We start from the raw sequence: 65,505 nt of genomic DNA, 5'->3' as shown, positions 1-65,505 counted from the left end.
AGATGGGTGGGGCGCCACACCACCAAGGCAACCGGAGCCTCAGCGCGTACGCCCAGACATGGGTAATCTTCTTTGTGTTTTCATCTTTATTTATTTATTCTAACGCTCAATTCTCATTACTTGTAATCATCTTTGTGTTTTCCTCGCAGTCCTAGGCGCACCAAGGCCAGGAATGCAACGAGTTCATGGCGTACGCCCTGGCACACAAGGGCAAGGCAACGACCCCGGAAGTCACCTACAACCCGGTAGACGGGCCCGAGGCGTACACCAGCGCGAGCGTCCACAGCAAGCTTAGCGAGTACACCTCGGCGGCCCACGAGCGCCATGGGGAGGACTTCGATCCGGCCACCCAGCCCCTGGACACAGACCTCCTGATGAGGCTGGGAGGAGGGAAGCAGCACGGTCGGTACTGGATGGCGAACAGCACAGTAGACTCCGCCTCCGTTCCCAACCTCGCCGACATTCGAGCAAGGAGCACGAGCTCCTCCCTCCCCATATGCTCTCGGCAGCAGAGCTCACAGCAGCAGATGGCGGAACTCCAGGTTAGTACTGTTTTATTCGTCGTTCATTGCTTTTACACATCTACCTTGCCTTTGCATTGTTTAAACATTGCGGGTGGAATGTTACAGGCCGACTTGCGGAGGTTGGAGGCCCAGCAGGCGGCCCAAGCGGAGGCCCATCGGCTAGAGATGGAGGCTGTACAAGCCCAGAGGGCGGCCGAGACGCAGAGGTTGCAGGACATGTTCAGCTTCATGGCGAGCCTTCAGACCTTGCCAGGTATGGTCGTGCCCCAGTCGCTGCTCGCTCCAGTTGTGGCTCCTCCTTCTGTAGGGACTCCGGTGAGTATATATAATTGTTTATTCCTTTAGCTTGTGCGGCCCTCCTGTAGATACTCATGAATTCGCTTCTCCTTTGTGCAGCAACAGTCGGTGGGTTCGAACCCGACTCCTCAAGGTGGCCCTTCTCCACAGGCCGGGTGGACAACTGGCCCTCCTCAAGGTGGCAGTTCACACTCCGGATGGGGAGGCTGGCAGTAGGTACCGTTTATTTGTTTCTTTTCATGTTGTATGGACTTGTGTTAGACTTAGCCTTATGTTGGACTACTACTAGAGACATATATATATTGTGATGGATATTGTCATGGATGATGTGAATGTATGATGGATTATGGACAATAGATTTGTATGTGAAGTATTATGGATGGTGGATGTGTATATGATGGAATATGGATGTGTATGTGATATATCCTGTGTTGTGTGTTGATATATATGTGATTTCTTTGTTTGCGCTGATGGAAAGCAAAAAAACAAAAAAATAGCATTTTTCCCTCTTTGCCGAGTGCCACACTCGACAAAGAGGGCTTTGCCGAGTGCCGTGATCATGGCACTCGGCAAACCTGGGAACCAGAGACCCAGTTTCTCAGCTTTGCCGAGTGCCAGAGCCATGACACTCGGCAAAGATTTTTTTTAAAAAAAAAGAAAAAAATTCTTTGCCGAGTGCAAGAGTATGGCACTCGGCAAATAGTTTTCAAAAAAAAGAAAATTCTTTGCCGAGTGCCGCTGAGGTGGCACTCGGCAAAGAGGCCGTCAGATTTGACGTCGGGTTTTTTTTTTTGCCGAGTGCTGACATGACACTCGGCAAAGGCTTTATCGAGTGCCTGATATGTGGCACTCGGCAAAGAAACATTTGTTGACTGCTCTTTGCCGAGTGCGGCACTCGGCAAATTACCGGTTTCCAGTAGTGGTAGTTGTGTGGGTTCCTCTGAGATGGGTTTTCAGATTTGTATATGGGACAGACCCTTGACGGTTACTTGGCGAGAAACTAAGTATACGGGAAGTCGGGAACACAGAGTCCGATCGAGCGAATTTGTCTCCAGGATGCATTTTGGCGCTTAAGCACATCACGCACCACTATATATAGATGTGCCTACTCATGCACGTCGATCCATCGCTGGTTTGTTAGCCCTAGCGTTTTCTCGCCTTGATCTGTTCTCAGGTTCTCACGCGCATCCATCTCCAGATCTCCATCTCGACGGGATTGGCGAAGAAACGCCAACGCAATGCTCGCGAACTCGGGGAGACATGGGCGTGATCGTCGCGAGGGCGGACACGGCAGACGAGAGGCTGTCTTGGAGGCCCTAGGCTTCAACGCCATCGGCAGGGAGCTCTCGGAAGTCATACACGAGATGTGGCAGCGGGCCAGCGGCGGAGGCCGATGAGGATGTCTGCTTGGATGCCCTAGGCTTCAACGCCTTCGCCCGTGAGCTCGTGGAAACCGTCCAGGAGAGGGCAAGCGGCGAGCTCTCGCCCGCGAACTGGCAGAATTCACGTATGGCGTCAGATCACGTACCAAATCAAGAAGCGCGCGAGGGAGTGCAATTGTGCAAACGACGACGACCATGGCAATCGCATGGAAGAGTTGTCGGAACATGGGTCGATTGGTTGTGATTATTTGCTGTTTGTGTGACCATGCAGGCATGCAGCAGGGCGGCATCACCCTCTGCCATTTTTCAAGACTCTTTTTTGTTACTGCAGATCCAATTACTGGTAATGTAGCATCATGCTGGACTATATATAGAGAGTAAAATGCACGGTGGGTCCTTAAACTTTTAGCGTGTTCCTATCTAGATCCTCGAACTAAAAAAGTAACCATCTAAGTCACTAAACTATTGTCGTCACAAACTAATAGTCCAAAACCAGTCACGTCAGCACCAACATCTGACGTGGCCATGCCACATAGGCAGCTCCTAGGTTAGACCATCGTGCCAGCCGGCCTGGGCATGCCGCGGCACTCTGCTCGCGCGTCACGAGAAAAAAGGAGGGGCGGGGCGCTCCTGCAGAGCCCTGCTCGGCACAGAGCGCAGGCACGCGGGGCGGTACGGAGCAGTGCGGAGTCAACGGCTGCTGCTGCAGCGGAAAGACCGGGGCGCACGCGACAGGGCGAAGCCGAGGCGTGGGGTCACGCGGCGCTCGCGCGAAGAACGGAGACGGCGGCGCCTGCTCCCGTTCGGTGAGAGAAAGAAGAGAGCTGTCTGAAGAACAGATGAGCAGGGAGCCGCCGCTATCCGTACCGTTGTGCCGTCGATCTCCTCCACGTTGGCGTCGTGTGCAGAGATGTGGCTGCCTCCTGGCTTGTTAGCTTGCACGTGAGCACGTATCTGCAAGCACACATGCACCTGCATGCATGTAGCTCGACGCACTCCTGTGTCGTGGTGACGGCCTGACGGTAGATGGCATGGGCGTTCGTCGATCAGCCGCTGATTGGCGTGCGTGGTTAGCCGGCCGACCTCGCCCTCCTGTGCCTGCTCTTCCGACAGGCCGCGGCTTCCGTGCGTTCCTCCCGTCGGCGTTGACAATGGAACTCGGTGTAGCGTGCGTGGACACAGACCGACGCAGGTGCTCACGAACGAATGCTCCCAGCGCAGACCAACTGTCCGGCTGCCGGCGCCGTGTGTGGAGCCGTCCTGGGGTGGAGTCCCCCGTCCATTCCTTCTTGCTCCTAGATAGATGGCACCGGCCATACGCTCGCAGCCGTTGACTCCACGCTGCTCCGTACCGCCCTGCGTGCCTGCGCTCTATGCCGAACACGGCTCTGCAGCAGCGCTCCGCCCCTCCTTTTCCTCGTTGCGCGCAGAGCGCCGCGGCGTGCCCACGCTGGCCGGCATGATGGCCTGACCTAGGAGCTGCCTATGTGGCATGGCCACGTCAGATGCTGGCGTTGATGTGGTGTGTTTTGGATAGTTGGTAAGCGACGACAATAGATTAGGGACTCAGATGATCGCTTTTATAGTTTGAAGATCCAGATGAGAATACGGTAAAAGTTTAATGACCCACCATACATTTTACTCATATATATATATATATATATATATATATATATATATATATATATATATATATATATATATATATATATATATATAGACACACACGCAATGGATGCGCTCTTCCCTGATGGCGGAAAGGATTCGTCCAGGCAACCGCGAAGACGTAAGGCCACCTCCTAAGTTGCACCGCTACGTCGGTATTAGTTGTTTTCCATTTATGTAATATCGAAATGTAAGTTCTTTTGTTAGGATGGTCCAGCTATGGCTGTTTTAGGTCTAACTCCCTCGGCACTCGACAGAGGTGCGTTGTTTATTTATGTGTTCAAACTCTTCTTTTTAATACAATAATATGCAAATTTACAGAGGTGCGTTGTTTATTTGTGTGTTCAAACTCTTGTTTTTAATACAATAATATGCAATTTTTTTACGTATTCGAGAGAAAAAAAAACAATGGGCTTCCATGTTATATTAGTTTTATATTGATCAATTCCTTGATGTCTAGCAGGCTAGACAAACAGAACAGTGGGACGGTGTGGCACTGTGCCGTAACCGCGGAAGTAGCGCTGGCATTGTTACTTTGTTAGGTCTACGTGTCACCCATACACGACACACCGATAACAAAGGTCGATAGGTCGTGTGTATAGGAGAACCACATGATCTCGTCTCGCGACCACAATCTGACTCATTAGGGGGCAGTTCGGCTGGTAAGAAAACCAGCCGGTTTTCACTGTGCATGGATGTTTTTCACTGTTTACTCTCTCACAAATTTCTCTAAATTCATCTAAATTTCTCTAAATTTCTCCCAGCGAACAAGGCCCAGGTTGCCAACTTACATGCTTAAATGCTAAATTTACCCCAAAAAAATCTATAAAAGAGGTCGCGATCCTTGCAAGGTCATGAGCCACATTTGCCGAACTACTCACATGAGTGTCGTGCACGGAGTGCCCACACCCGATGAGGCGAGAGAGCACGTGTGGTGTTTTTCTTTGCCAACACACATGAATTACTGAGATGAATGGACTTCCATTTCCATATTTAAGCGCTCCACTTCAGCTGACAAGGTGGAAATAAAGGATTCCACGGGCCTTTGAGATCTATTTAGAATTCCTAGAATACCACGTGAGCACAACCCATTAATTCTAATTCTAACATAATATTGTTTAGAAGCTAAATCAATATCAGATTTAGTCCAATAGAGATATAATAAAAAGGATTTACTTTAGCTCTAAACAGGTTATGTTTGTAGTCCTGTTATGTTTTATTTCATCTGAGACACGTTACAAATACTACTGAGTAAAAGCGAGAATTTTAAAAAGTTTTTTAAAACTATCACTACTCCATATTGCCCATCTCATGCCGGCTCCAAATACATCATCTCCGCTGGTTTCACCCCTCTATGGTGTTAAGTGAGGGGGTGACGAGGTGGGTTGTTGCAACCGGTTCAAAATGGCATTCAAAGTGGTTTGTCACCGCCTGCTCCTTTTACGGATCAGCGATGATAATCGGAAAAAACATAGGCTGAGCTCACTAGCCCAACACATCTGGAGCCCACCGGGGTGAGGAGGCAGGAAGGTCGAGGTCGCCCCTACGCCAGCACCGGATTGGACATGATCCCCTTACTACTATTGGAGATGTTGCGGCCCTACGCTTCTGCCAGAGGGGCCACAAATCCCTCGCCTTCGCTGGATGGGATGCGACCCCGCATGACCCTATGCTTCCACCAGATTCGTGAGCGCACCCCTCCCCTCGCCGCCACTAGAGGGGCCACAGCCCTGTGTAGCCACCAGAGAAGGCGTGACCTAGGTCGCCACAGCTAGCCGCGGCGGCGCATCTCACGGCTAGGCACAGCCTGACTAAGGGCAGCGTGGCCAAGGTCGCCATGGCAACAGGAAGAGAATCCGAGGCTCACAGGAGGAGGAATGGAGGCCGGTGGGAGAAGATAAGGTTGGAGGAAAAAAGCTAAGGTTATAGATCCCATATTTTGGAAAAGTCACATCGGCTGTTTGAAATTAATCGGAGGGTAGTAGCAAGTTTTCACTGACGGGTTAGGAACTTAGGATACGTGCCGACGGTGAAAATGGTCATCACCGTCAGTTCTTAATACGAACCAATGGTGAAAACTATTTGTACTAATGGTTCATACTATTTTTTTAGAAAATGAGGATTTCCCTGCTTTTGTATTTTAAAAAGCAACCAAACGTTTAAGCTCCACGTTTTGGCATGCCCGCCTTACAAGTTTTATCCTAAAGGCGACATCACAGAGACACTTAAAGTATAATGGTTCGTATTATGAACCAGTGGTGAAAAATATTTTCACCAATTATTAGCATAATGAAACAACGGTGGTGAAAAGTATCACCAACGGTTGGTTTTGTTCTAACTGACGGTGAAAAAACCGTTGGTGAAAAATAATTTCAATAACAGTGAATGAATTTTTAAATTCAAATGCTGTGTATCCATCGGTTACAATATCGTGTCCACTCTACGTCACACAACCTCGATTAAGTTAGAATAATGAACGGTTTTGTAACGGAGAGGTGAAAATCATACGGCCTGTATTTTAAGGTTGTTATAAATGGACGTTTTCCAGTTTCGGAAAAGGAAAACGGATTTTTCTTGTCTCCAAAACAAACTCGCCAGAGGAAAAGCTCAATCCATCTGCAGCTGTAGTGAAGACCTGTCGCCCTATGCAAACGCCGGCGCCAGCTGCCCACCCATGGCCCAGGGGCGCAAACGGGCAATGGCTGGAATCTCTTGCGGCGTTCGTTTCGTTGGCGCGCGCCGGTGCATTAAACGAGCTCGGAGTCCGACTGGGACCGGCATTCGTTGGCGCGCGCAAGAGCTGCAATGCAAGCAATCTCGGAGTCCGATCTGGACAGGCGGACCCGTACGGGATCCTACACGATCAAATCACTGCTATATATCAGCCGCGCCCTGTTCTCTGCGAATTTTTTTTATTTTTAACACTTTTTTGAAATTATTTTCAAATATGACATTTAAAAAAAATCAAAACTAACACTTTTGGCCGCGCCTATTCGCATGGCGCGGTGAAATCATGTTGCCGAGCCATGCATGGGGGCGCGGCAGGAGCGGCGACGTGGCAGCGACCAGGGCCGCTGAACGCTGACGTGACCGGAGCTGCCGCGCCACGGATCTGGGCGCAGCACTGATGCACCACGGCTCATGGCGCGGCAAGGCCGACTTAATGTCACGCCATGAGCCTCCCTCCCTCTCTCTGCCTTACGTCGAACAGAGGTGAGGGCGCCCGCGCTGCCCCCACCCCCCTCACAGAAGCATGCCGCCGCCCGGCCCTCCCTGCCCGTCTCCCTCTCTCCCTTCCCCAAGCTTCTCCTCGGCCTCGGTCACGGTAACAATGCTCTTATTTGTTGTTTGAACGGTGGATTCAAAGATTATGAATGGTAGCTATGGTTTGGAGGATAAGTATATTTGGGTTAGGATTTGGAGGAAAATATTAGTTCGATTTTGTCATTGTTAAGGTTAATTAGTTAGTTAGAAGCATGTTACCATGTTTAGTGTGAGGTATTATTTTAGTTGTAATGCAAATGGTTCTCCTTTACATTAATTTGCGATGTTTTGATTGATGTTAAATTACAACCGTTTTATTAGATGCAAGACATGTATCGGGAGCAGTTGTGGCGAAAACGGGGTCGTCCTAGAGAGTTGTACCCCGACGAGTCTAGCAAAGATGTCCCCGTCCCTCCTGACCTCCCTATCCCTAACTGTGACTGTGGCCGTCCGGCCGACGTGTTTCAATCGAGACATCCGGACAATGTGGCTCATTGCTTCTACACATGCAGTCATTTAAATGTAAGTAATTGTTTATGTATGTTTTTTTCTTCATTTGTGTTACTAAGTTACTAATATTTCATTGGAATCTTATTGTGTAGGCCCACGAGATGTGCTTTTTCTTTAGTGGATCGACGGTGCAGACAAGTTTGACCCAATGCACCTCTTTTCGACGATTGTTGGAGAGGGAGCCATCCACGCGAGCGGTGGGTTCCACCTCCCCCTAACCCTCCACCAATGACGGCTAAGGAGAAGCACTTAGCTGCAGTTAGACGACTCGAGGAACCTCCTCTGTGCTATTGCGGAGATCGAGCTGTGATAAACCCTGAGAATACGTTGGAGTTTGTGTGTCCAAACAAACATGAAGCAAGTGGACAGTGTATCTGTTGAAATGTTGAGCTATAGGTGTTGATGTACTAATGCACCTTTTTTAGGTGTTTGCATTTGCGAAGTGTCTTTTCAAGAAGTGGCTCTATGATCCTAAGAATCAATGACCAGAGATGTCAAAGGAAAAGGAAAAGGAAAAGAAGAAAGAAAGGGTAATTTTCAAAGCACCACCTGTCTTGTGCGAATGTGGTGTTAAATCCAACTACGACCTAGTCCCTTCGGAGCTTAGAATAGGCCATTATTGCGGCCATATGTTTGACTATGATGTGGTTGGTTATTGTTGTGGAAAATATGAAATTATATTTTTTTTTCTTTTGCTAAGACCTATGATCTAATTTTTCGTTTTAATAGAGCACTAGGAAATGCAAGTGGAAATCTTATGATGGTCAAGCTAGGTTCTTGGATGAGTTGAAGGGGAGGCAATTAATTGCACGAAAGAGGGGATACGGACCTGACTACGTTGACCAGTTCGTTAAACAGCGGAAGAAGGACATGCGTGAGTTTGCTAGACAGAGCGGTATTCGTAACAAACTATCATATATGTCATGCTGACATCCCTATAGTTCAGAACGCCACTGAAAGGTACGTTCATCGACCTCAGTTGTATAAGCTCTGTCGCTGTGTAAGGTGGTGGTGGAACGTACTGCTGTGCTTCGCTAATTCTACCCCATGAATCATTGGGTGTATCATCCTCTATCAAATCTGTGACTAGTCTACCCTGAACCAGCATAGCATGAAGTACCTCAGTTGGTACTGCTAATGGCATAGCATGAACCGGTACTGGCATGGCATCAACCGGTGTTGGCATAGCATTTCTACCTCCTTGGTCACCATCAGAATCGTCTGAATCACTGCTAACTGCATCACCGATCCTGTCCTCCTCCTCCTCTTCCCGTTCGAACTCGTTCACATCAAAGTCATTGCTTATACAACCTACTAGAGTTGAATGAAACTGCTCCTGCATCAACTAACCGTCCAAATCCATGTTACCCTGAGTTACTTCCCCTTCGACCCCCAATTCTTGTTCATTGCCTCCAACACCGTCATTGGATGGCCCGTCCTGAAGACCCTGCATCCTATACCCATTCTCCACCACCACCTCAGGCATGGGCACATTAGAACCTTGAAGCACCCTATTGTAGCGGGACCAGTGAGCAGGGTCGCGCAAGGGCATCAGGACATAGTGTGCCCAAGTCTTCCCACTATCAAACCTCTATTTCACTGTGAAATCACCACCAAACTTTATATTCAAACGGACACAAAGGTCGTCAAAGCTAGGAGGTTCATCAAACCATTCCAATTCTTCTTCCATATCTTCAAACATACCATCTTCTTTCCTAACACTTTCTCCGTAAAAAACTCGGACACAACAATCCATCTACAAAAACATTTTAGGAAACTTCATCAAGTCGTTGAAATCGTCGTATCACGCACTACTAAGTACCAACACATGAAAACTAGTATCTATACTAACTACCATTACTGCTACAAACTAACTAAACCATAACTACCTAACCAATCCCTAACCCAAAGTCCTAACTAACAATAGCCTAAACCCTAAACCCCTAATCCTAACTAACAAAAACCTAAACCCTAAATTACTAACCAAACCCTAAACCCAATATCCTAACTAACAAAAACCTAAAGGCTAGCTACCTAACCATACCCTAAATTCTAACTACTTAACTATACCAAATCACTAACAATAATCCATTCATTCAAAATTTAATCACCAAAATGAGGGTCTTGGAGGAGAGAATACCTTAGAAACAATGGAGAGAGCTCCTGGGGGTCAGCCTCGACGACGGAGAGGGCCGCCGCAGAGACCGGTAGCGGCGGAGGCCGAACGACCACCCACCAAGGAAGGCGGCGCGGGCGGCCAAGGGGCTGACCCCCAGCCTATCACCAGGGGAGGCGGCGCGGGCACAGGTAGGGAGACGTGGTCGGCGGTGGACGAGCCAAGGGAGGGGGTGATGGCGGCGGGCACGGCCAAACAGGAAGGGAGCGGCGCGGGCGCAGGTAGGGAGGCTCAGCCGACGGTGGACGAGCCAAGGGAGGGGCGACGGTGGCGCGCGGCGGCGGGCACGGGTGAGGCCAACGGCGACGGTGGCTGAACGGCCGCCCACCAAGGGAGGCGGCGCGGGCGGCCAAGGGGCTGACCCCCAGCCTATCACTAGGGGAGACAGCGCGGGCGCAGGTAGGGAGGCGCGGCCGATGGTGGACGAGCCAAGGGAGGGGGTGACGGCGGCGCGCGGCGGCGGGCACGGGCAAACAGAAATGGGGAGACAGAGGGTGGGTTGGAAGCGCGGTGGAGGGCCCAAGGCCGTGGGCGGGCGCGACAGGAGGGTGGCGGCGCGGTCGGGCGGGTGACGGCGGTGTCGGGCGGCGGCGAACGAGACAGAGAAAGGAATGGACAGAAAGGGAAGAGAGGCCTTGCCGCGGGCCTGTGATGGGCCTTGCCGTGCCATGCGCCGTGGCGTGTTAGTGCCACGCCCAGATCCACGGCGTGGCAGCCCCGGCCACGTCAGCGTTCAACGGCCCTGGTCGTCGCTCCTGCCGCATCCCCATGCATGGCGCGGCAGCGTGATTTCGTCGCGCCATGCGAATAGGCGCAGCCAAAAATGTTAATTTTGAAGAAAAAAAATGGTGTCATATTTGAAAACAGTTTAAAAAGTTTTAAAAAAAATCGGCAACGTCGATTGCTCCGTCCGTCACCGAGTCAACGACTTGCCAATTATCGAGCTAGCGCGCGAACGTGTGCACGAGTCATAGCGACGATGATCATCGCTGACGCTCCGGACGAGATGACGATGGTGGACGTCATCGCTGGCTGGGAACCCGATGACCGGACCCTCCTCTACGACCCCAAGTTCTGCTTCCCGCCGGAGACGCTCCTCGCGCTCGCCCGCGCGCACGCCTGCTGCCCGGACCTCGTGTACCACGAGCGTCGCCGCCACAAGGACAGCGACGCCTTCACGTACGTGTTCGGTCTCGGTGCCGTCGGCGTCATCGATAGTAGTGGAGGTTGCGCCACCACTGCGGCAGAGAGCAGTGGGACGAAGGTCGATTACTCCGAATTGGATCAGGAGCCTGCAGCCTACGCCGCGGTGGAGCCGGAAGAGCCTGAGTACGTCTTGGTCAGCACCGACACGGCCGATGAGGTCGAGCGCGAGCGACGACGGGAGGCCAACGCGGAGGCTACGTTTGTGGACGCATGGAACAACCAAGTCCGCTCAATCGAACAGCTATTGGAAGAGAGAGACGAGGAGACCGCTCGTACGGCTACAAGTAACAGCCTCGTCGTCCGTGGCACCGACGACTTCTTCGATGGCTTCTTGGAAGAGGAGGCCGCCATTGAGGTAGGATGGAACATTCTTGTGAGCATCGATGACGAAGCGGCCGTCTCGGAGTGGGCGTAGCAGATGCAGATGACGATCTGTAATGAGGAAGGAAAAAAAGGCCGGTCGATGAACTGATTAGCTAGAAACTAGGGACCATCTTTGTATACCTTCAAATTCGTTACAGTAGCTCACAAAGAATGCTACAACTTTAAACCTAGGCCGATTTGGTTTGGGTTGGGTTTAGTGAGACTTCTTATTGGTCTGGCCTAACTGGAGGCCAGTTAGGCCGTCGTGGAGTGCCACCGCAGTGCTTGGAGGTCATCATGGTGGAGACTGCACCGTCGAGGCAGTACCTTAGCCTTTTTCTGTTGTGTCTGCTTGCATTTGAAGAATTTGCCCAAAAATCTCCAAAATTTATAGACATAAAGTAGACCAAACAATTGATACCTGTAACGAAATCATGCACAAGCACCAGCTTGACTTATCTCTGATCTAAGCAGGGAAGCAATCATGTGGCTCCCAGTCTGTGCCTGACAACAGCCGTTCCGGCAGGATGGCCTTACGTCACCGGCCCACCTTCGTCGCCATGTTGAATGCCACACAGCATGTTCGGTTGGCTGGTTCGTATCGTTGCTGGTTCGTGAAGAAATACTGCTGGCTGATTTGTGTGAGAGAAAAATATTGTTCCGACTGAAAATTTACGATCGTTTACGATAAGCAACAGCCAAATGAACAGGCTGACAATGCGCCTGCCGACCAGCACCACCACCTCCCTGGCTTGACATTGGCGTGCACTCCTGCTCTGCCTGGATCACCAGATCATGGAGGAAAATCACTGACCCAAACCAGAAACATGATCTGAAAGTGTCCTGGCTCTGAAGATAGCAGCACATATAAAACACAAAGCTACTGTTGCAACTTGCCAGGAGAACCATAAGACTTGACGTGCCAGTCCAAGTAGAACTTGCATACATCGCATAGGAACCATGCGTACTTCCCTTTTGATTTTCTCAGCTCAAGGAGATCCTTATCTGCAAGTATTAGCAGGTTCAGTACATCATATGACACATGGTGACTGAAATGAAAGGGCTGGCCATATTCATATTGCTTTAAGATTCAGGGAAGAACAAGGACATGTGAAGCTAACTTGCGTTATGATGTTGAGGCCAACCACGTAGATGACCCCATAAGTGAAAACTATATTGGCTGCCTCCGGTGGTCACTGTGGATCTGCAAAGGGTAAATGAATGCATTAGTCCCAACAAATCGTTCAGATTTCTGGTAGCACACCAACATGCATGATTGGCATTACATTGGCTTCTGTACAAGGTGTGGCATTTCCAGGCTTCTAGCTGCAAAAAATGCTCCACCCAACAAACAATTTTCTTAACATTTTTCACAAAGGAGGGATCCTTCTTGATGGCCTGAGAAATTGCGACACCTTATCAACCAACTAAGCAGCTTTGTCCTCAACTCTCTTGATAGTGGGATCAGGAAGCTCTATGTTCCCGAGGCCATCAGATCAATGAAGCTACACGAATTTTTCTCTGGTGCAAAGTAGGTAGCATGACCAATACCTTGAAAGGTTCATGGCTGCCCTTTGCTACTGGCTCAGGACTATGCCTAACAACAGAAGGATTCATAGCAGATGTGTTGTGAGCACTGATTATCATTAAAGGCCATGCAAAATCATATAATCCAGACTGTGAAAGATAGTCACGTGCAGTGCCTTCCCCTTCTACAGTTAGTGTATACCTACAAAACTCACCTAGTAAGCTCCAACTAATGCTTAGCATCTCAAAAGAAAGTGGATGCCTCATAACAAAAACCAAAGTAGATACATAATGTGCATATATAGTTGAAAATCTATTATCTAGCTGCTGCACAGGATAAAAAGTGGACACGGAATAAAAGATCAATGTACCCAATGAGATAACTAAATACCAAGATAGGTCAAAATGGAATTCAGTTTTTTTTAATGACAAAAAAGATGGTAGTTCTAACAATGATGCTGGTGTTGCACCTATTGGTTAATGCAGATGGCAAATGAATATTGTGGGGGTATTAACCCCTATACCCTTACGGCTAGGCTTGGGCCGGCTCGGACTAGGGGGTCTGGCCCATTAGAAGATGACACGCGGCCTAGCCAGTCTGCTCGGAGTCCCGCGCAAGGAATCAAGGCAGACCTGGAGATCAAGCAAGATCCTGGTCGGTTAGAATAGGAATCCTTATCCGGCCACCTATGGCAATTGTAACTGGTTAGGATTAGTTTCCAGATCTGTAACTCTGCTCCCCAGACTATATAAGGTGGGCAGGGGACCCCTCTAAAAAACATCTCTCATTGACATACAACAATACAATCAGACGCAGGACGTAGGTATTACGCCTTCACGGCGGCCGAACCTGGATAAAACCTCATGTTTGTCTTGCGTCACCATCTTGTTTGTAGCTAGCGCATCTGTCTGCCGACAATCTACTACCTTGGGCATACCTCTAGGTAGACTGCCGACCATATTTCGTCGACAGTGGCGCGCCAGGTAGGGGGGTGTACGTACTGCTCCCCAGAAGAACAAGATGGTCATCATCCCCGGTTCCATGGCTACGCCGAACGGCCTCACGTTCACCATCGACCAGATCACCTGGACCACTTGCTCCGACAACTTCATCGCCATGACCACGGAGGAGGCGCGGATCCGATCTGCGTCGACCACTGCTTCATCTGCATCGGCTACGGCTCCGACCACGGTAGATCTGGCTCCGGCCACACCAGCATCGTCTTCAGCCACGCCAACAACCCGTCGTCCGCTTCCTCGCTACAAAGGGAGGCAGATCGACAACACCGACCTGCTCGTCTCTATCGATCGGGTCGGCACCAAACTTGCTGAAACCCTAGCTCTGGTAAGTTCGATTCAAAATCAACCTACCGTGCAGGTAACCACTACCCACAACATATCTACCCGACCAACTCGGGCCAGTCGTCCTGCACGACTCGGTATGGATCTCGTGGTCACGTCTACTCCTGAAGGGCGCTCCGTTCGTCGCCGACCAGCCCCCGCGACGGGTCTCCGGCCCTCCGAGTGCGAAGCCTCGATGGAGAACTACCAGGCTCAGCCCTACGACCTGCGCAACTTCATCAACATGGTCTGGATTGAGGAGTATCAAGAAGGATCGGTTCACATAGTTCAAGAGGGCGGCCCAAGCTCCCTATCCGACATCGCATCTAATGGCTCCGTCCACACCGAGCCCCAGCATCATGATGATGAAGGCGTTGAATACGATCTGGATATCCCAGACCACGCCCCGAGGTACCCACGATTCCCATCCTTCCCACCAAGGCGAGGAGACTTGATCAATGTCGTCAATAATGACGAACCACCGGCAGTTGGCGAAACAGAACAAGAAAGGCTAGCACGCGAAGCACGCAATATTGACCGGTTTAATCGCCGACAAGCCGAAGCCGAGGCAGAAGAGGAGGCACGATGCATAAGGTGCCAGCCACGTGACCTCAACAATACCTTTGACAGGGTAGGGGAAAAGCAGGTCTTCTGGACTCCAAGCGCCAACGTAGTTGTTGCTATGGCAACAATGCAACGACTACCCAATACCCCGGAAACTCAAGCAATTCGTGATGATGTACAAGCTTACCTGACGGCTGCTATGGCCCAAACCGCAGAGATTGCAAACCAAGCTCAGGCTCCGTCCGTCTTAGTCGAATCAACCCGCAGTCGCCAGTACTCAAGTCGCCCACAGTCACCCAACCAACGTGGCTCGCGCAACAACGACCCATCAGACAACCGTCAAGGCAGAAACGGTGGTCATGATGGTGGTCGGGATGATAACCGTCGCAACAACCGGGACGATAATCGACGAGACAACCGTGACAATCGCCGTGGTAACCACGGTCGCAGGGTCAACCAGGATGGCAATCAAGATCGCCGTGATGGCAATAACGATCTCCGCCATTCCCTCAGAGAACGCGATCTGCGCGATCACATTAACCAAAGAGCCAACGATCGTACATCCCACGAAAGCTATCGCCATATGGAATATGATACTACCCACGGCCCTCCGGGTTTGAAGCAGTTTACTCCACACCTTCGCCAAGTCATATGGCCCAAGAACTTCAAGCTCGAAAAACTTCAGAAGTACGATGGCAAGGAGAACCCCGAGTTATGGGTCATGCTCTACGAAACCACGTGCAGATCAGCCATGGCTGACGAGCACGTCATGTCTAATTACTTCCCAATCGCCGTCGGCCATGCAGGCCACCAATGGCTGATCAGTTTGCCGGCGAACTACTTTGATTCTTGGCAAGAGCTCAAGCAAGCATTCATTGACAACTTCATTGCTACTTGCGAACAACCCGGCAACAAATATGATCTGCAGCGGATTCGAGATCGCAAAGATGAGCCACTGCGCGAGTACGTCCGACGCTTCTCGGAGATGCGTATCAAAGTCCCATCAATCTTCGACAACGAGTCAGTTGAAGCTTTCATCACTGGTCTCCGCTTCCACGACGCCCTAAGGGACAAGCTCCTCCACAAAAGATCTGAATCGGTCACAGCGCTCCTAGCCACTGCTAAAAAATATACGGATGCCGATGATGCTAAAAAGATAATCATCGAAGAAGCAGCAAGGGTTCCACGCTCCGACCACCCCCACACCGCGACGACTACCGCGGCAACCGTGGTCGGAACGACAATTTTGATCGCCGCAACCAGCGCAACGATTCCCGCGACCACCGCGACCAGCGTAATCAGCGGCGTAATCGCCGTGACGATTACAGGGGCAAGCGTGCTCGGGAAGATGACGGCGAAGTCAACACCGTTAAAAAAGGTGGCGGACGTCGCAACTACGAAGACAACTACGCCAAAGCATTGAAAGGACCCTGCCAGCTCCATCCCAAGTCAAACCATACCATGGAGAATTGACGTGTTCTCAAATCTATCTACACACGTCAACAGGCTCCGGATACATCCGACAAGCCTAACGACGCAGGGGAACAGCGTAACAAGGACAACGATGATGAAGACGCAGATCCTCGTCACAAGTACGTCAAGCCAACCGATCACGTCCACACCATCATTGGGGGCAAAGTGTCCATCGAGACCAAACGAGAACGCAAGCTGCTCGTCCGCGCTTGCTTGAACGTGGCCAACACCGACAACCTCATCGCCGATCCACGGCTCCCTCCTTGGTCTCACCGCAAGATCTCCTTCAGCAGAAAGGACCAATGGGCTGCTGTACCTGAGCCAGGGCATTTTCCCCTGGTTCTCGATCCTTGTATCAACAAGGTTCAGTTCGATAGAGTGCTGGTTGATGGCGGCAGTTCCATCGGTATACTGTTCAAGAACAGTTTGCCAGCCCTGAAGATAACCCAGGTTGATCTAAAGCCATATGAGGCACAGTTCTGGGGTGTTCTCCCCGGACAGAGCTCTACACCTCTCGGGCAGATCACGCTACCTGTGCAATTTGGTACCCCAGACCACTTCCGCACCAACTACGTCAACTTCGTGGTCACCGACTTCGAAGGCACCTACCATGCTATATCCTTGGTCGATCAGTGCTCACCAAGTTCATGGCCATACCTCACTACAGGTATTTGGTGCTCAAGATGCCTACTGAGAAGGGATTCTAACACTCAGGGGCAACGTGTACGCAGCATACACCTGCGCGGATGACAGCTTCAAAATAACAGAGGCTCACGACCTCTCTATTCACATGGCCGAGACCACTTTCGATGCCAAGAAGACTCCAGCCGATCACCTAGAGATCCCAGAGCTCGAGGCCCCCGGCAAGAACATCAAGTCCAAAGAGCACAAAGAGATCCAGCTGGTCAACGGCGATCCCAGCAAAACGGCCCTTATCGGGGCCAACCTGGATCCTAAATAGGAAGACGCGCTCGTCAGGTTCCTGAGAAGCAACGTGAGTGTGTTCGCATGGAAACCCGCCGACATGCCCGATGTACCTCGGAACTTGATCGAGCACTCCTTAAATGTCGATGGCAAGGCCAAACCCATCAAGCAGAAGCTACGACGGTTCGCTCGCGACAAAAAGGAGGCTATTAGGGTAGAAGTTACACGGCTTCTAGCAGCCGGATTTATCAAAGAAGTATATCATCCGGAGTGGTTAGCCAACCCGGTTCTTGTACGCAAAAAGAATAAGGAATGGAGAATGTGCGTTGATTACACTGATCTCAACAAACACTGCCTTAAAGACCCCTTCGGCTTACCTCGCATAGACGAGGTCGTAGATTCAACTGCCGGTTGCGAGCTGCTTTCCTTTATCGATTGCTACTCTGGTTATCACCAGATCGCTCTCAAAAAGGACGACCAGATCAAGACACCCTTCATCACGCCTTTCGACACCTACTGCTACACGACCATGTCGTTCGGGCTCAAGAACACCGGGGCTACCTACCAACGCGCCATACAGGCCTGCCTCAAAGACGAGATAAAAGACGACCTTGTCGAGGCTTATGTTGATGATGTAGTTGTCAAAACCAAGGAAGCATACACCCTTGTCGACAACCTAGAACGCACCTTTGTAGCCCTTAACACATTCCAATGGAAATTAAACCCAAAGAAGTGCATCTTTGGTGTTCCATCTGGTATACTGCTTGGCAACGTCGTCAGTAACGATGGCATACGCCCTAACCCAGAGAAAGTAAAAGCTGTCTTGGACATGAAGTCGCTCAAGAAGGTGAAGGATGTTCAAAAGCTTACTGGATGCATGGCTGCCCTCAGTCGTTTCATATCAAGATTAGACGAGAAAGGACTACCGTTTTTCCAGCTGCTCAAAGCATCCGAGAAGTTTGAGTGGTCGGAGGAAGCAGACGCTGCCTTTACACAGCTGAAACAATTCCTTACATCACCTCCGGTCCTCACTGCTCCAAGAGAAGACGAAACCCTCCCGCTTTACATCGCGGCAACTAATCGAGTGGTCTCCACCGCCATGGTGGTCGAGCGCGATGAGCCTGGCCACGTCTACAAGGTACAGCGACCAATTTATTTCATCAGTGAGGTGCTCAATGAGTCCAAGACCAGGTACCCACAGATTCAGAAACTGATCTACGCCATACTGATCACATCCCGAAAGTTAAAATACTACTTCGACGGATATCGTGTGGTGGTCATGACTGAGTACCCTCTGGGAGACATCATTCGCAACAAGGATGCAAACGGGCGCATCGTCAAATGGGCAATGGAGCTATGCCATTTCTCCTTGGAATTTGCAAGCCGTACTACAATCAAGTCTTAGGCACTTGTCGATTTCATCGTCGAGTGGACAGACTTAAGCACACCTGCCTCTCAGGGGCCCATCGAGTATTGGAAGATGTACTTCGATGGCTCTCTCAACATTGACGGCGTAGGAGCAGGAGTCCTTTTCGTATCACCGTCTAGGCAGCAGCTCCAATACGTCCTCAGGATTTATTTCCCAGCGTCTAATAACGCCGCCGAGTACGAAGCATGCCTACACGGTCTGCGCATTGCGGTCAAGCTCGGTGTCAAACGTCTCTATGTCTATGGAGACTCGGCTCTGGTCATCAACCAACTCAACAAGGACTAGGATATGACCAGCGAAAAGATGGACGCATACTGCAAAGCGATCAGAAAGCTAGAAGGCAAGTTCTATGGCATCGAGTACACACATGTGGTCCGGGACAAAAATCAAGCAGCAGATGTGCTGTCAAAGTTAGGATCATCCCGAGCCAAAGTCCCACATGGCGTATTTGTTCAAGACCTGCTCACGCCCTCCATCTTAGAAGATCCCGCGGTCGACAAGCCTCCAGACCAGCTATTGGTGGCTATGGTTCCGGCGTCAAACACCACCAAACCACCTCCGACCACTAAGAAGCCTGACTAGAGAGTACCTTTCATCAAGTACCTGACAGATGGTAGCGGTTACACTGATCGGACAGAAAACAAACGCCAGATGCGTCGCAGTAAATAGTATCTCCTCGTCGATGGCAAATTGTGGCGCAAGAACGCGAAAGAGGAAATCTTGATGAAGTATATAACCCAGGAGGATGGTGAATATCTCCTGGACAAAATTCACTCTGGCTCCTGCGCCAACCACGCGGCCTCGAGAACGCTGGTTAGCAAGGCTTTCTGAGTAGGGTTCTATTGGCCGTCAGCCATAGCCGATGCAGAGAAGCTAGTCCGCCATTGTGAAGGTTGTCAGTTCTTCGCCAAGAGAATCTACGTACCAGCACACGAGATTCAGACTATACCAGCCTCTTGGCCCTTCGCATGTTGGGGACTGGATATGACCGGGCCTTTCAAACTAGCCCCTGGTAAATTTACATGCGTCTTTGTGCTGATCGACAAATTCTCCAAGTGGATAGAGTACATGCCCCTGGTTAAGGCATCTTCAGAAAAGGCTGTCGCGTTCATCGACCAGGTCATCCACCACTTCGGCATACCTAATAGCATCATCACTGATCTGGGTACTCAGTTCACCGGGAACGCTTTTTGGGACTTCTGCGATGAAAGGAGCATAGTAGTAAAATACGTCTCGGTGACACACCCTAGAGCTAATGGACAAGTCGAGCGGGCCAATGGTATGATCCTAGACGCACTCAAGAAGAGGATGTATAGAGAGAATGGCAAAGCTCCTGGAAGATGGCTCAAAGAGTTACCAGCCATGGTCTGGGGTCTCAGAACCCAGCCCAGTCGCAATACCGGCGTATCACCATACTTTATGGTTTATGGCGCTGAGGCAGTGCTCCCGGCAGATATAGCCTTCAGATCAGCACGGGTCGAGAACTTCAATGAAGACACGGCCAATGAAGTACGGGAGCTAGAAGTGAATAGTGCAGAAGAGAAGCGGCTCGATTCTTATGTACGTACAGCCAAATACCTTGCTGTGTTACGCAGGTACTACAACAAGAACGTCAAGGAGCGTTTCTTCGTGGTTGGGGACCTGGTCCTGAAGTGGAAGACGAATCAGGCTAGCGTCCACAAACTCGCAACCCCATGGGAAGGGCCCTTCATGATCAAGGAGGTTACACGTCCAACATCTTATAGGTTAACTCAACTAGACGGTACAGACGTACCAAATTCATGGCACATCGACAAGCTTAGCCGTTTCTATGCTTAACTACTAAGATATGTACCCCTCTTGTACTTTCGAGTTATTTCAATAAAGCTATTATGATTTCTCCGACCACTCTAACGTGTCATTTCGAAGTCTATTGTTATTCTAACTCTACCAGTTAAAACAGACCACCATTTCTTCTCGGGTTTTCGGAGCAGGCCCTATCTTCGGTTTCTCCCAACGCGTGCATGGGATCCGCTCTCTACGCTACGAGTGATCGACAGGTGCTCTCTGGTTTGACTTGTGTGTTTCTACGTGTGCACAAACACTCTGACCGCAAGACAAACCAGGGCCATACAAACCTTTCAGGATGATGTGTCAACTAAACTGGTACAACTAAACAGAACGCCAACACATTCTAACTTAGTTACATCGGTACGACGTCCGAGCTTAAACATGTTTTCTACAAAACAAACAAGCTCATGTTGTTATACAGTTACGTTATTACAAGCTTACCTGAAAAGGTCCAAGTTTACAATAACACAACTACATCTTCTTCTATAGCTATAGCCTACACTAATGGCTGGTCGGGGCACGCGGCACCTGCTGCTCGCTGGGCCTGACATCGTGCTCGAGTCTCGAGGACTCTTGCATTGGTCGAGCTGAAGAAGATGGCCCCGCCGACTCCTGGCTGGTCAAGACCGCAGGCTTCGCCGGTTGGCTTGAAAATAAAGGCGCTCCCGGCTGGCTTGTTGACGGCATTCCTTGTACGGATGGCGACGCACCTCCACACAGGTTAATGTCGCTAATTATTTTCGCCGACAAGTCCAGCTGGCTCATCCGTAGCTCCTCGGCCTTGTCTAGATCTACCTCCTTCGGGTATCCAGCCTCCAGGCGCTTGAGATCGATCAGGGGGTAGTGAGCACGTACCATGCTCAGCACATGTGTGCCTACGTACTCTCCTGCCTCCTTCATGAACTCCTGGAACCATCCCTATGCCTTTTGGCATCTCTCGATCAATCCTGATTGTGGCGTCCTTGGCACATCTTCTACTAGCACCGGATCGATGAGGTTAAGGACCGACAAAATGCCCTTTGCCACCTCCTAGCACCGGCTTTTCCAGGTGTCACAGTCTTTGGTGATCTCTTGGCATTGCGCCTTCCAGCCGTCACGGTCTTTTATCATGGCCTCCAGATGCTTCTTTGCATTGACTTTTATAACTGCAAACTGCACACGCTATTAAAACGTCATACCACGACAAAATAAGGCGAGCAACAAAAGTGAGCAAAGGCGTTTGGACAACTTACCTTTCAGCTCCTCTGTCATCTTGGTCGTGTGGTCCTGGAGCTGCGACTGGTCTTACGCCAGTTTTCTGTTGTTCTCGTTTAGGCGATCACACTCCATGACCGCACGACTGTTCTCCTCTCAGAGACGGATCACTTCAGCTTCTAAGCCTGCACTACAGTTGTTACTACCAACAACGCAACAGCACTTGTCAGTAGTCGGCATGATAAAATGGCTACTTACTTGTTCTTTCCTGCTCTTTATTACTGAGCTGGATGACTAGGTTCTGGTTCTAGGACTCTTCCACCGTCTTTTCATGATTGGCGGCTTCAAGCCGCTGGCGTAAGCGTTCCACCTTAGCCATCAGCTCCTTGTTGCTTGCAACGATCCCCTCGATCTGGTCGAAGCATTTCTTGCGGTACCTTGCGGTCTTCATCAAGTCCTGTGTGCAGATGGTTAAGTAAGACAACTACGACTAAACAGCAAGACCAAGGGGTGAAGCAAAGCTTACCTGCACCTCCGTCACAAGCCGTTTCGCCGCCCGTTCAACTTTCTTGTTTTCTTCAACCTCCGGGATTTCCTTATGGACAACCCATTGTCTTCCTCCACCTCGTCCTCTTCGGGCTCTTCTTCGGGTCCTGGTGCTGGCCCGGTGTCAGTAGCATCTGTGATCACTACGGCCTTCCCATGAGCTGCAGCGTCGATAGATGTGGTCTGTGCTCTCACATCCGGCCGTTGCTCCTCAGTCTGCTCCGTCACCCTCGACGCTGAGGTGTTGCCCTCAGCAGGTTTAGCGCTTGGAGCACTCATGCCCGGCTCGGCTGGTCCCTCATCCACCTACTCGGGGACTCTTGTCTGACTGCTCGCTTGCTGAGGCCCCGACGGATCTTCTACTACGGCTTCCTCAGTGGCCGGCTGCTGGGCAGTCTGCTCGGAACTTATTGGCGGAGCCACGCTACTTCCAGCTAGCTGGTCCGGACTTTCTGTGGATGCCGAACTAGTACATCCGAGATAAGTTCAGAAGGCAATCATATTCAATGCAAATTGCTAACTTACATCAAGGTTACAAATACTTACATATTGGAAGCACGGAATGATGTGGAGAAGGCGTGTCTCCTCGTCCGTACTTGCTCTGCGTGCTGTGCGGGTGACTCCTGGTCTCCCTCTACATCCAGCACTATCGCTGGGCCTTAGTGCTCGACCCCTCCGCCGCTTATCCTTTGCGCTACAGTGGTCGGTGGCGTGCTCGGTTGAGTTGTCGCTCCCATGGCCGATCGCGTTCCTTGCCCTGGTACCCCCGAGGTCGACCCGGCTGCATCCTTCACCGACGTCGGCTCTAGTTGCCTCCTCCTCTTTCGAGGGACAAGTCGAAAGGTGTCTACATCCTCTCCCTCCTCTGCGTCGTCGTCCGACCAAGTAAAAATCGCTTGACGACGCTTGCTGGCCGGGTTGTCCTCCGGGCCCCCCTCGGGTTCATTGATATTTAGCACTCCCCCGGTGAGTAGGATGGTTGCCGATCTCTTCTTCGATTGTTTGGGGGCAGTCGGCCGCTTCCTAGCAACTTGGGCCGCTGCCTCCTCTCCAGCTTCGAGCACCGCCCAGTCGACGTCCTCGATCTCGACGCTGGCCTGGGTGGTGGGATCAGTTCCTTGTGGCCACTCTACTCCAGGGGGTGGCGACACAAACACTATCGCTCTATCCCGACCATTAACCTGGGAAACAAAAGGGAGTGCACACAGTAAGTTTCCACTTATCCTACCACAATATAAGTCTACGGGTACAAGGCAAGATGAGTTACCTTTGGGGGAGGTCGGGCAAGCTTGAAAGCGTGCTCGATGTCGCTCAATCTGGCATAATTTGGATCAGCTAAGTTAAATAGCTCCCCAATTCTGGCTCTGAGTTCGTTTTTGTCAAGCGCTCCCTGACTCGTCCTCATCGGGTCTGCGCTACCTTGATACTCATAGCCAGGATGTACCCTCCTCTGGCAGGGCTGGATCCGACGGCTGATGAAGCTCCCGACCACGCTCGGACTGTCCAGTTTCTTCCACGGGATCATCCCAAATATTTCTGGAATATGTTCCAGGTGCTCGGGCTTCTCTGACTAGCTTGTCCTCTTCTCCGGAATGTACCCCACGTCGCACAGCGTGATCGTGTTTGACTCTTCGCGAATGCAGAACCATTTCTTGTACCAGTCGTCTAGCGACATGTTCCATGGGCAGTGCAGGTACTGGGCTTTCATGCCGTCATGAAGGTTGAGGTACACACTCCCGGCTATCTTTGAACCGCCGCTTCCTTTCTTCCGCAGACAGAAAAGATGGCGGAAAAAATCGAAATGGGGCTGGAAGCCGCCATATGCTTCGCAGAGATGTATGAAAGTGGCGATAAGGAGGATCGAGTTGGGATGCAGATTGTAAATCCCAATCTCATAGTAAAGACAGAGCCCCTGAAGAAAAGGATGTACCGGAACCCCAAATCCCCGTTTAAAGAAGTCCTCGAACACCACGATCTCACCTGGTTGTGCATCGGGGTACCCTTCGCCCTCCGGCGCACGCCACCTTACGAGCTCCTTGTTGTGGAGTACCCCCATGGTGACGAGGTCTTCAATGGTCTGCTCGTTGCTTCTCGATTTCCACCATTCCTTCGCCATGACCCCTGCTTTCTTCTGCGCATCACTTTTCGCCATGACTCTGGCCTTGCTGGTGAACGGGGAAATGGCGGCGGATTGATTGGTGGCGATTTCGGATGTATTAGGGTAGGCAAGAGGAAGAAGAAAGTTGCGGTTGCGAATGGCAATGGGGTTCAATAATTAGTAACTTACCTATCCTATACCATATTTAACCCAAGAGTTACGTCGTTTCGTCTGCCTGGAATTCTTGGGAGACGTGCGCACGCGTCGCAGACGGTTGTTTTCATAGCCTCGAGATCTACGCCAATATATGCGCCTCTTCGTTGCCAGTGTGGGAGGGCCCACGCTGACGCACCTACTGACAGGTGTCATGCAACTGTTTACTTGACAAGACAAAAAGGCAGTATGACGTGCTATACCCGTCTACTTTTTTTACCAGACGTGTCAGATTGGACTTGACGGAACACGTAAATAAATACATAAAATAATAGTACAAGTGGCATATGATTTTTTGCCGCACTTTCCGAGCTTGGGGATATACCAGACCACCCTCGTGCTCGGGGACTGTCGCGACTATCCTCGTGCTCGGGGACTGTCCAGACCACCATCGTGCTCGGGGACTCTCGTGCTCGGGGACTGCCCCGACCACTCTTCGACCATTGCTCGAAGACTGCTCTCCTCGACTACATGTGATTTGTACTCACATACAGTTGAGAGGCATTTATTTTTTCTCACTTAGACCTTGCTACAAGGCTGATACCTCGCCTTCCAGCAAGCTCGGAGACTACATCGGTACGATGCACCTGCCGGTGCATCTCGTATCGCTTGTATGATGATTGGATTCTCAACTTAATTGGGAATTCTTTTTAGACCCTGGCACCACGTGCCTGCGTCACCTACTACCAGGCTCGGGGACTAAGTGGGCACACTTCACCTTGCGGTGAATGTGCTTATTTTATCGAAACCTACGCTCTGACTGTTGGCCATAACTACTATTGTACAAGGGTCACTTACATTTCTTTTCAGAAATACAAGTGGGCACACTTCATCAGGAAAGAAATCTTTTTCTTTTTTCTTTAGAGCACCATGCATTCTTCGGACAACCGGAATCTTCGGCTATAATCGTGGTCTACTGCTCTCTATGCTGACCAGAATACTGGCACATTTGCTTGGTCAATGTTTCAGCCAGTTGGAGATGACATGAAGACAGATCGTATTAGTTGAAGATCGAACGGCGTGTCGCAACATAATACATGGTGCTCGGGGACTAGCTGTGGGGGTATTAACCCCTATACCCTTACGGCTAGGCTTGGGCCGGCCCGGACCAGGAGGTCTGGCCCATTAGAAGACGACGCGCGGCCCGACCAGTCTGCTCGGAGTCCCGCGCAAGGAATCAAGGCAGATCTGGAGATCAAGCAAGATCCTGGTCGGTTAGAATAGAAATCATTATCCGGCCACCTATGGCAATTGTAACTGGTTAGGATTAGTTTCCAGATCTGTAACCCTGCTCCCTAAACTATATAAGGCGGGCAGGGGACCTCTCTAAAAAAACATCTCTCATTGACATACAACAATACAATCAGACGTAGGACGTAGGTATTACGCCTTCACGGCGACCGAACCTGGATAAAACCTCGTGGCTGTCTTGCGTCACCATCTTATTTGTAGCTTGCGCATCTGTCTGCCGACAATCTACTACCTTGGGTATACCCCTAGGTAGACTGCCGACCATATTTCGTCGACAAATATTACATAAAGGAACTATCCATCGTCCATAATTGGTGAATATTGTACCCAATGAGATAACTAAATACCCGGCCCCGTTCGCTGGTCTAAAACTTGGCTGAAACTGGCTGAAAACACTGTTTCGGCTGAATTGTTGTGAGAGAAAAATACTGTTACGGCTGAAAAAAGAAGCCGAACAAGCCGAATATGGGGTAAACCGAACAGGGCTGATAAGTCAAAATGGAATTCAGTTTTTTTTATGACAAAAAAGATGGTAGTTCTAAGAATGATGCTGGTGTTGCACCTATTGGTGAATGCAGATGGCAAATGAATATTACATAAAGGAACTATTCATCGTCCATAATTGGTGAATATTGTGTGTTCCTTTGTAAGACACACATTGGTATATTCATATTTTCATCATTCAGGTTTCAGACAGCACGTTGAAGTGATTATTGAATAAACATTTGAACTGAATGGTACTTTATTGTTATTCTTCTCAGGTTATTCAGGTATCGCTTGTTTGTCGATATCAGAATTCATCATTTGTTAAGCAAAATTCTAAGGCCGCTATTATTAAGCAGTAAGGCAAGTGCAGTTGTGTAGGGAATATAGAAAAAAGGAATAGAAGCAAGACAGTAAGGTTGGTGCGGAGATGAGAAGAAGATTAGTGCAGACCTGACGGCACATGCGGAGATTGCTGCGGAGATGCAAGGCTTCGGCCCGTACCATCAATCTGGATTGTAGACCATTAGCATCCAGTTGCTACTTCGTGCCTTGCTGTAATCAAGATTAAGAGATGACATTAAACTTAGGAAATATGTATTGACTACCAAATGGACCAACAAAAATGTTTTGAGTTTACTGTGAATCCCCTATGTGATTTGGATGGTTAAGGTCAAGTACATGTATTTTAGAAAACTAACAAATAATCCAACATACTACATTTTTCTAGATTAGATTGCTCCTTCAAGCAAATCATGTCTTTACGAAGATAAAACAAAAGAATTTGCTGAAAAATAATATAATGCAGATGCTATTGTCCCTAAAAAGACTAAAAAATATGTCTAGAATTCCTAGTAGAACAGGTTTATGACGAGTAGCATTGATTCTAAATTCTTCCTGATATTTTATATCAAGGCAAAAGTGTGCTGACATTTTCCAAGGAAAGAAACTGAAATTATGTTGAGTTGAACAAAATATACCTTTGAAAAGACATCTAAGAATTCAATTAACAAGTTTCTTCTCCTACGTTCCATTTTGTGGAAGACAATTATAATATGCTTTGATTTCCTGGGAGTATCTTCCAACTTCCTTGCCAGCGGCCAGCCAAACACAGCTAGCATGAACTCTCTACAAGCATAAATAAATAGTCCTGTTAGTTCGGACTCAGAAAAGAATATGATTGGTTCAATGTGACTAACTAAAGGGTGTACCCAGTGTAGAGAGCTCGTGCTCTTTGCGGGGTCTGAGGAATGGTGTCAGTGGCAAGCCTTATCCTCGCCTGTGTAATGCGAGGAGACCGCGACTCGAACCCGGGACCTTCCGGTCACATGCGGTAAGACTCTACCGCTTGCATCAGGCCCGCCCTTCTTCAATGTGACTAACTGAAGATAAAAATACATACCTCGTCTTTAGGGATGAGTTGCGCCTCCCTGGATATGATCACTGATTAGGATTGACCACACGAACATCAAAGCGGACACCATCAGATGCTGGCATCACTCCTGAAAACAAGCCCAGCGACGAAGAGCTTAGCGAGGAGGAAGATGACTCTGGGGATGAAGCTATACTTGGCAATCCTGATCCTTAGTCTGAGTTTGAAACAATGCAGTTAGCTCATCAATACAATGTTCATTGCAGGAATCGCAACTAAACAAAAACTAAAAAACTAAAAAAAACTTTGGATGTCATGTAAAGAAGTGTACCTTGTATGTTATCCGATGTTGTTTCCTTCATTTGTCCATTTGAATTTCCTCATATGTTATTCGATAGCTGCTGATTCGTGGAGAGCTCAGAAAGGTGCATGAGCAAGGCGCAAATCAAGGGTCAAGGACGGGCGACGGTGGCGTGGATCGGAGACGGGCGAGGCGGCGGCACCAGTCATGGATCTCGTTCGTGGTTGGCTGCAGACCGGGGTCGCCGGACCTGTCGGCGCCAGCTTCAGCGGCAGCACTGGACTCGGGGACTGTGAAGCCTGGGATCCTCCTAGTCGTGGCGACGACAAGGTTTGGCGAGGTTGGTGTGCGCTTCGGCGTGGCGCGGCCATCGATGAAGAGGAGCAGGCGGACGTCGGGAAGGACCGGCGGCGGCGTCGCCCTTGGCCGCAGTTGAGCGCGTCGAAGAGGAAGGCGTGGGCCGTGACTCCTTGCAGATCTGCTACGGTTGCTCGGTGGAGTCGGAGTAGGGGCGGGGCGAAGCCGTCCAACGGATCGACGACGAAGCAGATCTGCGTCGGCCGCCGCTCTTATCTTGGTAAGCAGGAGAAGGGTGAAGGGAACCCAGTTCCTATAAGAAGGGGACTCACCTGGTTGAGATCTAAACTGGAGAGAAGGTTGGCAGCGGTGCGTGCGCTGCCGCCAGCCGGCCGGTGGATGGGGCCGAGCGCCGCTGCTGTGGCGAGGTGATGAGGGCCAAGCGCCACCGGTAGAGGAGCCACGATCATGCCGCCGTGCTGCCCGCGCCGTCCGCGCCCGTCAGTCGGATTCATGAGGAAGAGCCGCGCCGCTCTGCCCTGCCCTCACTGTGCCGCGCGCCGCTGCTGTGGCGAGGTGACCGAGTGCCTCTGGCTGGGGAACGTGCAGGAACCCGGCGCCCCGAAGCAGCGATGGCATGGAGGCGGCGCCGCGTCCGTCGGCGTGTAGGCGGCGGCGTAGGTCAGAGAAGCGATGAAGCGGTGGCGAGGGGTGAGCAAATTTGTCGCACAGGAAGGGCCAGCGGCGCGACGGCTTTGGTGTCGCATCCGGGGATGCATGCCTGTGGCGGCCGCGTGTGGCGGCGGCGCGACCTGTTGCGGGCGGGCACGGGCGCAGGGTGGGTGCGATGGGGGTGCGGCGGCGGCGCGGCCAGAATCACGGGAGCGGGTTTTGTTTCCTTGCATCGACGTTTCTTTCCTATAAGGGAGACGGGATCACGGGCGGTTGGAGAACGAACCAAAACAAATATTGCACCAAAAAATATTCACGTTTTATTCTTTTTAGTTGTAGGGGATACATCTATTTTACTGATTCAACCTACTAAAGTTTAGTTTTGGGAACCGATTGAATGCAACAAAAAAAAGTGTAGAGGTTTAGTTTTGGGAACCGATTGAATGCAACAAAAAAAGTGTAGAGGCCTAGAGAGTGCATATGGTTAGTTGTTGACTTTACCACATCCGTCATTTTTTTCTGAAGCCAATTGAATGCAAAAAAACAAAAAAAAAGTGTAGAGGCCTAGAGAGTGCATATGGTTAGTTGTTGACTTTACCACATCCGTCATTTTTTTCTGAAGCCAATTGAATGCAAAAAAACAAAAGAAGAATTGATTGAACGTTCAGATCTGCAATTGCTCCTCCATCATATCTTCCCCGATTGTAGAGGGCCCTGAGGGTGCATATGTGTGTGTGCGTTCTGGTCTCTGGGCCTCTGGTTCTGCCTACGATCCAGTGGGCTGTGCTGTGACTCTGAGGCCACGATCCAGTGGATCAAAAATTGCTCGACGGACTGTGTTGAACTGTGTAAAACTGTCTGAACAAGAAAGAACTACTGGATCAAATTTCGTTAGCCAACGTATTGTAATCCAGAAGAATGAAGGGATCCCAATACAAAGGAGCCAAGTTCAGGTAAATGTCAACCGTCACTCCGTCAGTTGCGAAAGTTCAGTAACGTCTCTCTTCGTAGTCGTTGTGAGTCGTGACTTGCTGATTCTCTTATCGCCCCATATGATTCCGTGCCATCTCTTGGGTTCACGTTCACCACTGTTTGGCTATTCCATTTGCAGCTCACAGCTAACAGATGGGTCCACACCATTTCGTTGCCCGACATACTCGATCGGGTTGTGAGCCAGTGAACAGTGCAGTCGAGATTTGCAGGAACATCTCATCTAGTGCAGATCATCGAACCGAAAGTTGCATTATTGGCATGTTGCAGTCATGCATGCGCGCAGTCGATGTTGGACCAGCATCAGTCTTGTTAAGCATGGAGCTGTACTAGCTAGAATTTCGTTCTGGAAGATCCGTGCGCATCGAAGAACATGGAATTGGAGTTTAGAGAATTTTGGCTATCCTATCCTATCCTTGTAGATTAGATTGCGCTTTCGTCGGCAATTCGGCATCCCTTGGTGTAGCTCGACCACTGTCGATGAGATCTTTGGCTCTTGGGAGAGTTGGCAAATGGGCTTATGGGCAATGTTCTGAAGGTACTGTCAGTGAAGTGCCACTTGGTTGTTCTGTCGATATTGCAAGTGAAGCTGCAAGCACCAGTCAGTCCATGGCTTCAACACCCCAAAACAGAAGAAAGGAAGATGGAGCTCGTATACTACAGATTGGTTTCGCCGTAGCTTCTTATTGCAAGAACTTTGTTCAGAGCTCAGACTCAACTGTCGAGATAGAAAACGACAGCAGTAAAACAAAGGAAAAGAAGACGAAAAAGAAGAAAAAAAAGGAAATAATCTCACCTTGCTGTACTAATAATGGTGCTGCCTTTTTTCCGGGATAGTGGGATCCGAGTAGTTTAACCAGGTATCCTGACTGATGTGTTTTGTTTAGGGATAGGGAGATAAGTATAGCACGTTAGGCCTATCGATCGTCAAAAGGCCGGGAGCGTCGGTCTCGCGCGACACCACTGAAGCAAAGCGACGATTTCCCAGATATCCGATCCAAGCCTCTGCATTTGCGATGATCATTGCAGCGGAGCTGCGGAGGTTAGGTAGTTTTTGACTTTTGACGGCAGGCGTCCAATCAGCGGTGTGACTGATAACTGCAGCGCAAGCGCAAAGCAGAGAAGATAGGCTATCAGAATTCAGAGGCGAGAGGCGACTGGTTCGCTCGCTGTCGGGAGGCCCCGCCCCGAGCGATCACTGTGTCAGAGGCGAGAGGCGAGCGCGGCCGGGGCCACGACGACTGAATGACTGATCCTCTGCACACCGCCACATTCTGCGGCCGGGCACCGGACAGCCCTGCGATTAGAGAAAGGAGGCCGAGAAACCCAAAGCGCACGTGAGACATTGACGTGGTGTAGTGTAGCGACTAGCGAGTCAGTGTGTCGTCGCCGGAAGGACTCTTGCACCGCACCTTCCGGTCTCTCCACTTGGACCTGCTGACTGCTGGTCCCTCGCCTGGACTGGCCATGCATGCATAATTTGTGGAGCACACGCAGCCGTGTAGTCAAGTCTGAACCATACGCAGGCAGACCTCGAGTCGGGACCGATCGACCTGCTTGCGGCCGGTTCAGTTAAGCAGTTGAAGTGTTGAGACGACTTGACTGCTTGAGAGATTCAAACATGGCTGCGCGTGCACATGGCCTAGCAGGTCACCTCAGCCGCTGCGCTCGGGCGCTCGGCAACTGAGCTCGCCGGGCCCTTCGTTTGGCCTTGTTTAGTTTCCAAAATTTTTAGTGAAATGGTACTGTAGCACTTTCGTTGTTATTTGGCAATTAGTGTCCAATCATAGTCTAATTAGGCTTAAAAGATTTGTATCGTGAATTTCGTCTAAACTGTATAATTAGTTTTATTTTTTATTTATATTTAATGCTTCATGTATGCGTTTAAAGATTCGATGTGACAGAAAATCTTGAAAATTTTACAAAATGAAGTGCAACTAAACAGGCACTTTGTCGAAATGTCGACTCGTAGTACGCTTGGGACATTGCATATGGACGTACTACGCGCGACCCCATGACTTCTCCCGTCATCGAGCCTTGCTTGCAGAGTTGCAGTACAGATGTGTGATTGGGGCATTGGGCTCTGATGAGCTAGTGCTAGCTCATTCAGTCACGTGGCAAGGCTACACTTATTGACCTCGGGTTGGGTCAGCGGTAGCCGGTAGGAGTAGATAATCCGTGTGGTGTGGGAGATGATCGAGATCGCCGGCCGGCCGTACGGTCGTACCTCGCCACAACAACTTGTGTTGCCTCTTTTTGATGGAGTTTAATTAAAGTCGTACTCGTATCGTATCGGTCAAGAGTCTTCTGTCGTCGCTGTCGTTGTAGCTGCAGCCTACTACCTACGAGATCACCGCGACTTTATATCTCCCTGTCAACGACAGTGGTTTTTGTTTCCATGCGGAAATTAGAAGAACAAGATCTTGGCCTTGTTGTTTACCGCGCCACACTTTCTTGTATAAGAGCTAGCAAGGAGTCGTCTAGCACAAGAGATCGAGAGCGAGTTCGGCAACAACCGAAGGACCGTGTTGGAAGCTTGTGCCCTTTTTGCCACCACGGGTACCAGATTTCAGAGATGCTTGCATTGCCCGCGCGCGTGATCGTTCCGCTTCTCCATGTGCCCGACGAAAGCTCCGCATCGGTTTTTCTCCAGAACAAGAGAGAAAGCAAAACGAGATAACGATACGACCGCTTGTACTACATAGAGAAGGAATCGTACTCGTACGCCCTGTGTGCTGTGTGTTGCATGCCCCAGTCCGCAAATAGTTAGCTACCGACGGTGCTAGCAAGCGGCTACTAGCGGCACGCAGCAGCTATCAAACAGTCAAAGTGATCTCCGATAGCTACGTCTGGACGGAATAGTTTTCTGATGATGGGCAACCTGAGACGAGTTCAGGATCTACTTCTCACTGCGGCCTTTCATTTATTATCTTTTGTTTTGTTAACACATCAAAAAAGTATCTTAGTCCTCCAATTATTAGTCATTTTGATACTACTTTATCAAATAGCGATAATACTACTCTATGAAATAGCAATATAATATAGGCTCTGTTGGCTTATTTTATAATCTATACTTTTCAGCTTATTTTTTTTAGACGAAACTATGTTTTCTCTCACATCAAATCAGTCAGAACAATGTTTCATCCTATTTTTTTAGCGAAGCCAGCGGGCCATGCTATAATAATTTAGGTCACCCGTCACCCTCTCGTGCTCACCGGCTTTTGGCGTGTGGCCGGTCATTCAGTCAAGCACTCGGTAGCCGTACATCTGGACGGCTCGTGCCGAGCAGCAGACGAGATATATTTTTGTTGGAGGACGGAGCAGCACGCAGCACATGCATTCGCCATTTCCACTGGAATCATGCATGGCCAAACAAAGGCAAACACCTACGTACACCTCTCTCGTTGGAAAAAGCGTTAGGAGCCAGGTGAATCGTGCTCAGAGAGACGAGGATAAACAAGTTAAAACGCTCGTGCTGCATGCCAATAATCAAGCTAGCTGATAGCTAGTTGCGCGGGAGCCAACGCATTACGCATGCAGTCGGTGTTGGCTGCATGTGCGCGCCCCGATCCAAAATTAGACCATGATGACGATCTGATATGCTGTCTGATCAGTGCCGGTCCTGGGATTTGGAGGGCCCTCTGGCGAATCTGTCGCGACGGCCCCTCTTGACAAATGTGTTAGGTAACGTTCTAAAATTCTAATACCTGACCTAAATTACAAGAAAAACATAATTATATGAGTACAAAGTACTAGACAAAAATCGAAGAAAAAAAAATCTAGGGCCCAGATAATTTGGATATGAACTTATTCAGAACCAAGATTCACAAATCACAAAAAGGGCAGAAGACAATAACCAAGATCAGATGTTGTCGTCTTCGTCGAGCCCTGCTTCAGCTGCCTGGTCGCCGCCGTCGTCTGGAACGCCGTCGTCTGGCTTCTGGAAGACTAGAACTCGAGCATCGGTGTCTCGGTGATCTGCGCTGGTGATCGCGTGGTGAATTGGTGATCGGCGCTGCGTCTCTCGCAGTCTCCCGTCTCGCCAGAAGTCGCGACTCGCGATCGCTATGTGCGCGTGTGCGGGTGTTGGCGGCTCGGCTCCTTGCCTCCCGGAAAGAAAGAGGCCGACGACTCCTTTTGCTGATGGGCCGCTGCATCTTCTCATTAATCTTAAATCCTAATGGACTATAGCTAAAGGGTACGGAGTATTATATACTTGGGCTTGGGCCCCCATCACGCGAGGGCCCTCGGCCGTCGCACCTTCTGCCCACCCCTTAGGGCCGGCACTGTGTCTGATGGTCTGCATCACTGCATGCAAGCAGCAGGAACACCGGAAGAGACGCACGGCAGATGGAGATTCCGCAGGGCCTCGATCCGCCCTGTTCGTTGAGTCGTATTCGACTTATAAGCCATGGCTTATTAGCTAACGAACATTATTTTTCTCTCGCATCAAATTAGTTAATAGTACTTTCAGGCTTATGGCTCCGTTCGCGTGCCCTTAAAATATTTATGTAGATAACATGTCATTCGAAACATTAAGTATTTGATTGAAAGTTAATTATTTGCAAAGTGGAACGACCGAACGTGTATACGTTGGACTTGTGCTCGGAGACCGCGTGTCCAGCCGCGTCAATAATTCAATATGCAAGACACCGGACCCTGCTGTGAGCGAGCTCACGTGGTGTTCGTACTCGTACCATTGTGTATCCTCCTTCGAGCTCCTTTGCAAGCTCACAGTCACAGCTGCATGGAAGATGGTGCTCCGTTTTCAACGTTGAATAATGCACATACTATATACAATACTCTGTAATATAACTATATAAGATCTTGGAACTTGGAAGACTGGCCCCGAATTAGCCCAGCCCGAAATAATCAAGGAGTCGTTGCGCGACAGAGCGAATTCATACCATTTTTTTTCTGGTCGAGCATGCATGCGAATCTTTTCCACGTAACCACGGCGCCTCTACTCCTACGCGTGCGTACGCAGAGAGGCGTATCTGCTTCCCTGCAACAGACGTCGTTTCGGTTGGCTGGTTCGTATCGTTGCTGGTTCGTGAAGAAGTACTGTTGACTGGTTTGTGTGAGAAAAAAATATTATTCCGACTAAAAATTTACGATCGTTTACGACAAGCCACAGCCAAACGAACATGCTATCCGCGCGTGGAGCGTGTGCCGTGTGCCGGTTTTGGCCGGGCACCGCGCCGGAAGCCTGGAACGGGATCCTCGTGAATCCACCGAGACGACGGGGGGCCGCGGTGTATCTCCCAACGAAAATGCCAGGCGGCCCGGCCGGGCTCTCCGGGCCGGCTATCCGCCCCGTGCTGTCCCCTGACACGGGCGTGGGCGCCGATTGGCGGCTGGTTTCGGCCTCAGATGTGGGAAAAGCAGGCACGGTGCTTACTGCTCGGGCTTTGTGAGTCGTGACATCACAAAGGGCTCCTGCCTGCGACGGAGGAAGAGGAAGTGCATCTTCCCCTGTCCTTTTCCGTGCCCAGAACGTCCAACACTTTAGAAAAGCGTGGCCCTGTTTGGATACTCTAGCTCGGCTAGAGGTTAGAGCTAGTTTCTAGCTTTAGACTAGCCCTGAATTAACTCTAGCTCAAGAGTTGGATGCAAGGGTTAGATTAACAATAAATGTACTTTTCTAATCATTTGGTTCATTTAAACCATCTTTGCAGCCGGATTTGGTGTGGCAGGCTCTTATATGGCCTCCTCCCGCACACTGACTTGCGGGCGCTGGAGACCCACTTGGAGGCGCGAAATCCGCCGTCCACACGTTCTACCAAACACAAGCAAATTGCAGCCGCGCAGCGCTATCAGAAAACGCCCCCCTGCAGCGTCTCAGGCATGGCAGGGGGCCCCACGAACCGATGGAAAGCAACTGCAGCCTTCACGGCTCCTGTCTGTCACTCTAGTCTGTAGCGGCATGAACCATGCATGCTTACATTGTTCTGGCAGCCCGAGGAGCAGCCCGTGCGTGCCCGGCAACGCGAGGTGAAAACTGTGAACCCAGCGGATTTCTGGTCGCTCGGCTAGGACGGCCGGTCACCGCGAAAAAGCGTCGCGAAGGCGTCCGTTGGTGCGCTCGGCTTGGGAAGCGATGGGGGGATGGGAGTCACGAGGATCCGGTGCGGGTGGAGTAATAAAAAAATAAGAGTTTCCAATGGGCCCCACCAAAACTAGCCCAAATAATCACCTCTTTTGGGGATAGTTTTTTGGGGTGGGCTAGTTGCAAATAACCCACTCTAGCCCTCCTGTTTGGATACTTTTGGGCTAGTTGAGCTCAAACTAGCTCTAGCCCCTGGATTCAAACAGGGCCAGTATACAGTAGTAATGATTTTGTCCTTATCAAATTATTCTGAACCAAGTTTTACATAAGAAAAAATGATTATGTTTATGATATCAAATGAATAAGTTTCAGTTTTTTTAAAAACCAAATCGACAGAAGAACTGCCCGTTATATTAAGATCATGTTCAATAGGACTTCGTGCCCGTGGGCTCCTCCTCCGGAGCCCGGGCTGCAAATTGCGGCTTTGTCTCCATACGCAAAAAAAAAAAAAAAAAAAAAAAAAAAAAAAAAAAAAGAGGCTTTGTCTCCTCTCTATCGCGCAGAAGCGCTTCTCCTCATGTCACTATTTGGTGTTGCCGAGTGGGAGCACCGGTAAACATGTACTAAAAAGAAGATGCTAGTACTATTATAAACTATATACTACTATTTTTATAGTTTCGTTCTTTGAAGTGATAAATGTTAATATCCACTTCTATATGAACTTTTACAATAAAATCATGATATCTTTTAGACGGATGGAGTACATAGAAGCGTTTCGACGCTAATTGCTCTTCGACAAGTGCAAGCTTATTAACAGTATCGAAGCCAATAACTTTGAAGAATCTAGACGATTCTCATTATGCAAAATATATGTACCTAAAAGATATAGTTCTTTTTGTCTTTTTATATAATTTTTTTTTTTTTTGCACATCGTCGACAACCTTAGCGGCCGCCCGAGACTCGGGCGATGGCTCCGCCACCGCTCATCATTAACCTTACGGCGGATGACTTTATTCATCCGATTTTCGTGATTGTACTACTCGAATATACCAGCAGTTTTTGCTTCAACGGACGAGCATGCCACTGTAGTAAAAACTGAGGACAATTAGCTCAGGCCTATATATGGATGAATAGTAAAAAGTTAGGACATGTTTGACACACATGACTAATTACTAGATAGGCTAAAAATTAACTCAGATTATCTATATTTTGTGTCTCACTCGCGGTTGGCATGACTAGCTGAAGGGAGAGATGGATGTCCTGCGAGTCGTCCTGCACTCGGCACGCATACATATTTTGACGACAATGTTTTCTCCAGGTATGAAGATTACAGGGAAATTGGATTTGCTATATTCCTGGCATTTTTGGCAGAATATTAGTTAACATAAACATGCACTACATATAAAAGGCACGACCCCCAAAGCTACTATTGAAAGAACAAGCCAAAAGTTTTTGATGGATGGGCAGAGACCACAGGACAGAATCGTCCAACTGTTTCAAACCTCATAGAACAGAAGCCACCTATCTTGACCAGCAGGCGGCAGCCCGCCACACCTTCCAATCGAATTCTGATCATAAGATCCCACCACAAAAATAACTGCATTATTAGCCAAAGATAAACCCTAGCCCCTAACCACCACCATATCCGGACTGTAAAACACGCATGTACACACAAAAACCCCAACCAAAACACACACATGTGCGTGCTTCGTCGCCATACCTCTCCTATAGTTTACACAAATTCTTGCAACTCCGATGTGGCGAAGAAGTATTGCCCAAACAGTACCGGCAGATACGATCGAGATCAAATATGATACGCGATGACACACTGAAAAAAGGCAAGCACGTAATTTGTTCCTGATTTTTACACCTGGTTGCTGGTCGCCGCCGCCGCCGCCGGCTCGACCCGGTGCTGCGCGGACTTGAGCATGAACCCACCAACCCCGGCCTTGTCGCCGGGGTCCTCGTCGTGGTAGACGTACGCGAAGCCGCCGTGCCGGGTGAGGTCCATGCCGGACATCTCGTCGTCGGCCGAGATGCGCAGCAGGTCCAGCTTCTTGAGCGCGTAGAAGAGCGGGCCCATGGTGCAGCTCACCCACCCGGCGATCACCAGGATCTGGATGATCTGCGCGGCGAGGAGCTTCCCGCCGCCGCCCATGAACAGCCCGTAGGGCCTCCCGGCGCCGTAGATCTCCTCCACGTACTTTTGCCTCGCGAAGAGGCCCGTGAAGAGGACGCCCCAGGCGCCGCACCCGCCGTGCAGCTGCGCCGCCTCCAGCGGGTCGTCGAACTTGAGGCGCGCGGCGAGCGCGTTGGCGCCTATGAGCACCCACGCGGACACGAACCCGCAGATGACGGCCGCCCACGGCTCCACCACGCTGCACCCGGCCGTGATGGCCGCGAACCCGCCCAGGAGGCCGTTGCAGACGTCCACCACGTTCCAGTGGTTCGTCTGGAGCCGCTTCCCGAACAGCGTGGTGAGCGCGGCGACGCTGCCGGCGAGGGTGGTGGTGACGGCGGTGCGGCCCACGGCCGACCACTGCCCGTGGACGGTCCCCGCGGGGCCATAGGACTTGAGGATGGTGGTGAAGGACCCGGGGTTGAACCCGTACCAGCCGAACCACAACAGGAAGGTGCCGAGCACCACGAGCGACGCGCTGTGGCCCTTGAGCGCCACGGAGCGGCCGGCGTGGTCGAAGCGCCCGATGCGGGGGCCCTCGATGAGCGCGCCCCAGAGCCCCGCGATGCCGCCGACCATGTGGACGACGCCGGAGCCCGCGAAGTCGATGACGCCGGACCCGAAGAGCAGCGGGCCGGACGTGCGGCTGGCGGCGGCCCAGCCGTCGGCGGACCAGAACCAGTGCGACACCACGGGGTACACGAACCCCGTGAGGAACGCGGAGTAGATGAGGTAGGCGACGAACTGGGTCCTCTCGGCGATGGAGCCCGACGTGATGCCCGCGGCGGCGATGGCGAAGGCCCACTGGTAGAGGAAGAAGTCGTAGTCGAAGCCGGTCTTGGGCAGGTGCTGGAGCCCGAAGAACTGCTTCCCGATGAAGCCGTTGGAGGGCGTGCCGAAGGCGAAGGCGAAGCCGAAGAGGTAGTAGAAGAGCGCCCCGGCGGCGGCGTCGAGCACGTTTGTGAGCATGATGTTCATGGTGTTCTTGGCGCGGACGGAGCCGGCGCAGAGCATGGCGAAGCCGAGCTGCATGGCGAAGACGAGGTAGGCCGAGAAGAGCAGGTACGTGGCGTCCACCGCGGACTGCGTGTCCGCGAACTGGCCGCAGAGGTAGTCCGTGGCGTTCGCCGCCGCCGGGCCCAGCAGCGGCGCCAGGTCCGCCGCGCACGTCGACATCTTGGGTTCGCTCGCTCTCTGTCCCTCCGGCGTGGCGTAATCAGAGAGGTATGGAGACGCGATGGGATTGGGAGGGTGTGGCGTGGGATGTGAGGATGGGGGACGAACAGGCCGCGGCGTCGATCGGATTTATAGGAGGTGGGTGGGCGAGCGGGGGCAGGGGCGGCCGGGCGGGTGCTGGAGTCTGGAGAAGAGATGCCGAGCACATTGCAGTTTTGAGATGGGAAGCCAGGGCAGAGGGGTTTTGGGGCCCGCTGGCAGTGAATCTCCCATCCCGTGGACCGTGGTCGCCAGGATCCCAGGGCCGCTACGGAATCTGGAGATCCAGCTGGACCCGCTCTGCCTCACTGTGCGGTGCCCTCGCATCCGGTTACAATGGAGGTCCAGTATAGGCCTGGTTTAGATTGCAAATTTTTGTAATCTGGACACTGTAGCACGTTTCGTTTGTATTTGACAAACTTTGTCCGATCATAGACTAACTAGGCTTAAAAGATTTGTCTCGTGATTTACAATTAAACTGTGCAATTAATTATTTTTTTTACCTACATTTAATGCTCCATGCATGCGTCCAAAAATTGATGTGATGGAGAGAGAGTGAAAAGCCTTGGAATTTGGAGGTGATCTAAACAAGGCCTTAGTTGGCCAAAAATTTTGCAAAAATTTTCACATTCTCCGTCACATCGAATCTTTGGACGCATGCATGAAGCATTAAATATAAATAAAAAATAAAACTAATTACACAGTTTAGACGAAATCCACGAGACGAATCTTTTAAGCCTAATTAGACTATGATTGGACACTATTTACCAAATAACAACGAAAATACTACAGTGTCCATTTTGCCAAAAATTTTGGAACTAAACTGGCCCGGAGTACATTGCTCCTGTACGATGTGTTTATTTAGGTACCAAGTCGGCATTGGCTCCCTCCAACCTCTAAACTGTTTTTTTTTGTTGTTGTTTTGTGACTCTCCAAATTTCCACGATCCCGTTACTATATCCTTTTGTTTTCGGTATATCTCGTTATGGAGTGGTTTCGTGGCTACCAATTAATAGGCCCACCGCGAATGTTTCGGAGGACTATCAGTCTGTTCAACTGGTGCTGATACGATCATATACGATCGTGGATTATTACTGCTGGCTAGTTTGGTACGAGAGAAAAATACTATTCTGGCTGAAAATTTACGATCGTTTACGACCAAGCGAACATGTTGTATATGCTCAAATTTCACAGCTTTCAGTTATCATTATATGAACAATTGGTGAGTTTAGCGTCTTGTCCTCAGCCCCAAATCGGCCTCTACCTACAAGATTCAAGGCTCGAAACCAGCGGTCTCTGTGAAACTCTTTAAAACAAATTGCAAGAGGGAATCTACGGTCTGATCAGATCAATTGTCAACGCGTGTAGCAAATTAAAGAATAGTAACGCTAAAAAAAGAAAGCAGGATACACACACGTATCAGATTAGATTATGCAATCTGTGTGCCAATGTCTTACTACAACCCTTTAAAACCCTTTTGTGTTACTTCTGAACAGATAGAAATAAAAAAAAAACAGTCATCAATTCAGAACTCTAATACGATTTGTTTCATCATTTAAATGCACACTAATCGGTGAGGGCTCTTAGGTGTGGCACTTGTTTTTATTTAGTAAAAAATTACTACGCCTATTTTCATTGTGTAGGAGTAAAACCGAATTTTACCGCAGATGCAAAAAGCCTTATGCCTCTTGAATCTATATGGCATAATAACACTTGCTGAAGCATTTTACTGCTGTGCTAGACAAGCAGTGTACATCAATCATTTGAAATCATCACTGTAGAGCGATGTCGACGGGCAAGATTCAAATAGGCGACGTCATGGAAGAGGACTTCTGTGGAGAAAAAAAAAACGAATACTACTAGTATGCCAAGAAACGGAACCTGCAAGCTCAGATAAACTTTTGTTTGCACTGGAGTTCCCACCCAATCCAATCCAGGCCCGAGGCCCGAGCGATTAAGGTCAGCGGCCGACTTGTTTATCACCCGCTGACGCCGCCAAATGGCCTGCGATCAGTAGACTAATCGGCGCGTTCAGAAGCAGCACATTATCCGCGAGTCGAACAGGGTGCCCACCTGTCGCATCTGCGGAAGCCAAATTCCACTTCGCATCCCCTCACTCATTTGCTGAGCCTGACCGGGGGTGTGGAAATGTTCCTTCTCGGCCCGAAGAGCTGTTTTTGCTCTTGGCATCTCTGAACCCTGGTTTCATTAATTGATGACAGGGTTTCTGTTTTAAGAATGCCGTAATGCGACAGCGTTAGACTAGTTATTTTTGGCTGGTTGAGAGTTCCTCTTGCAGTTGGCCTCCACATCGTTTCGCCAGAGCCTGTTTCAAATACTAGTATGTTTAGCTGTTCATCCTCTCTTCTGACAGACAACGCGTCATGTGAGCAAGATGTGTATTTCTACTCGGTACAGGGAATACATTCCTGCAAGCATGTCATGTCTACATGCCGTTTTATGATCCCTAGATTGTTAATACCATTGACATTGGACATGTTTGCCTACCATTAGGAATTTTGAATCCCATGGGCTGACAACTGCGCATTGACCGGAATCTAATTGGATCGTGATCCGTGCTGATAAAATAACTTCGTAGTTCGTTAATATAGTCTGAGTGATGATCTTGTTATATTTGAGAAACGAGAAGGTTTGAATTAGGGCCAGAACTCAATATCTTACACTCTTTGTCTCCCAAGCATTATTGGTGCAGTGGTACTTTGGTTCTGATTTCTGAACATAGATATCAGATAGCCATCGGCAGCCTTATCCAGTCGAGCACTCAGACTGATTGACTGAAGAAAGAGGGTGCCTTAAGACACTTACAGATGCAACTGATCAAGCATTTATCAAGAGATTAGTGCCCCTTGATGACGAATCCCATACCTGCTCTCTGGGATTACTATTGCAAAGCATTCATCTGCTTGCATTGCACTCTGCAGTCCTCATGGCTGGTCGGTTTCTTGTTCTGTTCTGGTACTGAATGATTGTGAGCAGTTAGCACATGCTTGCCAAGAACATTCACCAGTATCCACCACTCCGCGTCATATAAATCTTATGTTATTTATGACAAAAAAAATCCTGTGAATGATGATCTGCAACGGACAAGTTGATTTCTTAATTATTATCACCTGCTGCTAATGCTGTGGCTGGGAAAGGTGCTAGTATGATAACCAGACTAGTCCATCACGCGCCCTCGCGCGCACCGGCAAATCACCTGGTTAAGGCGCAGGTAAAAAACATATTTAATCTTTGCATGGAAACAATATTAGGAGCTAAATGTAGATATGTCATATACAAAGACTGAAAGATTGAAGCTTTTTTTTATATGGTGCAGGACACATCTGCTCTGCATACTTTCGAAACCATGGCATTTTCTATGCATGGTAATCAGGAATCTACAATGCAAATTTTAGAACAGTGTCTTAAGACCTCAAGGCCACACAAAGCACTGTAAGCTAACACTGGTGATTAAGAACTTCCACACTACTAAAAAGCTGACAGCCGTAACATACCTGAAATCATATCAATGCAACGAAGCTGAGTTAAAGCCCTCGTGGCATACTGAAACTTGTAGAAAATGTGCACACAAATTGGAGCATCAGTTTAGGAACCAAGAAAATAAATCTGTCAAAGATTTTTAGAATAGGAAGGTAGGAGGAAGCAAGGACAACATAAACATAGTTGTGGCAAGAGGTATGTTTACTGTGTTCTGATAAAAGCTCACCACCCTGATGACTGATCAAATAACTTGAATGGTTATCTAAACTGTGCACCTTATCCAAATATAAGTGTATCATTAATTGACCTATACATGTATATAGAATCAAAGATTATAAAACAGACACGTCGAAAGATCTATACCTACTACATTATTGGCCAGCAACCAGACTCAAATATACCAAACATGAGTTCCGTGTGATAATAATATCATCGATAACAAAGTACAAAAAAACAGCATGCAAAACCAACAGTTGAGAGCAGTAGAAATTTAATTGGCCCAAAGCTTAGAACCTAAACCGCATGCAAAACCAACAGCTGAGAGCAGTAGAAATTAAACTGGCCCAAAGCCTCTAAGTTGCAAGACCTGTAGGTTTTAGGGGCGAACAAAAAAAACGTGAGCTGAAACTATACAGTATTCACTGTATCTCATTGAACTTCTTGGAACTCACTTTGATATAGACAAGGTTTCTCCTTTCTAGCTTCGTTATTAACCTTTCTTTAATGTAATTTAGAGGCAGACATGTGAGTAGATTCTTTAATCAGTTGGAGAGTGGGAGTGCAGGCGAATGGTGCTCATATCCAACTATACTAATTTTAATTGGAAGCTGTGGGTTGACCCTAACTATTTTGCAGGGGCTTCAATGTTGCAGGTGGACCTGCCTTTGCACCACTGGATGCCAAAGCATAGAGCAATTTAAATGTAGGTCTAGTACTGAAATTACAAAATATTTCAGAAAATACCAAGAACCAAACACCGAAATAGTAAGTAAAATCCAATTGCAATAATTTTTGGATTTGGGGCTGGGATTGGAGACCTGAGGATGCAGTCACCGTGAATTATGTCAACATTGTTCTCCTATACTTTGGCTGCATGGAAGAGATCTGGGAACCATAAATTAGTGGCACAGAGGTTCCTTTTATCACAATTGCAACAAAAACCATCTACACCTACAGCCAAAATAAAGTTATGCAATACAAAGGCGGAATCGGACAACATATGTAAAAGACATTCATACATGGAATCATAAATCCAAACGTAAGGGGTCTGTGAAGGCAACCGAACTCATCAGATTGTAATGTTATAAAAAAAATTATCGCTCTCAAGCACTGACACCCTATTTTTTAGGTTACATACATAATCAGGTACATCTGTCAGGCCAGTTATATGATGAAAATATTTCTGTCCATATGTCCAGAATTCCCAGTGGGATTGAACCCGTACATAGTTTTCATCATCCTGAGTAGCCATCTCTCCCAAGCACATGATTGAGTAGTAAAAATATCATGTAGTGTTTCATGCTGTTACGTCCGTTGATAATTTAATTTAGTATAGCACTACAAAAGATAATCTAAAATTGTAACGGTGAAGTACACAAACCAGCAAATTTGATGACAGAGATTGCCTACCAATTTTTTATTCACTGAACAATCAAATACTGCATTTCACTACTATTAATAGGCCTAAAATGACTCATGGGTTGTCAGCAAATTGCACATGATGCAGTCTGTCCAACAGTTAAAGGGGTGTTGGGCATTATGAGCAAACCCACATAAGAAGACTGGGAAAAAGGTCGTACACAGAATGGAAGTAGAGGCAATAGGAGTGAAGCTGGATCTCTGCAACATACTCTCCGATTTCACGGATTTCTAGAACTGTGACCAGCTTCTTGTCGATATCCCTACACGACACAGCATGCCTGCAGTAAGAAAAGCAATAACAATGAGAAATGCTATTAAGATTACTTAGGAGTTAGGAGCATGTGCTTATACCTATTAAGTTGTGAATTTATTATGTCAACAACATCCTGCGCTGTGACGTTGTGTACAATTAAGGATATTGTCATAAAACTGAAAGTAAGACAACAGAGAATAGATAAAGGATTATCCAACTTAGAACTTGCCTCCCAAAGATTTGTTTTCCTTTTCCACCTTTGCGAGGAATCTTAAAACGGCCGATGGTTTCAAAAACTCGGGCAAGCTGTTGTGCGTCTTCTTCTAACTATGTAAGTAGAGAAATTCTGAAGGTCATAATTATCAACAAAAATTGATAAGTACTAACCCACCAATGGCATTCATAGAATTTGATGAACATATCATGCTTAGGACTTCAAATTTGGAGGACATAAAGGCACTATATTTTCTTTTGATAAGGATAGCAAGGATAAAGTTTACTCTCAAGGCAAAAAAAGGACGCTGAGGTTAAATTGCAACTGCATTTATTACTGAGTGAAATATTTTTCTTACCCGCTTCTTCTCAGCTTCTATTCTCTCCTGTTCTAGCTGCATTTCCCTGCAAAGAGAAGCAGAGGAAAGAAATTCTTTCACAATCTTATTTACACATCCAATCAAACATTATGTGTGTTGACCATTTAATATATACTACCAGAATTCTATAAGAAAGGTGCATGGATTCCTATCTCAATCTAGACTGGTAGGTCCCAAACCTCAGAGTCAAACTAAGCATATCATAGAGAAGGTCATAAGGTTTTTACAATTGTCAGCAGCCACTGAATCATTTGATAGAGAGTGGAATTTGTAGGTAAGGAAAATATGTGGAACTCAGCAATTAAATAACATAAGTAACAAAGCAAGTGTGGGATAACCAAGGGCTACAATGCAGTGAGTGTGAAATTACTACAATGCAGTGAGTGTGAAATTACTACAATGCAGTGAATGTGAAATTACTTGAGGACTTCTGGGGCTAGAAGCGTAGGCTTGCCCTTGGGAAGGAGGAGGTTGCGGTAGAATCCAGCTCGCACCTTCATTGTAGCTCCTTTCTTCCCCACCGCTTCTATGTCATCTGTCAGTATGACCTATGGGGAAGATATCTTTCTTTTAAAAGAAAAGTAAGCTACATGTAATGCTAAGGATAGCAACAACAGATACACAAGATGAGCAGGTGAAGTACAGCTGGGTGCTGTACAACATTGTAAATTGAACTGGATGCAACTTTGCTGCATTCCTGTACAATCAAGCAACCACAACAAAACGAACTACTGAGAAAAGGTGGCAAAGGAGATATAGGTTTTTTTAGGTCACCGTAGCAGGACAAAGCAGGGTCAGGGAGGACGAAATAGAGCAGAGGATGCAGCTGGACTGGCTTCGGTCGCGTCAACGAGGCCGGTCACGACGCAGGCGGGGTCGGGCTGCGCTGGGTGCGGCCGCGTCAGCGGAGGGCGCTCGCGCAGCCGATGCGGCCGGGGCGGGGCCACCGCGGTGGCCGACGGCTGCATTGACGGCTCCCCGCACTGGCGCGCCGTTCGATCCGGCCGCACCGAGCGCTTCCCGCACCGGTACGGCACCCGATTGGGGACGAGAAGGGAGAGGCAGCGACAGATCAGGAGACGGAGAGGCACCTAGGGTTCCTGTTGCACAGAAGCAGGTGCGCAACATCGGTAGGAGGCCACGTGCGGGGGGGGGACCCACGCCGGCGGCCCACGGCGAGGCCCGCTCGCGCAGCGCCTTGCACTGTGGCGGCCGCGCCCGGTGGGGCACGCGCGGCGCCGCGGCGTCGCGGGCCGACACCGCTTCATGCGGTGCGCCGCCGGCAGTGGTCCGGCTAGCACGAGGCGACGCGAGGGGGGAGGGGGAGGAGGAGGAGGGCGAGGGCGGCGGCAGGCGCGAGGCACCGTCGCCCTGCCGTCGCCCGTCGGCCGTGGGGGAGAGAGGGAAGAGGAGAGAGGATGGGGAAAGGAGAAGCGTCTAGAAGCTGAAGCAGGAGGCGCGAATATATTCGTCTGGGCGGGTTTCGACGAGGAGCCGGAGAAGCCGAGCAGAAGCTGAGGAGAAGCCGGAAAAGGCAAGGAGAAGCAGGGGAAGCCGCTTACGACGAAATCCGCTACAACAAATCTGGGACGTCCAACGCGATATCGAACGGCTGGAAATTTTTCGGGCGACGTGGATGCCCTCGCCGGCGGCCAAAGTAAGCTCGTTTGATAATAAGAGATGCTGCTGCAAGCAAAGTCCACCCTGGCTTCCTGCTTATAGTCAGCCCGTTCGCTTGGTCGTAAACGATCATGGATTATAAGTCGGAACATTATTTTTCTCTCATACCAAACTAGCCAGCAGTAATAATCCACGATCATTTCAGTCGAAACGAACATGCTGACTATTGATCACAACACTTGGCACTGAACGAATGATTAATTTGAGATTCTTGAGAAAATGGATTTGTGATGAGATACGGTAGGAACACGAGTACTACCTAAGAAAACACATTTTAACGTGCTCAACTAGAATCTTCCCTATTGTCGATCGCTGACATCAAATTGCTCCATACACACAGTTCATCTAGCCTTCATTTCGTAGTAGATTCGTTGTAAATTATTCATAGTTGAGCTGGTTAATCCGGAAAACAATACGAAATGTTGCTCTCATCCTACTGGCCAGCTAATATTTCCATCTCGAGCCATGTCGCTGTAGTTGCTGAAATACTAATATAGATGGTATATTCAGCTAAAAAGGGACAGCATAGGTTGTAGTTGTACTCCGTATATTAGTAAGATGCAAAGTCAGCGCCCGCTACATAGCCAAGTATCTAGCTTGTGTGACATGGCCTTCTCCATTTCATGACATGCTGATGCATCCTTAACGGTGACAAACTTTCACCTCTCTAATATATTTTGCTCGGTGCTACAGTCACCTGCATCCTCTTCTGTATCCGGTTAGTAAATCCAGCAGCTGGATCAGTATCAGTATATACAATCTGGTTATCTGGTAACCAGTATTCAACATGGTTGAGGTGTCCAAGGTGCTGTTCCTCGTTGGTGATAGAGATGCACGGTTATCCCGATGCGTCTTACTTGTGGAACCCGTGGGCAATTAGCAGACCTGACCAATGGAGCATGGAAGCGTACATAATTTCACTGTTGTCGTGTTTGGGTTTTTTTTGCAAGTTGGCATGGATACTCCGTCAGACTAAAGAGCTGTCTTTGTGACAGGAGTAATGGCTCAAGACTGGATCGCCGCTGCACCGCATCAGTGCTGCATATTTGTTAGCCGAGAAAGGGTGGGACCTTGATAGCGAGCCTCAGCTGCTGCAGTCTTTTCTTTTCCCTGAAAACGTGAATGAGCTTGTTCGCTTGTTGATTTTAGTAAGAGCTTATCAGCCAGTTAACAGTGTTTTTCTCTCACAACAAACCAACACCAGTCGGGCTTATCAGCCCAGAAACCAACCAGCGAATAGGCTGAAACGCTTCGTATATGCTGATGCTTATACTGATTTGTTCTGAGAGAAAAATAACGTTTGTTCACTAAAAAGTGCCGCTAAAATAGTGGTGCACAACACGGCGAGATTTTGAGGCTTAATCGTTGATGGAAGCAGTCGAGCAGGACCTGGAGCGTACAGCCCTTCAACAGTACATGCTCCTGCTGACGTAGATTTTTTTTTTTTTTTTTTTTGGAAATCCTGCTGATGTAGATTGCAACGCTAAACTTGAGCACTTTCTTTTTTTAGAGGAAACTGGAGCACCTTGGAATGGGCTTACGACAAGTGAAGGCCCATCTTAAAACCGTGTTCACGGTTCCGAATCTGTAGCTCCAGCAAAGGCCCATATTGTGGTCCTCGATCTGTAGGCTATGCGGGTTTGGATTGAACCCGATGGCATACGTCTTTTTCTCCGTCTTCGGACTGCAATTAGTTGGTTTCTGTTAGAAGTGAATGTAAAAGAATAAGACGTCCAAGAACAGTTGCTTTTATTGATCTCAAAAATATATTTATATAAGTGGAGGGGTGTCACGAAGGGACATGACTGTTTTCAAAAGATATGTCATTTAAAACTAAAATTAACTGTCTAATCCTATCCATTAATCTTGTGCTTGATGGATGAGATCACTCGTGAAGAGATGTCTGTTCGTCTGTAGACGCCTGTTCGTCTATAGACGTCCGTTCGCGTATAGGTATCGTTTCACAACACTCCCCCTTGGTCGAATCTTCCTTGAGATCAATGCAGTTGTAAGCTGAAATTTCTCGAAAAAACCTATGGGAAAAATCTGAGGAATATATGATATGCCATAAAAACTTCTTTAAACCTTATTGAAAAATAAGGAGAAAATAACATATTTATTTGTGATTTAAATAAACCACTATGTCATTGGTATCCCATTAAAAACCCCAATCGAAAAAATATTAGAGACACGACATAAAGATAACTCCCCCAAAAACTTTTCGGGAAAAATATCAGGAGCAATATAAAATGATATGCCGCTAAAACTCCTGTAAAAATCCAATGAAAAAATTAGGAGAAAATGTGACGACATATTATTGGTATTGCCTCTTGGATAACTCACATGAAAAACCTTTTCAGGGAAAAACCATGAATGAGTTGTGAGGGCAATATGTGTCTTTGATATTTCTCACAAAAACCCTGATGGAAAAAATAGAAAATATGACACATGCTTATGTTAATATTATCTCATTAAAAACTTTAACAAGAAACCTTATGAGTAAAACTTGTGAAAGAAAAGAGTATAATATAATACTAGTACAGGTCAACATCTAGGAGACGTCTTTCCTGATTCTTGCAAATTTTAAAGTCGTCGCATACCAATCTTATGTAGAATTTTTTGAAACATAGAAGTTGGTAAAGACTTAGTAAATAGTTCAGCGAGATTATCGCATGCGGTGATTTACAAGATGTTTATTTCCCCGCTTTCTTGTAACTTATGGGGGATAAAACAGCTTAGGGGCAATGTCCTTAGTGACATTACTCTTTACGTAACCTGTTTGCATCTATGTAACATAAGCGAAATTATCTTCATAGATAATTGTAGGTGATTTAATCGAACTAATACCACATGTCTGTTGTATGTGGTTAATCATTCTGTGAAGTCATACACATTCATGTGATGTCTCATATAGAGCAATAATTTCAGAATGATTAGTAGAGGTCGCCGTCAGAGTCTGTTTACAAGACTTCATGAAATAACTGTACCTCCATGTATGAATACAAATCCAGTTTGGGATGAGGACCAGATAAGTAACCAGCATCCGTGTATCCAATCATATTAAAATCATGATTTCTCTTAAAGAATAAACCAAGATCCTTTATGCCACTAAGATATATGAGGATATGCTTCGCTCCCGTCTAATGATGGTGAGTTAGATTTGCACTATGTCTAACTAGTATGTTCACTGCAAATGCAATATCAGGCCTGATGTAATTTGCAAGATATATAAGTGCTCTAATGACACTAAGATATGGAACCTTGGTCCCAATATCTTTTCTCCAATATCTCGTGGTCTAAATGGATCTTTCTCCATTTCTAAAGAACGAACAACCATCGGAGTTTGTTATGATATGATTTGTCTATATTGAATTTCTCCAATATTTTCTGGATATAGGCTGATTGATGCACTAAAATTCTTGGAGGACGGTGCTCAAGTTGTAAGCCTAGGCAATATTTGGTCTTACCCAAATCCTCCATCTCAAATCCACATGATGGAAATTGTATGTCAAATGATTGCATAATTATTTATGTATCATGATGATATCAAAATAACCAATATACACAATCATGCTTAATTATACACAATGTATGTTGTGATTTCTATTTGGATTCAGAATATGAAGTCCATTGGAACTTATACGTCCGAATCTATCAAATTCATTTGATATACTAATTATTGAATTTGAAAAACTTCATTTTCACACATACCATGGGGTATGCTATGCTGGGTCTCTGCGTGAAACCATATACTACAAGCTCTCATTGTTCACCACATTGCTTCTAAAAAGAAACTCTGTGATAGAAGATATTACTGTGGTAATACTTCTCATCATTGAACAAGAGCAATCTCCTTAATTGCCACCTTTTAGTTTGACCAAATTTGAGTATGAAGACACTCTGCCTAGGACTTTTGGTCTGGATCCAGTAAGGTAAAAAAGTAATATTTGAGGAGTATATGTCGCGACAATTTGTAGTCTTTAAATGATTGATTCGGTTCCTGAAATCAATATAGCATGTGAAAATATTAACCCTTTTGGACTCCGGGTTATTTTCCATAAGGAGTCAGGGTGTTCCAATGTCCCAGGATCAGAATTTAGGTGCACCATTGATCCCGGTGGATTTTGATCTGGGTTTTAGATGCTCATCCATTTTGGATGTCTTCCAACTTGAGGTTGGCTTGGATTTACTGATTTGGAGGATATTGTCCTCGATATCCTCGGATGCTTACTTAGAGCATTATCCTTAGGAGCAGCCGTACTTCTCCCCCTCTTCTTTGAAAGTGGGAGTTGAATGGTTTTAATTGGTACCTCCATTCTTTCAGGCGCATTACAAGTAGGATAAGAGAATTTTGTGACACCCTTATTATCAGTAAATGTTTCTAGCAAATTCTTTGCAATATGATGCAAATATAAGATATTCTAAACGATTAGGTTTAGAATTTTTGGTACGTGGATGTGAGGATTGCTCTTTTGATTCCTGGCATTCTTAATATGGTATAAATCTCCCCCTAATGCCTAGAATTATCCTCAAATATGATCAACATACTTGGGATCCCTAATGCCCATTGGTATATTGGGGTGGTGATATGGGTATGAAAACATACTTGATGCGTAGATGGGAAATGTTTGGTTGTGGCCAAAGTTTCACGTACATACTGTAACGAAGGGAGTTGTATAAGTGCAGCTTGATGAATTTGAATTAACGATGCGGTGTGTAAGGCCGCATGAAAACACCTTAAATCTGGTAAATTACAATTCTATTTTAATATGTCTTGCAATTTAATTCTCAATAAGAGACTCAATAAAACTATTATTGGTATGGACATAAGGTACTTGATATATAGTACCTAAAAACCAAAATGTTCCATATAAAATGGATTTGATCCCGCATCCAGGATAATTTGCTCTAAATTAAAGATTTCGAGCAATGAGTTTGGTATAGTGATGGTTCTTATGACTAAGAGACACCTGGGACTATATTATGGATGCATAAATGTGTATTACATAGTATCTTTATGGTCCATAAAATGGTAAATAGAGTCACATGTATGTTCTTGAATTTCTTTAAGAAATGTAGTGGCTTATATTGATGCTATGACCAAAAGAATTGACAATAATTCTTAAGTTATCTCTATAGTTGAATAACTAAGGCAAATATGCCGAGTCTTGTTGACATCAAGAGAGAGAATTATTTGTACGCAATATTGGATACAGGTTATGTATATGTAGTCAAATCCAACCGATGATGTTTTGTTTAAATATTGTCATATCCGTTGTTAAGAGAAAAATACTTCTCTTAGTTGTCATCTTGGGGTTTCCATATGAAAACCACATTAACGGATATCTCTATAATTTTAATTGAGTATATTATGGAATCAGAATACAAGAATGAATTCATGATTATTATTTAAGTACCAATAGGGAGTATGATAATAGGACGACCAAAGCCCACCATCATGACATCGCGTCAAGCGATTAACAAAATATTTCCTTGTCTCTATGTAAGAGTTTAGAAATATTTTGCTTCCCAATGTATAGAGTTTATGATACAACTATCCACTAAGCAAAATTCCTCTTTGCATTTGGATTGACTCCCGTATAGGTCTATATATAGCATGAAAAATATAATGACATTCTTTGCAAATATATAGATTACATACAAATTAATTAATGGAATATCAAATGTGATGGCACATTATTGTGATATTCAATTAAAATTGATGATAACATTTTATATTACAACACCAAAAGAGGACGTAGATACTAGGTATCTTTGTAAATGGAAGACAAATTTGGTCTCCAAAATGGATCAAACGAAGTAAATTCGATGATCGTGCTCTCCATGCTCGTAAGACCCACTTATTAATTAAGTGTTTGGTTGCTACTTGGTTTTTTCATGAAACTTGTTATGAACAACTGGCCTTCCTGGTGGTGTCAGGTTGAAGATAGAAGCGTGCTTCATATTTTTATTGTTGAACCGGATATTTATGTCCAATGAATTTATAATATCGATCAATTAAATATTTTAAGGCATGACATTTCTAAGTTGTGTGGCTGTAACATACATAATTGGGACAAAATATGGTTCTATCATATTTGGAAAATGCCTTAACCCTAAAGAATGTACGGGGTTGCTACTTCTTTTTGCGTTAAATCTTACCATTAAAGTTCTATGGGTGGCATTATTACATGGCATCGAACTTGTTATGATTCTGAAAATTCAATGTACTTCAGATGATAGAGCATCACTATAATGCTAATAATGATTCCTCGATAAGAGTTTATCATACACTTAGATCTAAAGTAATGTAGAAATTAATCTATAATACATTTGGTAAGTTGTAGCCAATCAGAGATGGCATTGGGCATAATGACTGCCTTGTGTTGTTCATATCACTCATTGAGAGCTAGCCATATAGTGCTTCGATTTGCATCCATTGAGATACACATATGTGTGATCTAGATGTGTATAGTGCTTTATTTAAATAAAACTTCATACTTAATTGTTCAGTAAGCGGTGATGCTCTCTTACGAGGAGCACCAAGTATATTTTGCTATAAATCCATAGAACAATAAAGTTTAACTTTACGTCCATTGGCCATGTTGGATAATGGTGATCATCAAGAGTGAGAGATCAAACTCTTTCATGTCCATTATTCCAACTAGGTGCAAACCATAGATCTTCTGAATTTACTTTTAAGGGTAAATTAAAATTGCTATGGTAGTGTTGTAATAGGATGTAAAATAAAGACAATATAATCTTGTATTAATGTTAGTGTAAAAATCTCATATGCATAATAACATAATGGAGGTAGTCACAGTAAAGGTGTAGACCTCAAAATGGGCATAATCTGTGTTAACAATAGATGCCATGTCATTAATGCAAGTTGTATGAACACGTCTTAAGGTAGTCATCAAAGATTGATGTAGACCTTAGTTAATTCACAAACGAATTGGGTACTCACATTGAGGATACTCACTAAGTTGTGGATCTAGTGTAGATCCTACAGTAGCAACTATAGTGCTACTTTGTGTATGGCCAACATACAATGTGGAACATTTGTGTTGTACAAATAATAAGATAATACACTTCATCGATTTTGCATTAAAAATGTAAGCACTATGAGCCTTAAATAAAGCATGAATGGGCTTACCATGAAATGAAAATTGCAAATAACAAAGTAGTTACAATGCAAAGGTCGTGATAATAATATTACATGTTTATTGGGTTTGCCAATTTGGACAAACACTTTAAACATGTAATGCTAATAGTACATGTTTATTTGAAATGCCATAGGCCAAACTCAGTACCAAACAATAATTTTATTTGCTTGTAAATTTAAAAATTTACGTTGAACCGAGGGCTCATAAGCAAATAAAACTTATCACTTATGCAATTTTTTGAATACTTAAGGCTCCAAAAAATATATTTGCACGAAGCAAATAAAGCATAATGAAATATTGTACACTGGTGTCGAAAATAGGTTGTGTGATTAATGTTGTAACTTTTGGCTATAACACAAAGGCACAAAACATAATTATCTAGAAGGATAATTATTTAATTTACAAAAAATATAAGGTCATTTTTGCAAAATTTACACAACCTTATCCATCCAGTCGACCAGTCCTCACGGACGGTTTCTCCTCGGGAGAAAATCGTCGTTAGGCCGAGAGGCCGTGAGGATGCCGCCGATGGCGGCTTCTGAGAAGGCCGGCTCTGGGCCACTACGGGGCCACCGGCCGCTGCGCGAGGCCACTGGCGCGCGACCACGGTGCGGAGGCCGCGAGGGGCCACGACGAGGAAGCCACTGCCGCAGGCCAGGCGCTCGGGCGCCGCAGACGTGGGTGCCGATGCGTTGGCCCAAGGCGAAGGCTGACTTGATGTCGGCTCCAATCGCGGTCGCTCGGAGCACCGGCCTCTGCGCTGCTGACCGCATGTGCGTCTGCATTGTGCAATCTGCACGAGCAGCGCGCAGTGGCTGCCATGGTGCGAGGCGTCGCTGGTCAGGGCGATGGTTGACATCACCAATCTTGTTGATGCTGGAGAGGAAGAAGCCGGAGAACGACATCTTCCACTTCATCAGAGGTAAGAACATCATTGATTAATGAAAATGTACGATCTGTTCAGTAGATGTGCATTCATGAAGGCCGGTGATCTCCTGTCCTCTTTCTGGTTTTGATGATGCTTCGTCTCTCTTCATCGTGGGGAAGAACAGGATGAAAACCATTCTTGTTGGTACGACAAAATCGCAGTACGTCATCTTCCACGGCGGCAAGGGAAGCGTTGCTGCTCTTCTTGGAAGACTTGGATCAGCGTAGGGGCTGGCCGCTGGTGGCCATCAGTTCTGCATCAGCGTTGCTGCTGTTCTTGTTCTCGACTAACTCTGAGGGAACGGTGATGGTCGAGAGGCATGCGTGCCTCTGTTCGTAAATGTACAAGACGAGGAAGAGCATATGCTTTCATTGACGTCGGAAATATATTTATACAAGTGGAGGGTGTCACGAAGCGACATGATTATTCTCAAAAGATATGTTCTTTAGAACTAAAATTAACCGTTTAATCCTATCCACTAATCCTGTGCTCGATGGATGAGATCACTCGTGAAGAGACGTCTGTTCATCTGTAGACGTCCGTTCGCATATAGATGTCGTTTCACAACACTTTTGAGTTCAGATAGCTAGTGAGATATTTCTTCTATCCTAAAATAAATATACATCTCATTTTCGAGGAGTAAACTTTTTTACTTTTACCAAATATATACAAATAAGTATTAATATTAATATAAGTGTACATCTCCTTTTACTTATTTTGGGACGTAGGAATTATTTATTAACTGGTTGTTTAGCTAATAATCAGGTTACTTATTAGTTAGGTCGTTTAGATCGATTCTTAGATAATTTTAGCAACTACTCCCTCCATTTTAGATTATAAAATATTGACTTGTTCAAATATAATATTTTTACTATGTATCTAGATATAATGTATAGCAAAACTTGTGTATCTAGAAGACCAAAATATCTTATAATTTAGAATAGATGGAGTATGGCTATGTAGATATAAAACAAAAACTCAGCGATAGGCTGGTGACGTCGATGGAGCTGCGATCGCCAACCTGAATACCGGATCGGAGCGTGCAGTTGCAAAGGCTTTCCGGTTCTATTGCTACTGCGGGTCTTATGCAATTGATCGGATCATATAGATATCCCTTCAACACAACATAGGTCATAGAAAGGATCTCAGAAGACTCACCAAAGTACGAAAGACAGTTAGAAAATGGATTTCTATTTGAAGAGTGCCTAACCGCATGGATAAGCTCACATTAACCCATCAATTTTGGATCCAATTCGGGATTTTTCTTGGAAAGTCTCGGGAAGAAATTGGATTCACATAGGTGGGATGCTACTAAGCAAATGGACTTCTGTTGGTTTTCTCGTGTTCTAATGGGTCTTCTGGGCTTTCTTTTTTTTTAATCATGGTCTTCTGGGCTTTCTAACAATGAAAGTTTTGGGCCTGGTTTAGATTGCAACTTTTTTTAACCTGGTGAATAGTACTATTTTCGTCTTATTTGACAAATATTGTCCAATCGTGGACCACCTAGGCTCAAAAGATTCATCTCGTGATTTTCAACTAAACTGTGTAATTAGTTATTTTTTTTACCTACATTTAATACTCCATGCAAGCGGCTAAAAATTGATGTGATGGAGAGAGAGTGAAAAAACTTGGAACTTTGATGGGATCTAAACAAGGCCTTGGTCAGATAACAGGCCCACCTGGAAGCTGGAATACCCTCCGGCTCTCTGATGCTATTTATCGTTTTTTGCCTTTGCCATTTCAGCTCAGCAATGTCCTGCTGCACCAACAATTAACACTCTCGCCATGCGCCGTACGAGGAACGTCGGAAGTCACCAAGGCGCGACAGAGCGAAAGAAGTGTAAACGGCGAGACGATCAAGTCGCGAGGACCATCCCTTTCCGCTGGACGGAACAGGGACTTGCCCGATCAGCAAGGGATAGCATCGTCGTCGTCGTCATCCACTTCGTTCAATTCCTCTTCATTCACACACTGACACACCCCAACACCAGGGAGGAAGCGGGGGGGGGGGGGGGGGGGGGGGGGGGGGGGGGGGGGGGGGGGGGGGGGGCGGGGGGGAGCGCAATACCAAAAGCAACCTGTGAGTGACGACCATCATTAACCTCAAAGCAGGCATCAGTGACCACTAGTGAGCAACGCTGTCACCCACAGGTGTCACAACACTAAAGGGAGGAAAGGGGGGAAGCGCAATACCAAAAGCAACCTGTGAGTGACGACCATCATTAACCTCAAAATAGGCATCAGTGACCACTAGTGAGCGACGCTGGCACCCACAGGTGTCACAACACTAAAGACAGGGCTGCCTTTGGACCCTGCCTTTAGCCCATAGATGAGTTAATTAACCGGCAAACTGACGGTCAAGGAACGAAAGCATCCAATCAAGAACATCATCTCTTCCTCTCTTTTTTTTTTCCGTGAAAGAACATCATCTTTGCACTACTGCCACTCGATCTCATATATTGTTATGTAACTGTACTACTAGTAATATACTCCGTATTACATTAGTCGTGTAGTATATTAATTACTAGCTATCAACTGAAGAGCCAGTCATCAGATTCTGTTACCCACAACTTATGAGTCCTGAAAGAGAAAACTAATGGCTACCACACAAATCCTTGCTAGCTTCACAAACACAGGAATTCGATCGAGGCGTCAGACAAAAGAAGAAGAGACAAATCAGAACAAGAAGATGCGTGCATGTGGACTCGACGCGTGGGGCTAAAATATGGTTTAGGAGGGATCGAAGTTGTAGTGCTTGTCGACGCCGACGACGACGTCCCAGGTGCAGCTGAGGCCCTTGGGGAAGACGACGAGGTCGCCGGCGCCGAACTCCACGCACTCGCGGGAGCCCTTCACGGCGGCCCTCACCCTGCCCTTCACGAGGTAGCACGTCAGCGCCGCGTCGAACTTGAGCGGGAACCTCCCCGGCGGACAGCCCCATCTTCGCATATATATATGTACGCGAAGAAAAAGGATCGATCGATCAGATCTCAGAGGCAAAAACTTAGAACGAACGAACGAACACGTCACATGGTTAAAGGCCAACGAGAGAAAGGGGCAGGAAGAAAGCTTTGAATTATCATTACTTGGGCCAGGACTTGACACCGAGTTGAAGCAAGCGCGCCTCCGGCGGGTTCTTCTCGACGGTGATGGAGAGACCGGGGGGCCTTGCTGCCTCCATGGTGTCTGATGGGCTTGTTGAAGCCGTCCCCATGAACCCCTCTTTGACTACAAAGATATAGTAGGAGGAGCAGAAGGCAAAGTTGAAGTGTGGACAGTGGTGTGTGTGCTGCCGCTAGTATACTAGCCGGCCGACAATAGCTAGAGGCTCGAGCTAGCCTAGCTACAAGAATACAAAGGGAGTTGCAGCCAGCTGGATCTCTTGGATATGGAGAATCGCCAAGCGCACTTGGAGCTAGAGGAAGTGAAGGACTCTGTCATACGGAGCGAGGCACGAATCTCTGCATTACGTGCCCTTTACTACAGCATCCTGGTTCCTGCACCCCAGTGGTGAGGACTCCCTCCGTCCTAAAACAATACAATTTTAGTTTTGCACGTAAGTCAAACTTTTATAAGTTTATTTAATCGGGTTTATATAAAAAAAATCAATATTTATGTCTCCAATTAGATTTATCATAAAAATATATTCCATAATCAACACAATAATACTTGGCCTCTGAGAAAATATTTGTCATAAATATTAGTAGATTTTTATATAAATTTAGCTAAACTTAAAAATTATTTGACTCGTCAAAAATGAGAATTGTATTTTTCTTTTTTAGAAGAGAGAGTACATGTTTTGCGAGCGAAGTGAGAGAGTACATGATAAGACTTGTGCCCATCGAGAACTACATCCCGTTGCCTATTCATAATCAGGGACATAACAACTATTCCAGCACTATAGCATCGCACTTCTGGCACCAGAGATATAGGTTGTCGTGGAGAGATCATCTAGGTGTCCTGTGTGCATGTCATGGGCCTACGCATGGGCTGCACGTCATGGGCTGCACAATGGCCGTTCAACAAGAGGGATATTGCACTGTGTACTAGAGGTCAGTTTGGTGTGGCTCCCACCATGGTTCCGCGTGCAGCTTCGGAACCAGAGTGAACGGAACCATTGCAGGGCTCTGCTCCTAAACTCCAGCAATTTTATCAAAAAAATCCGACCAAACACTCCAACTCCAAAACTCTATGGAGCTGCTAACTCCATAGAGCTGTACTACAAATGGAGGTGGAGTTTTGGAGCACATCTTTTGTTACTCCACAACCCTCTCTTTTGAACCTCTCCGTGGAGTTGGCCACCAATGCCACTGGTTACACAAAAAAACGTTTCGCTTCTATTCTCCGAGTCTCCCGCGCGCATCCCATTTTCCACGTCCTGCGCCTCCCTCCGTCCCGACTCTTCTCGCGAGACCGCCACCGTTAGGGTTTCCGCCGCCACCAGGCAGACCGGCGGCCGCCGTCCACCCCCCGCCGCCGGTCTCCTCGCTCCGCCTTCCGCCACGTTTGCAAGAGGCCTGCCGCCTGCCGCAGAAAGCCCTGATGCCGGCCGCAGCCCCCCGCCGTCGGAGATCCCCCGCCGACGGCCGCAGAGGCCCGCCAACAGCCGTTCGGAGATCCCCCGCCGCCGTTCACAAGGTATGGTGCTTGCTTTGTTTTTGCTATCGGGCATCGTTACATGCTCTGCAATTACATGTATGGTGCCTTTTGGCCGTCGTTCAATGCTGCTGGAATTGGGTTGCATGCTATGTTATAGATCGATGCATTATTGTAGCAACTGAAGTGTGCACTAGCTTCTGTAACATTAGAGTCTTGTTTGCTGAAATTAGCCTATTGGATAGATCGATGCATAATGAGAACCTGTTGTAGTTCTATATTGCTGAAAATAGCCTGTTGGATAGATCGATTCATTAGATAGATCGATGCATTAGCATGTTGGCAGTTCAGTATATTCCAGTTGAAATTTCTCAGTATAATGAGAACCTCGTATATGAAATTTGTATACATTGGGTAACAGAAATTAGGTAACTTGCCTTCTAATATGAAATTTGTGAGTTCGATAGATGCCTGAAATTGATTCGAACTCGGAGAACACTCGAGTACTGGGTATGTTGTTTGCCGAACAAGTTGGAAAAGGAAATCGGCCAAACACACACTTGAATGCACTTGGTTATACTGAGGTTGAGAAAGGGTTCAAAGAAAAGACTGAAATTGTGGCTACCAAGGTTCAGATCAAGAATAAATGCGACAAGTTGAAGGAAGATTTCAAGGCATGGAAGAAACTAATGTTGAGGCAAATAGGGATTGGTTGGGATCCTATAAAGAAGACTATTGCTATGGATGATGAATGGTGGAAAAAAGCTAGAGTTGTAAGTTGGTTCAAAAATTTTGCTATATTTGTTTTCCATATGTCAAATCTGTTGGTAATACTTATAATAATATGTGTTGTTTTGCTTATTTCAGGACATTCCGGGTTTGTGGAAAGTTCAAAAAGAAGGGCCTTGAGAATGAAGATGACTTAGCCAAGTGTTTTGCTGACATCACTACTATTGGTATTGATCATTGGTCTCCTCATGTTGTGAATGTTGAAGCAACCGAAAATGTTGATGAGACACAAGATGAGGCAACCAATTTTGAGCCACAAGATGATGATTCCATTCCTAAAACACAAGAGGAGGATATTGGTATTTTCTCCTCCACCTGCAAGTGGTAAGAGATTGGCTAGGCCTGTTGAAAGAAGTGGCAAGAAGGTGAAGTCTGGAAATGCACTCCTAGTTCAAGAAGCAGTAACAAGTATGACAAGTTCAGCCAATGAATATGTTTCGAAGAGACATGGAAAATACTCTATTGATGAAGTGATGGAGGTTGTGATTGCTTGTGGGACCGGCTATGATAGCAATGAACATTATATTGTGTCTGAACTGTTTGTGAAGAAGGAGCAAAGGGAGATGTTCATGACCTTGCCTACTAATGAGATTAGGTTCAATTGGCTTAGGAGGAAGTACAATGATAAATTTGAAAAGTAGAAATGGTAGTGAGAGTGATGTCATTTATGTATGCTACATTTTATTTTTGTCGCATGTATGCTACATTTTATTTTCTTGCAGTTCATTTATGTATGGCAGTTGTATCTTACATTTCATTTATGTCAATGTTCACAAATATCTTCAAGTGAGTCTGATGATTCTAGTGATGGGGAATTTTTTAAAAAAAATGGTTGAGAGCAGTGCAAAACTAGCACAAAGTTATCATGACTTGTATATGGACAAGGCACCGCCGAGGTTCATGTTTTCACAACAAAGTGGAATGGGATGGCTGATGGAGACGGTAAACACTCCAGGGGAGTGTCATCGAATGCTTCGGATGAATGAGGTTATTTTTCATGATCTTCATGATGTGTTGGTTGAGAGGTACGGATTAAAACCATCGAAACACATGAATACATATGAAATGTTGGTCATTTTCCTATTCACATGTGGTGGGTGTGAGTCAAATAGAAGAGGACAAAATAAGTTCAAACACTAAGGTGAAACCATTAGTAGAAAATTTCATGAAGTTCTAGATTGTGTGGTTGCCATGGCACAAGATTTCTTGAGACCAAAAGATCCTAATTTTTGCAGTGTGCACAAGAGGATTAGGAATGACAAGAGAGCATATTCACATTTGAAGGATTGCATTGGTGTACTTGATGGAACCCATATTCGTGTGTCTTTATTACTTGAAAAACAAGTGAGATATATTGATAAGACTGGAATTACATCACTTAGAGGAGCGCTCTTGCCCTCCTGTGTCTAGAGCCAGAACCATTTTGGTGCTTGGAGCCAGAGCAACAAAAACTGGCTCCTCATGTAAGGCTAATAATGCACGGTAAAAAAAATGCATGCAGAAACAACTAGGGAGTCAGAAAACAAACCACAAAACCAGTAGCAAGCTCTACTTGCGGCGAGTCTCTGACTCTCTATCTCCCTTTTTCTCCGCCTAACTACCATCTCATGTAATCAGAAATAATCTAGAGTGTTTTAGGGCAGTCCCAACGGTGTATTAATGATGATTTCTATCCTCATTAAATGACTTGTCACGTAGGCAAAACGCTGATATGTCAACGTAATTAATGAAGAAAGAGAACAAAAATCATAGAAATGGTTTCCTCATGAAGAAATCGGGTCTTCTCTTAACCCAATGCACCAAGAAACCATGAAATTACCATTGGGGAGAAACCACTAGTTTCTAGCGGGCTCGTGCCGCACTCCCATTGGAGGAAGAAGATAGAGTTGGGAGAGAGAGAGAGAAAATAATTATTACTCATAGAAACCATGGGTTGAAAAACAGTGTTTTTTTTGTGCGATATCCTATGTTATAGAAACTGCTAGTTTTTTTCACTGGGACTGCCCTTATAAACTCGATTTGTGCTACTGTATTTTGATTTGTTAGCCAATTTGATCAGGGTTCGTGATAGTGTGTGTGCTAGGGACGCACACCTGCCTGTGCATGCATGTAGCCATTAATTGTGATTGCATAATATTTTTTTCGTATTTGCGCAGATTGGATCAAAATTTTGAGTTGCTCCACTCCAAGGTAGAGCAAACGACCTAAAACAATAATGTGATCACTTCTCAAGAAAGAGTAGAGACGCAACAAGAATCTAAATTTTGAGTTGCACCCCCTCTGTTTTTTAGCCCGTCATTTATATTCTACACCGGTCCCTTATTTTTTTTAGTCATCCAAATTTGAGAAGCTCCTTTCGAATCAAAATGCCAGGCTAGCCAATTTTGCCTTCATTCGGCCTATTCGCTGGTTAGTTTATAGGTTGGTTTGAGCTGGCTGGTGTTGGTTTATTGTGAGAGAAAAACACTGTTGGCTGGCTAGTTTGAGCTGGTTGAAACCAACAAGCGAACAGGCTGATTAACTACAAGGCCAAGATCAGCTTGGCGTCTTCCTCCCTCCCGGTCCCAATCACTCTGGGTCAATCAAGTCGTCCACAGCAGTTAGCAGGTTATTGCCGCGTGGAGTGATCGGCCTTCTCGTCCACTCCCTTGGCAAACAAATGTTGAGATTTTGGCCATCACCCACTCGCCAAATCATCACTTTCTACTAGCTCTATGCCTCGAAGTATATTTCGCCATGTATAGGACATACCACCCTTTGGTAGGGACAAAGCCTGAAAAAATTTAGGAGGGGCTAAACAATGGTAATTAGTAAAAAAAGAGGTTCAGTAAATCTTAGTCCCTCCTATCTGTACATATACAACTGAAATTTTAGACGGTGGCTCTATGGAGCTTCGCTTGCTCGCAAACGGTAGGAGGGCTAGCCCCACCGCTGGCTCCGTGATTCCGGGGTGATATGTGGCCTGCAACAACTCTAGCACAAAGTACTTAGAGCAAGACTAATAATACAATCGGTTTGCTGGGTGTAAGGTTCTTTGCAGCTTTCTCTCAGCCCACTCATATAGTGGTTAGCTCTTTACAGTTAATACATGACCTACTTGTCTCTCTCACAGACTTTCTTGGTTCTTGTGCCCAAACCAACTATAAGCTTACAGCCCACTTCTCTTCTCTCTCCTCCCCTCTCTCATTCACTCCAGCATTTAATCGGCTTACAGCATGTTATTATACTTACTCTTAGGCGTCCCAACAGGGTCCAAATTGCCAGCTGACTAGCCTTGGGAGGAGGCTCGGACTAACGTGGACACGTGTTCCCGAGGAAAAAGCAAATTGCTGGGATTTGTTCGCCGCTAGCGCGGAGCTAGCCAAGTGCATGCATGCTGTATTTTTTACTAGGAAGAGAGGCGCGCTTCGCCGCGCCCGCATTGCTTTGTCATGCTAATGGCCCTGCTTGTGTGGGAGGCACACATAAGCAGCTTTTGTACTGCTGGCCTGATTAATTATATTCATGTTTTGAGGCTGATGAAACGCATATAGGTCAGAGTGGGCTAGCCTGTTAAAACTTTGACCATCGCACATGGTGAGCTCCAGTGCGGCACCTAAGAGAATTAGATAGGAACCCTCAAATCCTATAAGCTGATCGTAGAGCAAAATAGTTACCCCACACAAAATTCAGAGAAATCGTAGAGCGAAATAGTTACCTATAGATGTTTTGCATAAAATTATTTACACTAAAAAACAATCAGAATGATACACTCATCATAGTCAGAACACAGAGAGGCAGATAAGCTGATCTGGCCAGTGACTCATGTAAAAAAGGCATTGGCAGGGTGGCTAAACAAACCAGGAGAATAGCAAAGTATATTGCTCGTATTTCACTGTCCGAAATCCCTAAACTTGTTAGCTGCACAAATCCCAATCAAGCCGGCTGCAGACTGCACTGGGTACTGCAATCCCTAAGAACAATGAGCATTTGTATCAGTTAACAAAATATAAAGAGGAAGAGTCTATTTTTTTTCTTACTTGAGACAGTAATGCTATACAGATGGAATACATCATGTCCAAGAGCACCCCAAAGCTATCTTATTCCCACAACAGAAGAGATATCAGCCCTGAAAAGCCATGAGATTCAAAACCACCCTTGTTTTTTTTTGTCTAGAATTGAGTTAGTATCAAGTCAGGTTTGTTTGCACTGCCTTCATAACTGAACCAATTGTGATATTAGAATCTGCTAAAGTTGCTATGAATGTTTTTTTTTTGTTTCGTTACATGGAAATATATAGAGATTGAGGACAAACCTTGATCACTTCTGCCTAGAACTGAGGAAGTTTGAAGTCAGGTTCCTTTGCGGTGGGCAACATGATTTGTTGGGATGTAACTATCTTTGGAATATGTGAGGAAACAATAGTTGTAGCATTTTTTTCCTGTTGGTGATGCTAAAGCAATCTTCTCTGTCCTATCACGAGGATAGACTACAGACCATGAGGAAATAATTAGTAACGCATGGAGAAAAGGTAACGTAATGATGCAGCAAATCTGTCAAGAGATGACGGCAAAAACGCATTTGATACAGCAAGTACCACCAGGTTATCAAGAAAAGGATAAACCATATAAGGCAGATGTAGTAGCACTAACTGAAAATTAATGACGTTACTACCTTAGCAATAAAAGATAATTAATGGTAGAGTAAGTCTGTCAACGCAACACTAACATTCATGAACAATGTATTTAAGGGATGATCCATTTATGTTAAATACAGGAGGCTTAATTGGAAATGGGACTATATGTAGAACTTTTTCAAGAAAAAATGATCTAGTAATCAGTATCGATGGAAACTTGTGTGAGCTTATTTGCCTTTTTTTTGCAATGCCTTGGTCTGAGGCTTAATGTAACTAAATTAAGCGAACTTAATTCTTAGAGGCAGTTAATAGAGGAAGTTGTACTGCACTTCGCTAAGCAGTAAGTATCAGTGACCATATTTAAACCTCTAACCCTCACTGACCCCTGCTATTCTATTTGAACAAATC

The 65,505-nt window shown here is 47.0% G+C and overlaps 3 protein-coding genes, 3 long non-coding RNA genes and 1 pseudogene across 21 annotated transcripts in view; 1 reads left to right on the top strand and 6 right to left on the bottom strand.

The window, feature by feature from the left end:
- Positions 1-10,633: 10,633 nt before the first annotated feature.
- Positions 10,634-29,104, bottom strand: LOC136490939 (uncharacterized). 10 transcript variants are annotated; one of them, XR_010767912.1, is made up of 8 exons: positions 28,563-29,104; positions 27,964-28,484; positions 27,472-27,849; positions 27,241-27,388; positions 26,714-26,815; positions 12,496-12,591; positions 11,809-12,392; positions 10,634-11,694 (listed from the first exon to the last, which is right to left on the bottom strand). It is a non-coding gene; the product is annotated as an uncharacterized lncRNA (long non-coding RNA). The 10 variants fall into 10 exon arrangements; XR_010767913.1 differs by lacking the exon at positions 10,634-11,694 and having other exon boundaries at positions 11,790-12,163; positions 12,281-12,392; XR_010767914.1 differs by lacking the exon at positions 10,634-11,694 and having other exon boundaries at positions 11,790-12,163; positions 12,281-12,392; positions 12,509-12,591.
- LOC136490940 (uncharacterized) lies at positions 21,736-23,361 on the bottom strand. Its single transcript, XR_010767920.1, has 3 exons — positions 22,196-23,361; positions 21,928-22,126; positions 21,736-21,854 (listed from the first exon to the last, which is right to left on the bottom strand). It is a non-coding gene; the product is annotated as an uncharacterized lncRNA (long non-coding RNA).
- Positions 29,105-36,873: 7,769 nt separating the features above from the next.
- On the bottom strand, positions 36,874-39,451 carry LOC136493228 (ammonium transporter 1 member 1-like). 3 transcript variants are annotated; one of them, XM_066489294.1, is made up of 3 exons: positions 37,444-39,451; positions 37,162-37,296; positions 36,874-37,024 (listed from the first exon to the last, which is right to left on the bottom strand). In XM_066489294.1, exon 1 carries the CDS (start codon positions 39,294-39,296, stop codon positions 37,806-37,808), a length of 1,491 nt encoding a protein of 496 aa, XP_066345391.1. In that variant the 5' UTR covers positions 39,297-39,451; the 3' UTR covers positions 36,874-37,024; positions 37,162-37,296; positions 37,444-37,805. The 3 variants fall into 3 exon arrangements, with proteins under 3 accessions (XP_066345391.1, XP_066345390.1, XP_066345392.1); XM_066489293.1 differs by having other exon boundaries at positions 37,162-39,451; XM_066489295.1 differs by lacking the exon at positions 37,162-37,296.
- Positions 39,452-44,592: 5,141 nt separating this feature from the next.
- On the bottom strand, positions 44,593-46,291 carry LOC136492058 (large ribosomal subunit protein bL9c-like). Its single transcript, XM_066488208.1, has 7 exons — positions 46,175-46,291; positions 45,967-46,020; positions 45,744-45,871; positions 45,303-45,348; positions 44,960-45,057; positions 44,829-44,876; positions 44,593-44,737 (listed from the first exon to the last, which is right to left on the bottom strand). The coding sequence occupies exons 1-7, from the start codon at positions 46,289-46,291 to the stop codon at positions 44,593-44,595; spliced, it is 636 nt and encodes a 211-aa protein (XP_066344305.1).
- An 11,179-nt stretch (positions 46,292-57,470) lies between these two features.
- LOC136493620 (uncharacterized) lies at positions 57,471-58,393 on the bottom strand. The gene is made up of 2 exons (XM_066489717.1): positions 58,184-58,393; positions 57,471-58,038 (listed from the first exon to the last, which is right to left on the bottom strand). The coding sequence occupies exons 1-2, from the start codon at positions 58,309-58,311 to the stop codon at positions 57,828-57,830; spliced, it is 339 nt and encodes a 112-aa protein (XP_066345814.1). The 5' UTR covers positions 58,312-58,393; the 3' UTR covers positions 57,471-57,827.
- A 1,767-nt stretch (positions 58,394-60,160) lies between these two features.
- On the top strand, positions 60,161-61,123 carry LOC136494593 (L10-interacting MYB domain-containing protein-like; annotated as a pseudogene).
- Positions 61,124-64,220: 3,097 nt separating this feature from the next.
- The window catches only part of LOC136494130 (uncharacterized), a 2,795-nt gene continuing 1,510 nt past the window's right edge, over positions 64,221-65,505 (bottom strand). The window contains exons 4-6 of one of the 5 annotated variants that reach the window (XR_010768529.1): positions 64,777-65,505; positions 64,502-64,590; positions 64,221-64,425 (exon numbers count right to left, since the gene is read on the bottom strand). The exon at positions 64,777-65,505 is cut by the window's right edge and continues 475 nt beyond it. This is a non-coding gene — a long non-coding RNA (uncharacterized lncRNA). Of the gene's footprint in view, positions 64,591-64,776 lie in introns of all 5 variants that reach the window. The other 4 variants (XR_010768528.1, XR_010768526.1, XR_010768530.1 and 1 more) reach the window with 4 other exon arrangements.

The sequence above is a fragment of the Miscanthus floridulus genome, chromosome 11, assembly GCF_019320115.1.
Source record: "Miscanthus floridulus cultivar M001 chromosome 11, ASM1932011v1, whole genome shotgun sequence".
In the NCBI taxonomy this organism is placed as follows: domain Eukaryota; kingdom Viridiplantae; phylum Streptophyta; class Magnoliopsida; order Poales; family Poaceae; genus Miscanthus; species Miscanthus floridulus.
Note: the sequence above shows the minus strand (reverse complement) of the source record. Positions and strands in the feature narration are given on the sequence as shown.

Bases quoted from the DNA above. Each gene is read 5' to 3' on its own strand.
- LOC136492058 (XM_066488208.1), bottom strand. From the start codon at position 46,291: ATGCAGCCGTCGGCCACCGCGGTGGCCCCGCCCCGGCCGCATCGGCTG. The intron at 45,058-45,302 runs GTAAGAAAAATA...CTACTTACATAG, and splicing joins TAGAAGCTGAGAAGAAGCGG to TTAGAAGAAGACGCACAACA. The intron at 44,877-44,959 runs GCAAGTTCTAAG...AATTGTACACAA, and splicing joins GGAAAACAAATCTTTGGGAG to CGTCACAGCGCAGGATGTTG.
- LOC136493228 (XM_066489293.1), bottom strand. From the start codon at position 39,296: ATGTCGACGTGCGCGGCGGACCTGGCGCCGCTGCTGGGCCCGGCGGCG.
- LOC136493620 (XM_066489717.1), bottom strand. From the start codon at position 58,311: ATGGGGACGGCTTCAACAAGCCCATCAGACACCATGGAGGCAGCAAGG. The intron at 58,039-58,183 runs GTAATGATAATT...ATATATGCGAAG, and splicing joins GGTGTCAAGTCCTGGCCCAA to ATGGGGCTGTCCGCCGGGGA.